The following is a 72,089-nucleotide window of genomic DNA, read 5'->3' as shown; positions in this document are numbered from 1 at the left end:
GATTGCCCTTCGAAATGAGATTTTAACCAAATAAATCAAATGACACTGATTGCACTTCTGTGGTTTTGAGAAAAGGCAAAGAATAGGACAAGCATTTGGTTCCTAATAGTTATGTAGAGTTAGTTAATGAGAGTAGAAATCATAATTGGTTCTTCAACACACATTTCTTCTTTGTAACTGGACTGCCCTTGACACAAACATGTCAGACATGTCTCAGTCTGCTCTGTTGGCTTTATTATCCCTTTAACTCAAACTTGACTTGAGCAGTGAATTTATATGGCAGTTGTTATGTGAGCCAACATAAAGATGTCATCCAGATGAATGGTCAGTTGGGACATTGAAATTGTTAGCAGGTATATTTGAGTTTCTCAAAATGAAAGTCATCAAGTTCTGAGCACTTGTGAATTTATTCACTTGTAATTTCCTTTGATGACCTTTTATGTAACCAGGAAGTTCTCTTTAGATAGAAAGCTCATTTACAAGACAGGCCACAACAGCAGCACAAATATGTTACACAAACCCAAAACGGGAATAAGGGGGAAAAGCGGAACACAGCTATTGCAAAGTTCACAAAGGTTATTTAAAAAGACTTATTTCTACCATCAACACAGCTAATAAGATACCATATTAAGTTTTGGATTCTCCAGCTCTTTGATCTTTTAAAGGTCAGCATTGTCAGGACGGTTCGATGGTCAATGGTAAAAATTTTGTAATTTTAACCAAAGTTGAACCCAATAGAAAATATTCCCAAAGATTTACCTTAATCCATGCAAGTGTATCTGCTGATCTCGCCATTCCACGCAACTCCATTGAAGTGAATTGTTTTTGCTGCTAAAGCCCCCGTTTGAATAAATAAATACATGTCTGACACACACATTCTCACTCCCAACTCGTCAAATACCGATGCTAGGGGTCAGTGACCAGCAGGGACCGGTGCGCTTTAAACTATAAAGGTACCCCTCTAGCATCAATTTTGGGACGTTTCACGAACTTCCACTCATCACATGCATATTGTCTTTTCAAAATAAACTTCCGTGTTCAGTTTCCACCCGTTACATGCATACGGTCTCTTTGCCAGTGAAACAATACTTCAGCTCTGAATTAATTGCACACTTTAGCAAAGAAACCTACGGTTGAAAAAACCTTGAGCATCCAGAGCAAACACTGCTAAACCACAAGACATCCGCCCGAATCACACAAGCAAACAAACCTCTGCAGCCATCCACAGTCGCTCTATTTAACCAAATAAATGTAACATACTGTGACTAACCACATTCTCATTTCCCCTTTCCCTGATACGGAAAATTAACTTTTGTGAAAGCTAATTAAGATAAGCCATGAAATCAGGAGTGCAGCCGCTCGCCTCCGTCCTTCTCGCTGTTCTGTGGTCTCTTCGGCTGTTTAACATGAAGAGCAGCAGACAGTCAGTGTGGCACCAGATGGGACAACGTCACTGGTTGCTGTTACATAATCGGAACCGGGCGAGTGACTGTGCATCAGTCTTCTGGAACCATTTTTAAACATCTTAAAGCTGGATGCTGGGACGTTCCGAGGAGTGATACTGTCTGATGGACCCCAACCCCCGATGTATCGACAGGGTCATTGCGAAACCTCATCGCCTCCTCCTGTTAGGTCGGAACGGCCTTTCTCTGCTTCATCTCCTGATCAGCATGCATGCTTGATATTTTTGTTGGCAGTCTTTTCGTTTAAGCAATCAAACAATTCAAATTGTCCTTCTTGATTTCAGGCATTGAACCACTGCCACTTGAAGCAGCACAGATGGCCCATCAAAGCTTCACTTTGCTTAAATCTGTAGTTAACTAGAGACATCACAGCAAATACAGTATAATCATCAGCGTCACCTGCAAAACAAGCTGCTCTGTGACACACCAGCCCCTACTGTTTCCTTTTCAGACTCCCTTTCAGTGCAATCTGAAAGGAATGAAAACATCTATCTGTTTCGTCATCACTGCTCCACTAAGCCTGCTGCCTCTGTGGATGCTGTGATAATTATGTATTTTCACTGTGAAGTCAAATCGTGGGAGAGACTAAGGCACACCGCGGCGACAGACAGCAACTGTGACACATTCATCTGTGTGACATTAAACATTTACTTGAAAGCAAGTTTTTGCAGCTGGCAGATGGTTCTGTACAGTATCACAACGATTTTAGATTTCAGCATCTTGATGCTCGAGTACTTTTCTTGAGTTATTTGTAAGCCTTCTCACCATAAAGTTCTGGGCTAGTCCTTGCTATGATGTTTAACGCTTTCCTGATGCAGACGGACTAATCTTACACGACACATAGCCCAATTGAGGACGTACGTAAGCCATTCTGCTTCCTTTACATCTACATTATACTGCTGCATGTTAAGGCGAAGGCTCATAGAGGCAATCACAGGGCAAGTATACTTAGGAAGAATCAAACATCGTCACTGATTTTCATTGTTATCACATTGGCACATTGCACAGAGGTGGGAGTGCAATTGTGAACGTGGTTTCAGTTGAATTTCTCCAGCCTCCTTTTCATGCAGACCAGCAATGATGATAACGCTGGAATATAAAGGCTGGGACGTACGTGAGCGTTCATGCGGAGATTTTCTTATTAAAGAACTGTCGACTCTATAGTGCGGTGGGCCTGCCCTTTGGATTGGGAGCCTCATTTCCAAAGACAGGAGCTTATTGCTTTTGCTCATCAGCACTAGAGAGAGGGGAGAAAATGACCCACAATTTTCGGTGGGTGTGAAAATGAAGTCGACCTGTGACATAAGAGTGACCCTTAGTGTCTGGGTTCTGACCACCTGCAGTAAATAGGGATGTGACACATTATTCATTACTGAAGATCCAGCATTTCATTGCAAAATCAAAGGCTTGATGATCCTTACCTAAAAGTCTGTTAACACAATTAAAGCAGAGGTCCAGATGTGCACGGATTGTTTTGGAAAGATATTACAACCTGCCTGCACCGAGGTTATGAATCTTTGCTGAATGTGATTGAATGAATGTAAATATGGTGGCCCTGAGAGCTCAACACACCTGCCAATTAAGAAAACAAGTAGACACAGCGTAAGTAAATGAAGAATCAGCAACATCTTCATCAATTTGACAACACATGCAACGTTTAGTAAAAAGCCCCGAAATGGAAAATAGAGAAAACGTGCAGCAAAAAGCTCACAGCACAATGGAAATCTCGTCCATTGATCTCGTAAAGCATTCAAAACTGCCCTTCTGCAATCAACAACATGAAGCAAAGCAAAGCTACAGGTGAATATTAGCTTCCCACAGCCTCATTTGACAGACACCATGTTCATAGCTATATTTCTGTGACAACTATTGGATTGGTTGCAATATGATTTTGTACAGACAGGGGAGCCCAGAGAATGATAATACTGACCTTGGCTATCCTCTGACTTTTCACCAGTAGGTCAAAATGTTGTGCTATCAATATTTGTTTCAAATAATTCCAAATCTAACAGATGAATTGCAATACAATTCCAGACGTTAATGGTCCAAGGCCATCTATCCTAAGGACTGCGCCCCAGACTTTGCTTTAAAGTAATCAAATTTGCCGTGTGAGGGCAGCGCATCACGCTGAAAGCTTTGACATCTTGTCACCTTACTAATGTAAAAACACACAGTTGCCTATTTACACATCCAGGAGACACAGAGCAACCTAAGCATTACTTTGGTCATGTTTCTGCACACATGTATACGCTTGTTTCACATTTAAAGCCTTTAGCAACCTTCATAGAGTGAAATCTAACTCTGTTTTGCTATGAGAAAGAGATTCATTATGGCCAACAGCTAGTTACTAACATTGTTTGTCTGTTGTGTTCAGAGTTTTTTTTACCTGCGGAAAAATTGGTTTGACCTTGTCTGGTTGGAACATTTTTAAATATTGCCCCACCGTGCACCCCAGGTTACTTAAATCTCCGAATTCACATAAAAAACATCATCATTGCAGCTTATTGGCCAACATATCCACCAATACCGATGCCTGGACAAACACAAAGGACACACACCTGCCATTTCATGCACAGCATGGGCTGGTAGATTTTCTCCTCAGATGGAAATGGAATAGTTTATATTCATGACTTCTATTTCAAATACTGACCTGCCTGCAGCTGAGACTTTCATTCTTTAAATGACAGAGCACTGAGGCGCGTGTCCGTGCTAACCTCAGATCAGTTCGATTTCCGCTCACAGCGGAGAGCCTGGCTTCTGGCTGAGCATGCTGGAGAGCCCGCCCTCCTTCTTTGTCTTTGTGTTAAAGGGCATTTCAAACAGGCCAGACAAACTGTTTCCTTTGCTCCATTTCAAAACATCCTTTTTTTTTTTTTAAATATTCGTGTCTGAGCACTACAATGAACAGAGGGTGTGACTGCACAACGCATACAAACCAAACGAACAGATGACACAACACTAAATAGCTTTCCACGCGCGGACATACCTGCTATCACTTCAGTTTTAAGCTGTATCGATTTCATGACAACAACAAAGAGAATTCTTCAGATCCTCCCAGATCCATGTCACCACCAAAATCAAATCCGCTTTACTTGGATTGAGGCCAATCGGTCCATATTCTACAGGAGCCTGTTCTGCTCTGATATATCCTCAGATGAAAACACACTTATTTATGACAGCAGAGAGGAGGAACACGCTTAGTGACGCGACTTACCGTCATCCTTCACCAGAACCTCCTTCTGGCACATGTCCTGCACGTTCACAGTGCAGTTGACTATGAACTCTGGCGTGGAGCAGTCGTGTGTCATCTCCTCACACTGATAGCACTTGATCTGCAGAGCCATCCCTGCAACACAGACACGTACACACACACACACACATTGGGGAGTAACCCCAGGCAAAAACATTGTTTTTCATGCACTAGTCAATTTTGCGATTTTGCTCTATTTTCCTTTGATAACGTGTCTTCTCTCACACTAGTGGAAAGAAAACATCCCAAATACAAAAGTAGGTGTTTATTTTACTTCTTTGTCCATTTGCACCTGTCGATTTTGCCTAAATTCACCCAAAGTTAGCATTTGATAATGACTTATTGCATATTTAACCATCGAATTTAACAAACCTTGAACAAATAATTGTCTTAGTGCAGGTAATCATCTATGGAAGTTTGATGATATCTATTAGTTACATTTTTTACATTTTTTACACTATTCACCTATAGAATGTTCAAAATGTATGGAATTATACAATACATTTCTTTGAATTCAGTTTTCTCAAAATGAGTTTTTTCCCAAACTGAGTCAAAATATCCACCCCAGTAGCGCTTACGTATAGACAAACTTTCCAGTTGCACTCCTATCGATATTCTGAAGATTTTTACTGAAAAGTTTGTTCATCATTCATAGCCTAATTTATGGCTGTTGACATTACTGTATATTTTCTGATTTATGAGTGATGAGATATCCAAATTCCCTCTGAACCTTTGACTCTAACATGTCAACAAAACTGAACAATAATTTTGAACCTGGCTTTATCCAGTGTTCAGATTTTGTTCTGGAAATGTATGCAAATGAGCACATATTTAATAAAATATTGCCGACTTTGCATATTTAAACATACAATTTCAGAGAACTTGTAATAAAAAAGAATTGGTCTCTGTCTATGTATTAGAAGTTTTTTGGTCATATATTTGGTCATATGTTTCTCCCCTAATTATTTAATCCTTGTATTTTCATGATCATTTTCAGCAGGTTAGGTCTCCACCATCAGCCACAACACTTACTAATTTTTCATTGACATGCTCCATTTATTTTTTGTTTCATCTCTAAGTGAAACTCAGTTTGCATTTTCTTGAACATTCTGACTTTTGGTTCCTTGCACTCCGACCATCTCAAATTGATGTGACATACATGCTCCATTGTTCAGCTGCATTGGAGCTGCTGGCGGTACATTTATTTTGGCAACATGTTGTCGCAACATTTCATCACGCCTGGCTTTGATCTTCGATATCTCAGTATTTTCTACTGAAAAACTGATATACTGATAGTGAACATGCTTTATTGAATGATTTATCTGAATGACTGAACAGTTTTTCATGAACCAGTCGGGATGCCCTCAAGTCACAAATGCATTGACCCATCAATTTATTCAGACCACATTGACAATTCAAATGTTTTGGTTTATAATCTTTCGTTATTTATGTTTCAAAAGACCAGTTCCCAGCATCTTTTAACATTTAAAAACTGATAAGGGGCTTCTACAACCACATACATCAGAAATGAGAATGAATATTGCATTTGCTGCAGATTTAAACATATTGTTGGCATTGCGAAGGACAAAATGATCAAACTTCATATTTTACCGTTGGTCAATATCTGTAAAACTTTGGCTGGCAGTGGACATGCATTGAACAGGAGATTTGATTAATAGACGTAATAGTGGAAGTTATGATAAATATTTTCGGTGATAGAATGTGACGAAGTAGCTACATTTACATGAGTACAGTGAAGGTACTTGTTCTTGGGTATTTCCATGTTATCTTATTCACTCCACCACGTTTCACAATGAACTATATTGTAAGTTTTACTCCACTACATTTATTGTAATTCATTTATACTCAACTAAAATCTCTACCTCCGCCCCTGCCCCAGACTGATGAAATAGTCTGGCGCAATTGGTGATGAAGAAGAGGTAAAACTCAGGGAGACATATCACTGTTTGAACTGGAGTCGATGGTTTCAACATTGTTGATGCAGCCTCTATGAAAACTTACCTAGATCGTTTCAGGCGCAAATGAGCGCGTGCCACACCAAGCTTTAAGCGACAACAATCTCCTATGGGTGTCAATAATAAATATGTGGCAATCGATACTTTAATCGCAGTGCATTCAAGTTTTCCCTCATCATAAAGAGCCACAGATCAGAAAATCTGTTCAACTTTGAAAAAAGGCAACGATGGATCAGCGCGCATCGCTCCAAGCTGTGCGCGCTCTCTCTCCAAAAAAAAGAACTATAAGTTTTTACTGTTTAACGATTGTCTGCAAATCGGACTTTAATCCCGTGAAGTGTGTCGAAAGAGAAGCTGTGCGTCCTTACCTGAGCTGAGGAAAAACAGGAGCAAAGTTGAGACGGTGAACAGCCGCATGGTCCGCTTAGTGGGAGTCGGAGCAAAAACATGAGAGGCGGATGATCGCCGGGTCTGAGGCGCGGAGACAGAGCAGCTGGCAGCCTGGCATGGCGAGCCGACGCTTCACCCCTATCCGCAGCTGACGCACGCGCTCGGCTGTATTGTGTACCACGTGATCCAAAAAGTCACTGTTATGACAGCGATGGAAAATGAACCTCCAATGTGCTATCTTTCTGTATATTATCATTATTACTACTGTGGGCATCTAGCATTATGTCATGTTTATTTTTTATTTCTATTTAAGTCCGTGAAAAATCCCATTCGCTGCTACTGCAATGAACTGGTTTCTCCATTGGTGCAGACATGTATTTTTGTAGGCCAGTCAGTAAATTCCACAAAAAGCCAGTGAATCCCACTGGATTTCCGATTGGATTTGGGATTCATGCAGAAAATAAGTTTTGTGGCAAGCAAACATGTGTGATACTTACATGTTCAGCAAGATAATCTTCACAAATGAATAACACTTTGTAAGATTTTTGAAGCGTGAATGCAATCGCCAAACTACACGATGTCATGTGAGCCTGAACTTGAGCGCAAAGAGACTGTAAAGGCAGACGTGATGACGTTTTTGTAGTCTCATTTAGCCACTTGTTAACCGCCTTTTTTAAAGACACTTTAAAGCTTAAACACTCCAAGAGGTGCATCTACAGACATTGTATCGTAAAACAAAATTTAAGATATCTTAATTAAGCTCGTGTTTACCACAGACCTTATTTTAGGCATCTAAATGAAACCCCATTAAACAACCCCATTGACTTTGGTCCGAGGGAACCGGAAGTGCAATGATGCTGCTGACTTATTTCCAGGTTTTAGGACTCATTCCTGCAGCACTCTATTGGGATCATTAAAGTCTCATGAAGACTCATAAACAAGCATTCCTTTCTGCTCTTCCGACTACCCTAAATCTGTCTTATAGAGGCCAAATAACTTCAGAATCTTTGCTTTATATATAGCTCGTCATTTTACAGAAATTAAACTGACAGTACAGATTTAGTGCTTTCACCTCCAAAGTCCCCAATCAGAGTTTAAGTCATCTCAGTGCAGAAAATCACTTCATTACCACGCTTCAGTTTTATCTCCATCCCCCCTTTGACCCAATATATCAAATCTATTAAAGATGATAGCATCTACCCACTTTGTTATAAAAGCAGGGGCGTAAGACGGTGCAGGTTGGGCATTCGGCTTTGAGGTCATCTGGTGGATGGATGGCAAATGGCAATGAAGGGGCCAAGAGGGAATCTGACTGTAGAGGAGGGACAGAGAGACACAGTATGAGAGACAATATATCTTGTGTATCTTGTATATGTGTATGCATGGATCTTTGAAACAAATGATACATGATTTTACTGATTCTACAAAAGGTAACTCAAATGCAATGTTTGGGTAACATGGGTTTTGTGGTCTCAGGGGGAACAAAGTGTTATCGTGGGACCTCAAAGGGCTACTTTTCATGAATCAAATCATAAACCAACATGTGCCTGAGGAAAAATATTGCAGGCCGTGAAATGCATCATAAGTTAAAGGTAAACAGAGAGGCTCTCCAGTTCAGCATGTGCCACAAATGGCTCGGCGATGAGGCTCTGTGAAGTGAGGCACTTTTCAAAAACGAATAACACCGTCTGTAACACTTGGGGGAGGGTTGGAAAGTCTTTCACATATTCAAAAGATGGATTAGTCTTTTGAGTGCTGTACAGCGTGGACTAATATTTCATATGGGGCTGAAACCTCGCTGAACAACTTCTGCTTCGCAACTGTGGCCGTATCAACCAACCCATTCATACTGTATATGCCTCACCACACCGACCAGCTCACTGCTGCATGAAGAGTGAGAGGAGTACTTCGGTGCAGAAGAAACCAAGATGAGAGCAAACTGCTGATCTGCAGCAAAGGTAATGCTTTGTCATTGTTTACCGGTCCCAGAGGATTTTGGTCCGTTCTCAATCCTTCGTACGAACTCCAATAGTTTCATTCAGAGTCATCATGCTCAACCTGTTTCAATTCGCGGATGAAACACGTCAGTGCTCCATCAAGAGGCTGTGGCGAAGTTGTTTGTGATTTATTGTGCTAATCAGCTCAAATGGAACTAAGATAATTACACATGAAGCCACACATAAATGTTATGAATCCCTTCTTTGGTGGAACTTTAAATTAGCAAACGGGTAATTTACACAACATTTTAGGCAATGTGAAGATTCACAACATCAAACAGGACACTTTCTGCTCTGAAATGAGGTGTTCAGGAAGACATTTAAAGTGAAACCGCTGGTATGAAAGTAAAGGACATAATAGGTAGCTGTTATAGCTGTCAGAATAAAAGATGGTTCAGTATTTTAGGAGAAAAATATACTGACTGGAATTCCTAATTTGAGCGTTTTACTTCATTTTATTTTACGCATTAAAATGAAATACACTCTTAGTCAGGCGTCAGCAGTGAGAGCAACACTGCATTTAGGAGAGTTTAGCTAAATGTGCACCAGCTTCTCCCTGTGGCAGCCTCTAAGTACGAGTGTCCTAACATGACTGATGGCACACTGGGAGGCATTAGAGCCTTTTATAACAGCAACACTAATCAAGGATGACTGACCATCAGATCAGAAAAGAAGCCTGCTGCATCTAAAAAGTGAAAGTAAAGCTTTTTGAACAAAATGTCCAAAATGAGTTCAATTTATAAGGGACATATGAGACGTTTTTATCCTTGGAAATGGATCATAATGCATGCCTTGTTATTGAATCAAAATAAAATCATTATGTCAACGAGAGTAGACTCTACTTAAAGCATTTACTCTGACAGCTCAAACTGCACAAGGTTACAGGAGCCTTGATATAGATAGGCTTTTTGCCTACTTCATTTACAATTAAGAACAATATATTTAAGCTTCTTTGTTGGCATCAAGGACAAGGACGTAATGTTTCACTGGGGATGGGATATGGAGACATGTCTCACTTTTCAAAATCCTATCTTTGTTGTTCAGATTGATTTTTTTGTTACTAAACATTTCTGAACATTTTTCTCTGACTGATCAGTGATCGTTGTCCAGATAGGACAAGATCTGGGTTGATACAAATGTTGAGTAGGGCGGGTCATTCCTTCGCCACAGTAGGAAAAACCATGTGGCCACCTTTCTCATTGGTGGAGGGTGTTGAGGCCCTATGAAGACTGAAGTAAAGAACTGCAGACATCACTCAGGGCTGTAAAAACATCGTCACCACCGTTGTGTGCTTTTGGGGTTTGAAAGATAATTTAGTCAGCATTTAGTTACAGTTAACACTCTTCTAAAACACGCGAGAATGAGAAGGGCTCTCAAAGAGCACAGACCTCTGCAAAGGCCTAATGCCCCATCTTACAATGTTAAACAAAAGTAAAAAAAATAATTAATATACACCAAATGTCATGAAAATCAGGTCAGTACGTGTTCTGTAATCCTGCTGACAACAAACAAACAAGTGAAAGTGAAACGCAACCTCTTTGGTAGAGGTAATTATACACCAGATGAGCAAAGTGCTCTAAAAGATCGATCATAAATCAGTCTCTTTCAAAGAAACTAACGCTGATTTTAAGAGGGTTAGCCCGTTTATTATGGAAAAGCATGAGAGACAGTTTCATCATAATTGTTTATTTGAATGTAGCTATAGGTCAAAATATGTATAAATACAGTATATATGTATATGTGTTTTTTTCTTTTTCTTTTCCTAATGCATGTAAATGAAATATTTCATTGTGAACTCAACTACACAACATTTCTGTGGGTCATGTTGTTCATTATCACTCACGTCTCAGAGGAGAAGAAAAGACTGGAAGACTGATCGATTTGAGGCCTTCTCTGAAGTTTGCCATCCTTGTTCTGAGAAGCACCTGATTCAGCGCCCGTGCGGCCCTTTCCACCTGATCAATCAGTCCAATCAATCTTATCTGCTCCCTCGGAGTGATGTGTAGTTTGGTAGTTCCACTATACAGCTAATGAGATCGTGGGAACTATAATTGTTAGGGGAACAGTTGCACAATTGCACACAATAGTACATTTGATCAAGGCACCATGCTCACTTCTTATTTGGCTTAAAGTGTTGACGGAGAGCCAACAATGTCTGGTGTCACTTAGCCTCGTTAAAAGAATAATTTCACATTTCAGGAAATACGCTATTTGCCGTAGTTAGAATTAAAAAATGGATACCACGCTCATGTGTGTCACAGGTGGAAACACTAGTTCTGTCTAATTAAGACGACATAGTCTGATTTGTTTAATCCGTACGTAAAACTGAAGTGTAAAAAGACAATTTACAATTTAAGGCTAAGAAATACTCCATTAGATAACCCCCTGTAAGACTGTAACTTATGTATATGTACACATTAAACATTTTGCTGAGTGAGCTTAACAGGTGCTCGTAAGCAATTGTTCTTTTTCTTCTTTTTGAACCTTTATACAGAGCTAAGCTAGCTGTTACCCCCACTTCAAGTCTGTATGCTAAACTAAGGTAACTAAACTAAGCTTCTCCTGGCTCCTATGCGAGTGGCATCAATCTTCTCAATTAACTCTCGGCAGAAAATTATGAAGCATGTTTTTTCAAATGTGGAACTATTCCTTCGATGTTATGGAAAGATTGTGATCATGGACAGACGATAAAAAACAAACTAACACTGCTAGTGTTGTAAGGAACTTAAACTGCATTTCCTTTACCTTTTTTCCTTCACTAAACCTCACACCAATTACTGCAACGTCAATTTTAGAATAAGCCTTCTTCATTTTTGTTTGCTTTTTCATTTTTAGTTTTCATCTGACAACGAAAGTTACGGACGTAACTACGGTTCTATGAATCCTGGATGACCGCCAGAGGCAGTGCTTAACACTGGATGTATCCCGTCTCGCGCATGCGCAGGTCGAATATTTATATCAACAAAGTCACGTGTGACCTCGGATGACCACCGTCATCTATAAGTTCCGGTGTCATCCTGAGCTCAGTCCTATGGAATCTTCTCGCGAGTTCACGGGATTCCGAGTGACCAAGAACTCTGGCGGTCATCCAGGATTCATAGAACCGTAGTTACGTCCGTAACTTTCGTTCTATTTCATCCTTACTGACCGCCAGAGGCAGTGCTTAACACTGGATGACTTATACCAAAAGAGTCACGAGGAAGCACAGTAACTACCCCTTATAGCTCCGGCAGAGAAAATTGGCCAAGAACCCTCCCCAGTGGGTGAGGGCCGGCAACGTTAACTCTGTAGTGTTTGGTGAATGTGCTCGGCGATGCCCATGAGGCCGCCGCACATGTATCCCCCACAGGCACACCACTCAGGCTTGCCCTCGGTGTGGAGACACTCTTGGTAGTGACCCTTCACCCCGGATGGCCGAGCGCAGCCGCTCGCCTTGTATGTATCGGCAATGGCCTCCACTATCCAGTGGGACAGGTGCCGTTTTTCCTTTTTCCCTTAAAAAGGAGCACAGCCCTTCTTAGGCTCACCATAACTGACTATGCAGGCGGTGGCTGCCATATAAGCTCTGAGGGCCCACACTGGGCACAGCAGCCTTGACCTCTCCTCTCCCGATGGGGGAGGGGGGGGGGGGGTCAACTTTGCCAGCTGGATAGGCCGGTTTATATGTGACCGTATCCACCCCCTTGGGAGAAACACTGCCTTAGGCCAGAAAGTGACACCCAAGCCATCTGAGTTCCACCTCAGACATGATTCTTCCACTGATAGGGCATGCAGCTCGCCCCCACATTGAGCTGAATTGACAGCAAGGAGAAAACCGTCTTGCTGATAGCCATCTAGGCTCCGCCTGTGCCAGGGGTTCAAAAGGACAAGCATAAGCTGTCCAGTACCAAGGGTAGGTCCCATGCAGGGGAGACCGGCCCTTATCCAGGAGAGACTGTAGAAACTCAGTACAGCAGGCACGGGGCGCTGTACTGGGACCTTGTTCTGAGCCGCACACTAGTCGGAGAACAGCTTCCACCTGTTTCTTGTACTGCAGGCAGGTAGACCGCGCACTGGCATTCAGAATAGTCCGTCAGACTGGTTCTATGCAGCCACTCAGCATCCGGTCGGGCCCTCCCGTGACCCCTAATTGAAGGCGGCAGGGATTGGAATGCCAAATCCGACCCTCTAGTTGCGACAGGAGATCCCTCCTGTCGGGGAAGAACTCTGACAAGCTTACAGCAAAAGCAGAGGGAATGGTGGAAAGGCATAAAGAAGATCCTCTGGCCACGTGTGAGCCAGGGCATCTTGACCCAGAGGGCTGGTCCTCCGTCAGGGAGACCCAGTGGGGGCAGTGGGTCGACACGTCTGGCTGCAGCCGCCACTCTCCCGGTGGAGGCTTGTAACGGAACAGGAAAACCACAACCTTGTTCCATTCTCCTGGTGGGTACATTGCCCACAGGCTGGTCAGGCGAGGGGCCTCCCAAGTCAGAAGGCCACGGTGATCCCCGTAGCAACTTCTGCAGATCTGGTGCCCCATCGATAGTTCATGGGAAATCACAGCAGAGGTGCTGTCCACCGGACAAGCACATGCTTTCCCTTCAACATGGAAGGAAGTGCTCGAGCGCTAGCTCTAGAACCTGGACCTGCGGTCTTTCAGCAGACAACTGCCCCCAGGCTGTCCCGTTCTGTCACCCTGCACCCGCCTTGAGAGGCAGGTAACTGTTGTGACAATCTCCTGGTGGAATGGAACCGAGCCCCTGGGGCTCGATGTCCGAACGGCGAACACACCGTTCCCTCCGAAGAGGGACAGCTCGTCGCAGCCTTTGGAGGCTTCCAGTTTAAGAATTCTGGTCCAGGGCACATGACATGTTGGTTGGTATTCTGCAAATTGTTTGCTTTGAATTTAATGGGAAAAAAACTGCTCTTGTTGTCACAGAGTTGGACAAGTAAGTTGGACCCAGTGCTCTGTAGCGCTTCCATCTTTTTAAACAGGCAAGCAGAGAGATTGGGCTGGAATCTGGGAGTGGAGGAAACGGTCTCCCCTGTTTGCATAAAAATCACACCTGTTGCTTCTTTTAGCCATGAATTCACTCAAATACATCAAACCAAAAGGCAGAATCCATAATGTTGAATAAGTATTGAAATAGTTTATTTTTTTCTTTCTTCTTTTACGTAAAACAAAGAATATCAGTAATATACAATCCTCAATCCGCACCGCTAAGGTGACTGTCACACAAGAACATCATTGTTATTATTGGGTTCTGAAAAAAAAAAAAAAAAACATTTAGAGGGAGAATAACTGCAATAGTGAGGAATAATATGTGCAATAAATGGTAAATTACACTCATCAGTGCTGAGTACAAATACAGGGCATTAGAGTAAATGTTAGAAAAATACAATACTCATGTGAGAGTGAGACTCTTCATTCTGTGAGCCATTTTAAAAGCACAGACACCATGCTCCATCGACCCGTATCAGTACAGCCAATCTGTTCCCTGATCCATTATCACCTCGGCCCACCTATGTACGCTACATATTTCATATGTCATTAAACCTGTGTGATGCTATTGGCATGAACTCCCCTTTAAGTTTACAATTATTACCTTCAACATATACATGTAGCAAGTGAGTAAAGATTTAAAGAGGTAAATACAGTTAAATGACATGACTAATGACACTGTGCAACGGTACAGTGCTCCATGGTTCTACATCACGTGAAAGTGTAAACTGTGTCTAGGGTTTCAAAACAATATGGCTATAGTCACCATGACAAGTCTGATATGTATATTCAGTTGCATTCATTTTCTGTATATGATTAGCTCAGCGCAGTGTTTGGCAATATGCATTTTGGCAAACATTTCCGCACGAACGGCAGGAAGCCGACAAAGGTGTGAGGGACATCGCAAAGCAGCTAAAAGTCGGGATGCATTCAAAACACCAAAAACATTACTATAAAGGACACAGCATACAAAATAGAGAGAGAAACTGGTGAGGTATTATACAGTTAAATGTCCAGACAAAAACTGACAAGAGGAAAATATTGAGTTCAGGTAATATCCTTAAACCTTTACAGAACAATGAAATCTGGTGTGTTCACTCAACCCAGTCAGCAGAAAATATGTTGGCATTGTACATTTCTGCAAATGTTTTACGCAAATGTTTCTGAAACAATTTCATACCAGTCTTGTATGACACTTGCAGAAAGACTCAATGGAACGTGATTAACATTGTGAAACAATTGGTTAGGTTGAGGCAATAAAACTACTTGGTTAAGGGTAGAAAAAAAGTTAATGGTTTGTGTTAACATAACGTAACAATACAAAATCATTACTTAACATGCGTAAAGTCAATGTCTACTTTTCGTTTCACATGGTTCATGAACAGAGATCTGTGTTTGTTTGACCCATCCACCACACCCCCCACCTTCCCTGTAATGCGTATTGTACCACGTTATCTTTCAACAATGGTCGCTGGATAAACTACATCACTTGCTCTGCGTATTGCTCTTTGTACTACGTCACTTGCTCTGAGCGAATGCAAAAACGCTACATGGCATTCAACATATCCGTGGTTTGCACGTTTTTTTCCAGTTTTTAGTTTTTTACAGGGTTTTTTTTACAGTTCTACAAAACTTGTTCTACAAAACATTTATTTCTCTCACTCAAAATCACGCACACAAAAAAACTCTTGAACAAGTTTTGTAGAACAAGTTTTGTAGAACAAGTTTTAAAAAAAAAACTGAAAAAAGAAAAAAACAAAACAAAACGAGTCTGCATTTTGGTCCTTGAACACACCACATCATGAACCGGGGCAAATCCGCCCTTGAACTTGCACTGTCCTCCTCATTGCGCTGTCCTCCTCATCTCGCAGTAGTCCAGCCTTTCGGAACCCGTTGGTGATGATGGATTCTTTCACACTGTTCCGCGCTGTTAGGATCCACTGGCAGACTTGAGAAAAAGCTGATCTTCTCATGCAGCGTGTCTACGTTGCTCATAGCTCTGAATAGCATTTACGTCTAACTGGCTTGGCCAGTTGCTGCTAGCACAACAGCTATTCAGAGCTATGAGCAACAACAGTTATTGCCTCATTGCTTTTCGTTTGGTAGCCGTGAGAGACATTAGTCTGTAATGCAAGTATGTCTGCATGAAAATATGTACAAAGATATATTATATATTCGCCAATGCTAATCACGGTTAGCATTTCCCCATTGGCCATAATGTTAAAATTAGCTTAGAAGCTAGCAACATGTTATGATGTTCATAGAAGAAGACAACTTTTGTACTGTGAAAAGCATCTTGCTGTTCAACGGGGACACCTGCGGCTTATAGACCAGTGCGGCTTATCTATGAACAAATTCTTTTTCTTTTAAAAATCAGCTGGCGCGGCCTATATACCAGTGCGCTCTATCGTTCCGGTACTTATTAAATCCACAGCATCTATCAGAGACAATAAATGGTATTTTCCCTGAGCTAGCACAACAATGTCCACAATGTGCCTACTAGGTGCTACGGTTACATGCAAAACTCACTGCTTTGTCTTGATGTCATAACTGTGGAAATATGTAAAAAATACAGAATGCAGTACACACGCGAGGAGTTTCATGACAAGATGCAATGTTTTCAAAACGTGACAGTTATTTAAAGTAATTTCAAGCGTGATAGTCAGACCCATGATGGATGATATTCAAAACAGACCTTTGCTTACATAATGACAACATGTAATGTGTGTAATATGTCATAAAAACTGAGCAGTGCATATCAAGTTTCCCTCATCAGTATTTTTTACCTCTTGTGATGAAACTAGTCATATACTGGATATCAGATTCATACGATGCATTTCTGTGTTTAGAATAAGTCCGAGGGTGGTTGCATGCAAGTTGATATAAACATTGTGACAATATAAAAAAAACCGTTCCAACAACATAGTGCACACTTTAAAGAATCACATTACTAAGTCAGGTATAGAGCTCATGGATGGCAATCAGTAGTAAGTGCTGTACATAAAAGGTCTTCAGGATGGAAGTCATAATTTGTGATCTTGAGTTTATAAGGTTTCATAAATAAATTACTGACATATTTATTGGAGCTTAGATATTCATAAGATCTTAAGCAGAATTCGATCTTCACATAAACATTTATTAAAATGTTCACACATTGCTGGAGAATGCAAATAAATGTCAAAACAATCCACGCTCAGCAGGATTTTAGTGGAGGCCTTTAATTTGCATCATTAATCTCCAAAAGTGGCCACAGCTGGTGCCATAATGGAGGTCTGGTGGTGAACTGGATGTGCTTGTGCAAAGTATATTAAATGTTTAAACCTGCATTTAACAAATTTTTCTCTCTTTCTTTAAACAAAATGGAATCAAATGATACTTTTAAGCTTCTTTTGGCTCATTGTATTGGTTCTGTAGGCGCACAGTCACATAAACCCACTGTGCGCTAACTACGCGCACCAAATGAGAAAGCTACCGAGTGGCTTGTTCATGTAGTGAAACAGCTTGCAAGACCCAAAACTATTTCTAAAGAGTTGGTGGAGACCAAAAGCGGGATAAAAGGACTATGTGTTGGACTTTGAATATAAGATTTGTAAAGTGGCCAGAACCAATCAGAGAGGATGTTGCTTTTTGTCTGCTGGATATGAAAATAGGTGATTGCAAACTATGTTAGCTATGTCAGTCATTGTGTTAAGCATTTGCTCTGTCCACTAGCGGCCAAATTTTAAGTTTCAAAAAAACTGGTTACAAAAGCAAATATGTATGGAATTTGCTGTAATGTGTTTCGGTGTTTAGATTATGGAAGTTTAAACAGTGTGTCCGCAAAGTACTAACAGTCCTATGTATACTGCTTTGTTAGAACAACATTTCAAATCAGAAACAACTCAGAGCAGTTAGTTTAGCTAGCTAACAAGCATGGTTATGTCGTAGCAATGTAAACTCGCAGCTGCAGGCCACGTGTGTTAAACTGGACCCACTGTTCAGGCGTTAGCTTGTGTGCAACTGTGTTCATGAGATGATTACAAGTAGCCCTGAAAGAGCTACAGTAGCTAACCGCACAACGCCAAAATAAAAAAAGCCGGCCACGTGCATGTTTTTGTCAAAATTGTTACTTCACAGGGTGAAAAATAAAGGTAAAGGAAAATAACTATGTGTGTTTACCTCCAGTCCTGTGAGACAGCAGAGCTGTACATTTAGAAATTCAACCAGCTGATGCCAATGAGCTGCAAACCTCAAATGGCTGCCAGAAGGTTGATTACTACACCTGAAAGGCTACTCAGTATCTCCACTAAAACCTAGGTGGAAGCCTGCAATGCCAAGCTCAGTTGTTGTCCAGCTCTGAGCGTTTCATCCTGACACAGGCACGCCGTATCAAAACAGTGGGACTTAGGGATCCTCCATGTGTGTTCGAGTGATAAATCCAACTGATTGATTGATTCCTTGCTTCAGGATGGCTGAATAACTCTGAAATGGAAGATGTAGAGCAGAGTGAGATCCTGCAGCACGATGCAAAACAAAACATCTGCCATATAAAGAAAAGTAACACATCATTTTATAAATTGTTTTGTATCATGCAATATTTATTTGTTTATTTCCCCGGAAATGGTTGAATCACATACTGCAATAGAAATCCTTTGATTGCAGTGGGCAGGGATGATATTTGTAAGAAATCTACTGCCCTGCATGTTGATGTGAAGTTGCGTAATTTTCCCCACATAAATCAGTTGCTTAAGTTCAACTGGCACCTGATCGGATTTCTGGATTGTTACCGTGGGAAAACTGTGTTTTATGACCTTGTACAGAAAATGTGTGTATTTCTGTAAATTAAATGGATTTAATAAATTCATTACACCCAACACAGAATCTTTATGGGCATTTTGTTTGTGTGTCAGACAGCGCCTGTGCAACATCAAACCTGTGGCTGGTTAACCCAAAGGTATATCGTACGTTCTTATCTTATTTACCACACACACACACACACACACGAGCTGCAAATGATGTTTGTGAAACTTGTGTCAGTCATGTGTTTAGTTGTCAACATTAAGCTTACTTTCTACTCTGTGGGGATGAAAACTAGTTTTTACAGGAAAGTGTAGCATTCTAAATGTACTTTTGAGGCAAACTGCACGGTTTCTACGACATGAAGAAGAGAAATTCTTCTTCATCTTTCTTTGTAGCTACACGCCACAGTGACTCTGCTCACGTTGACGTAATAACCTAAAAATCGCTTCTCTAGTTTTTTAGTATCCTATCATGAAGGAACTTCTCAGTGTAGAAGAAGAAGAAAGAAGAAACATTCCTTTATTAGTCCCACAGTGGGGAAATTATTCTCTGCATTTGACCCATCCCTGTATATATAGGGAGCAGTGGGCTGCCAATGACAGGCGCCCGGGGAGCAGTGAGGGGTACAGCGTCTTGCTCAGGGACACTTCGACACAGGACACGGTGCAGCCGAGGATCGAACCGGTGACCTTTCGGTTGGCGGACAACCCTCTCTACCCAGTAAGCCACGGTCGCCCCCAAAAGAGTAACAGTGTAACACTGTTGTGTAACACTGGATAAAACAGTTAGAGAATAAAAATGTGGACAGATGAACGATAAGTGGACACAGCATATAACAGGTTTTCGGCCTGAAGTTATCACTTAAATAAACCTGCTCCATCGTCTCTTACAGTTGGCAAGCTGAAGTCTTGTCTGCTCCTTCTGTTGGCTTGGAGTGGCTCGTGTTTTCGATTTGATATAGGTCAACTTCTTTGGTTCCATCCCACCTGGAAAAAAGCACAGAGTGAAACTCATTTCAGAGGTTTTCACAGCAGTCAGACTTTAGTCTCTCTCCTGTCAGGAAAAGGAGTCAAATGTGAAGTTAGGAGAACAGAATGACACAGACAGGCTGACATCTGACATCTTCAAAGAGAGCAAGATTATCATTCTGAATTCAAAGTGGCAGGAGATTTGAGTGAGGTCTAAAGCATCTTGAAAGATGACAACATTGTAATTCTGACCTGAAAGTGATAGACACCTCTCCAAACTGAAACAATGTGCAAATGAAGCTCGAGTCTAGTTCGTCAAATATGGGGTGACATCTTATAGGTGGCCTAAATCAAACTGTTGAAAGTATAGTTACTGTGTGTCAGAAGAAATGACTGACATAAAGTTGCATTTCACAGAAAAAACATTCAGTTGGCTGTAGGGTTAGCAATCTGCACTAAGAAACAAGTGAAACATGACTTTAATTAGCTAACTAGAGCAACTTTAATAAAACCTGCAAGCGACAGTTGCCATTTCAGCCGGCACAATTGATGGTCGTCGGCTAGAAATGAGAAGCCTGCTTTTGTCTACCTGTCTGAAATCAGGTTTTTAAAATTTACTGCAAATTGCGAGTCATAAATTTGCCACAGATATCATTATAAACTGCAAGCCATGCAAGAATGGAACGCTTGACAGGCTTATAGCATCAGTAACTAGCTTTCCAGGCTGTACCATTAAAAAAAAAAAAAAAACCTTTCTTTTTTCGTTTACTGCTGCAACATGACTTGTGATAAACGTAAGTAAGATTGAAATGAGAACAGATTGCCAATCACTTTCAAATAATAAAATCAATCAAGCGAGACACAGCTGCTTTAACTGAGCACCAGCTCATTAAGTGTACCTGTGTTCCCCATTCCCATCATAGTCCTTTTGAAACTGTGCTGATGAAAATATATAGCGTGTGTGTGGTGGACAACATCTTCTTAACATGCTCCTCACGATGGATAAATGAATAATGAATTACCCGAGCAGAACCTTCATTGGGTATTTCCTTTTTGAACGAGAGTGACAGATGTCAGAAATGTGCAGCCTGTTATATAACTTATACAGAACAATTTGTTATATTAAAAAAAACTGCATTTAAGATTACATTTTTCTATCTATTTTGATCTATGAGATGAGTTCAGGAGTTTAGTGGAAGAGAAAGGAGAAAACCCTACGAGCATCATCTTCACTTCAGCAGCCCACACACTGCTTCTTGCAGAAACTTCTGTGGCTTTACTGTACCTGGTGGTGGTCTGGGCAGCCTGCTCTGGGTATCACACACACTGGCAGGGGTCACAATGGGTTCAGATTGGGGTTGGATGGGCTGGAGGAAGGCCACAGTGGGGAAAGGCACTGACTGGATATGGGTCATAGAGGAGTCGGAGAGGGAGTTTGGCACCCTTGCATGGCTGCAGTCCTTAAAGCTGGAGGGTATTCTCCACCGGGGTAATGGGGAAAGAGACATGTCCTCGCTGGAGGAACCAGGGACACTGGGTGGACTGAGGGACGGTTCTGGGGTTGATGAGGATTTGGGGAGGAGGTGCAGGATGGAGGCGAAGAAGGAACAGGATTCAGGAAGGGGGATGGTCCCAATTCCACTGTCCAACGTTCGCATCTTGCAGCCGGAGCCTGCGGCACAGGGAGAACAGTCGAAGTGGCTCAGGGTCGTGGGAAAGAGGAGGAGAACAACAGGAAGGAAACAACAGGGTAACCATGGTTGAAGTGGCGCTAAAGAAACTGTAAAATGTATGTACACTAACATAACAATTGACTGTCTAGTGTCTCGAAGGACAGTCTGGGGTAAGGTGTTCCATGTGGAGAATAAACTGTTTGTCATTCATGGATGACAACCCAGTCAACACAAATAATGTTGCCGTTGTATGTTTCTGCCACCCACGGTATACATTGAACGTCGCCGTTTCTGAACGGAAAAAAACAAGTCATAAACGTGTTTAATATCAACCTCCTATCACGCGTGCAGCAACGCACAATTACACGTAGTCGCTCAATACACTACATGACTTGCTCAGATCGAATTGAAAAACATTGACATTCAACGCATCAGTGGTTTGAAGAATCGTACAATGCAAACTATGTTTGACTGGGCTGTGGATAAGCTGCTAGAAATGATAACTGATGATTTGAAAAACGTTCACTATCAAATGAGAACAGCTTTACCAATCAATATTAATTTATCTTTCTGCATAAGCTTGTTTCCCTGATGCTTCCTTGTTGTTCCTGCAACATTATCTTCACTGTTTGAGCTCTAGTGTTGTGTTTTTGATCATTTCAAAGCAGACAGATGGTTGGTCTGTTTTTTTTTCTAATCATGCTTGCCGATGGGTTCCTCTTAAAAGCCAAATTGAAAAATGGTGGTTCAGTACATATAATTACACACTCGTGTAAAGGATGCGGAAAGATTTTGCTGATCACACCAAACATGTAGCCCTGGCTGCCACAGAGGACGACTCGGCCAATACAAATCAAGCCCACTTAAACCACTGCTGCTTTGTATTACAGATGTTTAATGGGTGTGCGAATACTAGCATGCATTGATCACACTGAATGTGAAAGGCACGGAATGGCATATGACGTGAAACTTAAACACAACCCCATAAGTGTGTATTTTGTTTGCAACATATCCAACATAACTGCCAAACGCAGTTATGTTGGATGTGACGTTTCTCAGCTTTGAGATTAAAGATGCAGAATTTGCATTGTTCAATCAAAAGTCTGACATTGTGCCTCCAGAATTACACATAACAGGTGTTGCACTCATGAACCTTGACGCTTTACGCATTTCAAATATGTGGAGTTTCTATCATTTACATTTGGATTAGAGAATCGTTTATCTTGCAAAACAAATCTTCTGTCAAAAAGATATCCTCCAGCTGTAGTCATGCAGGCTCATGATATATGTACCCTGTGGCAGGAACCTGCAGGCAATCTCACACTGGAGCAAAGGAAACAGCTGCTCCCCCTTTATTAATTAAGACTTTACACCCCTCTTCTGGGATACAAGCTCATTTCCCCCCCTATTTTCTCATTCCGTGTTTAAGCTAGAGTGCTCAAATGCAGTTTTTCAAATTTGTCACCCAAGGGAAATATTATAGGATCGGTTTTATGTATAGTACTTTTCCGTTAAAATAAAACGACACACTCTCATCATATTACAAATGTCAACGTAAGCAGCAATAAAAAACATCTTAGCACCTCGGAATAGCTTAATTTAGAGCATGAGTCACGGACACATTGTAGCAATGTCACAAACAGCCATTCTAGTTATACGACAATTGCTGCTTTTCATGTATCACTTTGTTTTTGCTTTAGTGTCCGTCAGTGATGGAAATAGTTATTCATACCCTGTTGTAAACAAGAACAAGTAATTCAATTGAGAAGACACTGAACAGAGACACTATTGATTCGTTTGGTCTTTAGTTGGAAGTTAACAAGAACCGCTGTGACACAGTCTATCCTGGAAAGGCAGAATCACAGCGGCTGAGAAATGATTGTTTTCAACAAGCCTTTGGCATGTACGGTGAGGTTGTTCTCCTCACCTCTCTGTTATGCCAAGCTCAATCAATAACTGCTCCATGTCACAAAGCAACACTGCAGTAATAATCTTCAGATTTATTCTTTGGCCAGTGTGTTGATTGACAGCTGAATCGACAGAACCCTAACCTCTGTTGTCTGGATAAAGATTTTTACAGTAAGCATTTAAACATTTGCAGGTACATCATTTGTAGTTCAAAGTGCCGACTAGCTAATCAGCGGTCCAGCCTGGAAACTGACGTGAGCAATTTTGTTGTGCTAACTTATTCTGTGAGCAATGGTCCAACACGGACGTATGTCCGTGTCTCGTAGGTGAGAAGGAGACGTTAGCTAGAACGCAAATGCGGGCCGTGGTTCAGTGTTCGTCACGTTCTCTCAGGTTCAGCTAAGACTCAAGCGCAGACACAGACACTGGAGACTAGGTGAAGTTCGAAATAAGGTTTCTTTTACTTTTCACCCAAAAAAGTCAAACAAAAACTTAAAGCGACTCCAACAGGGAGTGGGCAAAAAATCCAAACTGCAATAAAAAAGGGCAAAGTCACAAAAAAAAGGCAAAGGTACAAACCAGGAGCAAACACGAGGACCAAATGCTGGAGTACGGCGCAAACACGAGGTAGCCACAATGCTGGAACGAACAAGGACGATCTGACAACCAGAACAGGGAAAGCAGGGGAGTATATATGTGTGGGGTGATGAGAAGATTGAAGGCAGCTGGGTGGACTGGGCAGGTGAGTAGGATGAGTGTAATCAGGCGAAACACACAGACACAGGAACACAGGGGGCAAAGCCTAAACCGTGACAGTGTCACTCCCAATCGGCGAATAATAGAACTTTAAAATAAGAGAGAAGAAGAAGAAGTCTAATTTCATGAGAAATAACAAAACCAGCCTCAGATGTACAAATGTGGCACCTCAGTATAAACTACAGACCTTGAACTAATGTTGTTTTTCGTTTGACTCGCATTATTTTGAAGCATCAAGTTAGAAACTATTCTGTCAACTCTTCATGAGGCCCGACAAGTTCATGCCAAGATTGGATGGTTTAATCCATCACTCAAGGCAAACTTAATTCACTCAGCAGTGGCTTGGGTGAGCGTGCTTAACTGGTGCAGTACTGAAATTTTAATGAGGTGATTAAACCCTGAGGGCAGGCAGTCGCCCGAATCAAATACGCTTGATATTTGCGGCATCTTGCCCATGGTGTCACTCTGGCCACTGAAATTCCAGCAGCGTCTGTCAGCGTCCTCTACCTGAGCGATTTTTATCTGAGTTTTATCTGCAGCTATTTTTAACTTAGTAAGTGACCACAATGAAATAAGGTCCAAATTAAGTTTTACTTGTTGTCTAGTTTCAGTCTCCTCTCTCAGCGGAAAATAACTAATGTGTGTTGGTCAGTGTGAGCGAGAGAGATCGCATTTGAGCAGCAAATCGACCGAAGCAAAATGGACCTGAAGTGTTTTGACATACGTGTTTGGGATACTTGCCCATGAATCCATTTTCAATAAGAGACCCGTTTGAACCACACCCAGGGGTGATTAGAACTGATTCGAAAGAGACCCAAAGACAGTCGATCCCGATCTGAAAAGACCTGATAATTAAATCCAAAATGTGGTTGAACCAAGCAGACCCAAGCTGGGAGAAAACACTAATACATGCAGCAGCAATACATGTCCTTTTTCTCTGAACTTCACATTTCACACCGTCTCATCATTGCCCTTCATGCCTCCTTCCTGGCATGTAGGGCAGCAAAACCGTCATAGATCATTTGGGAATTGGTCATATTCAAATGACCCTTCTCAAGAAAACATATCTCCTTCCAACCTCTCTGAGCAATGATTTTCACAATTTCACAATGTTTAACCAAGACTAGCACCTAATCCACAAAACCATCCCCAATAAGTAGACATTCTGATTGAGTGTGTCTATGAAGCAGACAGAGCAGGATAGTTGTTGGACCGTGGTTGGGGCTCGTCGATGCTACGCTATGATGGGCCAGTCTTGCTTGAGGGGTGGGACTTAGCGAAGGGTCAAGACAATACAATGGGACCTTACTTAACCCATTCTCCTAAAAAGTATTTTTGGGCTAACATGTTAGAGAAGAAGCCATTGCACATTCCTAATTAATACACATGTATATATTCGAAAAGAAAAAATATGAAACAATTGAGCCATTGAGCTGAACAAACCATTATGTACGTTACAAGTAGCTTTCCATACAGCCTAGGGTTGGCTGGGATTTGGTGACCTGTGGAGTCGGTTGCTTATTACCAAACACCTGCTGTAATTATGTACTAGATAAATTAGTGTAACAGGAAGCGTCGGTCTCTGGGCTCTCATTAAATACGCTCTTTCTGAGTGATAAAATGTATTCTAAAGCTGAACCTGTCAAACTGCTCTTCCCCAAAATCTGTAACAGCAGCACCATTTATCCACTTGCGACACGTAAGCCCAACTTAATTAATTGGTCAAAAATGTGGAAACTAGGACTGGAGTTTCCAAGTGCAGCGCTGTACAAAGGATAGTCCCATCCTCAATCCACCTCAACATCATCCTCATCATATGACAACACAGCTCTACAAGAGGTCAGTGCTGGAACTGTCCAGTCGAACTTCCTACATCACTGTGGCCGGAACAAAAATGCCAGGAATGAGCTTGGATCACCATATGGATGAATAGGTTCATTCCAATTGGATGAGCCTGTGCATGCAATTTTTCAGTGCATGGATCTGTGAAGATGAGCGGTCAGGGATATATACAATGTCCCCATTAAAGGGCAAACTCTGAGTGAAATACAATCGTGGTGAAATGGTTCCTGTTTGCCTTGATTCAAACTGCCACCCAAAACAAAAAACAAATGCAGAAATAGAACAAATAAAATGAACAGAAATATGGAGGAAAAAGCACACACTGACAAAATGAAGCATTTTGTATGTTTGCTTGACTGTTTGTAGCATATTCATCATGTTTATGATTTACACATATCTTTCATATTTGGTCTTCACTTCTGTCTGCAAACTGTAAAATGGTAAGCACAGATAACACCTTAATGCTAGCATGCTGAAATTGCTCAAAGAGCAAATTGGGGAATTACTCATTGCAGTGACCGTAAGGATTTCTGGAGAGTCCTACAAAACAGTGACTAGAAAAATCTGACCTATTACAGCATCCTGGTTGTGGCTCTTCACTGTGGATCCATTTTCACCATCAGCTCTCAGGTTCACCATCTGCATCTATGTGTTTTTGTAGAAAGTCAAAAGAGAAGTTACCTACATGTTCTTCCATACTTCTGCATGTGCAGTGTCACCCAACCTTGACTGTGTCAGAGTCCTAACGTGACAAATTAAAGAATATGCTCCATATTCTGTTAGCATTTTTAGCTCCACCCTTATTTTCCTCTATTGACTGATAAGTGGCACTGCATATGGTACATTTCACAGGTTTTAAACTTCAAACAATAATCACATATTCAAACTGCGATATAGTGTGTCGGCTTGATACTAAAGCTTAATGTGTTCACCTGTTGAAATATTAATACATTCTTTGGATGAATAAATGGACTCCAATGGTAACATTGTGATGAATTTAAAAGGTCACAAGATAGGATTTGGTCATTAAGGCTGAAATGATGAAACTGTGTGTAAGAGTGGTTGAGAATTAAAAAACAAATAATAATAATTAATGGACAGTTGGTGGAATCAGCCTGAAGTAATTCTCACTTGTAAAGACGGTCATGTAGTGGCTTTCTGTTTTCATTTGATCCCACTTTATTTTTAATAAAAAGTATAAGTACATTTCTTATAAATTAGTTGTTTTTCTTCATATTGTAATTTCTGGTGCAATTGCAGTAATGTCATATTACTAAAACAAACATACTTTTACATAAAACAGGTGTTGGGGACACATCTATGAAGAAATTTTTGTGATTAGAACTAAAACTGTCCACATACAAATAAAATGAGAGGAAATTATTTAATTTACCTTCGGGTCCCCAGTGAAGTCAGTATGTCCTTGTATCTCATTCAGGGACATTCCAGGGCAGGGCATTGAGATGCATGCCCGCACTGCATCATGAGGCTCTCTCATCGCCACAGAGCTGAAAGAAAACAGTTTGTTGACAGATCACTACATACTGAGATCCTCTGATATTGACTCAACATGCCCTGGATGATTCGGATAAATTACCCTATATCGCTTTAAACCTCTGAATGAAATGAGTCTCAATTGGTCTCTGGGCTAAGGAGACTAGCACATGTGTCTAAGACAACTTGATTAGAAATGGCCGTCCTCTGAGGCATTAAAGTACTTCATTAGCAATAACCTATGTAGAAAATCTGCTGGAACAAAAACTATGTATAATGTTGAGATGAAGATTCAATGAAAGTTGAAAAGTGAGTCAAAAGATGGCATTCAATACTGATTTTAGGAATTTCTTACCATTCTTTTCCATCACTTTTTCTTCTGTCTCTCTTTTTGTCCGACTTTGTTTGCTTTCCTCCCAGAAGTGATGTAATCTTTTGCTCCCTCTTGTCCTCTTTAACTTTGGGTGGATCAGTCTTTTTGTTGCTTGGAGCAGGAAGCTTACTCTTACGAAAACCAAACCAATTTGCTAAGGTTGAGCCTGATTTTTGCTTCACGTCACTGGTTCTTTCCTGTTCCTGAGTCTTGTGCAAGTTCTCCTCTATGCCGAGCATCACTTTCTCTTCGATTGTGGTTATAGAACTTTGTCTCTCTGGTTCTTCAGAAACTGGCTCACCAAAGGCGCTTGAAAACTGTTGCTCAATCTGAAGGCGCCTAGCCTGCTCACGTTGGTGTTTAAGACTCTGAAGTCTTTCACTGGAGGACCCCAAATGTGAAGGTACTGTCAGGCCCTCTTCAATCAAAAAGTTGTTCAAAAGGGATCGATTCATTGGACAATGGTAGCTACTTGAGCAACTCATACTTCCCGGAAGGACATCACTAAGAGAGTTCAAGGAGCTACCCGAGTGTGTTTTGATCTGGGTACGGACCTTTCCAGATCTGTTGAAGCTTGGCCTGTCCATGTAGCGTGCACCAAAGCTCTGGCTACGAGCCTTAGCCCCATTCATTCCCATGACTGGCTTAAGCGGAGGTCTGGTTGACACAGACACAGAACGTTTAAACAGCCAACCTTCCTCATCAAATCCCCAATCTAACATCACACCGCTGTCTGATGCAACAGGTTGAACAGAGGGCTCAGAATCCAGTGAGTTACAGCGGGTCTCAATCTTTCTGCGGACTTTATCGTGAGCTCCACCTTCATGTATCATCTGGGGATCACACGTAAAAGTCTGAAAGGTGTGGATACCTTTTGCAGTGGAGTTTGTATCATCTTTGTCATGTCTTCCAAAAACTAGGAAGGTATTGGTTTCCTGTCCAGAAATTGCCTCATGAGATTTAGCATTTACAGGGAGAGACATTATTACAGGTCTTGAGGTGGAACTCTGAGGATTATTGGCAATCTCATGGCAGTACATCTTAGAATATGCCTGAGACAATACATCTGTAAGTTTTGGCTCACTAATGCTTTGTTGGGATCTTTGTAAGATGCTCTGACTTGGAAATATAGATGGAGCACCATGTTCATCATGGCATGTGGCAGTTCTGTCCATAGATAGCTGGACTGACTCTGAAGACTCTTGAAGTGAGACAGGTGGCATCTTAGATGACTGGGTATGGTAGAGCTTGGTGGGGATATCTTTCAGTGGCTTCCCATCAGCACCCAGTTGTGGGGCTGTATGTTGATTGTCCTTTGCTGTGTTGGATTGTTGTGGCTGTAAAATGGAAGGAAGATATGATTGTGGCTTGGTGGTGCCCAATTTTATCTTGCCAGTAGTAGAGCTTTGAGCCTGACCTGCAGATGGATATGCTTTTGGTAAGCTGTCATAACTGGGCCGAAGGACAAGAGAAGTAGTTCGACCTGGGGGTGGTGGTGGGGAAAGGGACCTACGTTCTGAAAGTGCGGGAAAATGCTGGTCTTGGCGTCGTTGTTTTCGTGGAGAGCAGGGTAAGTTGTCGTAGATGCTCTCTTCCACAGACTCGTTGCTTGATTGAAGTCCAGTGACTTGCAAAGATGATTTTGTTGGGCTCTTTGAGCATTCATTGATCCCTGGCGGCTTAAATGTCTTTGAATGTTTCACAGGGGATGCGAGGGGAGACCGTACACTCTTGAGAGACTTGGAACTTGTTGGTATCAAAATGTTCTCATCTTTCTCAACTTTAGATGATGATCCCTTGTTTGAACAATGTGTTTTATTGAGATTTGTACTTTTGCTAGGAACACTGTGCCCAGGAGGGCTTGACTCTCCTTTGGACCTGTGGCCCTTAATGAGTTTTTGGTGGAGGGGAGAATGTGTTTGCTTAGGTTGTTCTTTCCCTCCATCCGCACTCTTGCTCCGCAGAATGAAAGCCTTTCTTGCTGAGTCACAAAGTTGAGGTTTCAGTTTCCTCTGTGGAGATTCTGAGATGGTGTAGCCCTGGCTTTCACTGCCAGCTTGACTCGCCTGGTCTCTGCAGTGAGGAACCTCCATTGAGGAGCTGCGCTGTCTGGCTACACTCACAGAGCTCAGAGCACTTGTTGGAGAATGCTGAATAGAGGAGCTCACGTTATTTGTATCTGCTTCGACTTGCTTGAATGCAAATCTGCTGTGTTGTCTTTTGACATGATCAAGTCTGGATTTACGGTCAGTAGACCTTTCCTGGTTATTGTTTCTGTCACTTAACTTCATGCTTGAAGGCTTGTTTTTTTCCTCCAAATGCGTAAGGCTATCTGTTGGGCTTACACCAGGTTTTACTGAGGGGCCCTCCAAAAATAAGAAGTTGTCTGTGACAGGTGAGGGAAAAAGACCAGAATTCCCTCCAAGTTTTACAGGGTCTTGTTGAAAATTGTTGTCATCATCCCTTGTGACATCCAGTTTCTGCAAGCAAACAAGCTCTTTTGTTGGTTGATCACTGGATTCTGTACTTTGTAATTTAGTTGATTCAGTATTTGCATCATCTGAGTCTAGGGGGGCAGTAGTCCCTGCTCCAGTCTTCAAAGATTTACTTGTAGGGGCTAATTGCTTGGCTGTACTCCCTTGTTGGCCACACTTGACACCAAACGAGTATATGCCCTCGTTGGAAGTCATACAATCTTTGCAGTGTGGCACAGATGCAAGTGAGGATGCCTCTTTGGAGCTGCACATCTGGAGACGCTTCAGGCCTTTCAGAATGTGGCCTTCCTTCCATCCCAGGTCTGTCTGCTCAATGGGTGCAGAGTGGTTGCTGGATACTGAACCCGTACTCATCCTTTTGTCCCGGCTTGCGGCGCACTGTGCATTACAAATCATATTTACAATTATTGAAATGGAATGTACAGAGGGATCACCAACATGCCATTGAGATGACAACTTTGACAACTTCCTTTTTCTTCAAATCAAAGGAAGATGATTGTAAGATGAAAGATCCCACCTGCTTGGAGAATCCGCGTCCCTCTGCCCAAGTGTGGGAGCCACTGGAGTACTCACTACCAGCACTGGATAGTGACAGTTCACTGCCACTGCCGCTACCACTACTGCGTGGGCATGTTAGACTCAGCAGGCTGGGCCACCTTCCGGGAATACCTGCTTTTCCATTCCTTTGGACCTCCTGGAAAATCATTAATTATGTAATGAATCAACAGAAATTAAAGAAACAGTGCAATGAATGTCTTCATTGCAGGCCAACATTGACAAAGCATTGGCAATAAGAGACATATTAACAGGATATACAATTCAATTTATCAGTTGTGACAAATATTGTAATTATGACTCTCTTTGCAGTCTGAAGGAAATACACTATGATAATGCCCCATGGCTCTCCATTTGTCTCTGACACAGATCCCAAAGAATCGATAGACTGGATACATGGCTGTCTCTTTCCAACCAAAGGCTAATTGAGGACTAGACTGACATTTTCAACTCCAATTGACAGATGGCCTTTGTTGTTTCTCTGGTCTTGCAGGTGTACCATCATAAATGTTTTGAAGCTGGTCAATGAGACATTTTAAAGGGAGGCCTCTGTGTTCTGACATGATACACTGAACATTGAACATCTTGATGTGTCTGCCTTTCATTCATATTTCAAACAGAACTGCACATTAACTGACAGCAGTAGATTATGATGCTTTTATGTTGGTCAGAGTTTACAAAATTAACCAAAATCAACATTCACATAGTGTTCCTCTGAGTCAGATCAAATTGTTTTCTGCTAATGCCAGAACAACCATTTGCCCACACTTTGCCTGTTCATCATAAGTGACAGATGAAAGGAAAGTGCATTGGAAGCCTCTTGATTGAATAGTTTAGTGTAATGCAGGCAGAAGTATAACTCATAGAATGTTGTAGAAGATTGAGATCACAGAATATTGTTTCCAAAAATATCTTCAGCTGATGCAAAATACTTGTATTGAAGAGACATGACAGAGGTAGCTTTGAAAGAAATGTTGAAAGCTTTGAAAGGACTTTCACTGCATATTTTATCACATACATTTTATTTGGGAATGGACTCCCTTGTTCTAAATCTGAAGCAGCAGTTCCCTGTAGTGATCAAGCTGCCATCTGTCTATCTGAGGTTTACTGATCGATTGGTTCATCAATTGATACAAATTGATTTTCCCCAGTCGTTTACATGTATCTGCTGTAAATTAAATAAAAAAATGGAATTTTCTCTGACTAGTTAATGACCCAAATCACTCCAGTGATGTAATGTGGATGAGTCACTAGTACTGCCAACCTAACTGAGAATCAACACTGTACAACTCCATACAACCTGTAGACACTTTTGGCTCTTTGTTTTAGTTTTACAGCTAACATTAATCCTGATGGGCTGAGTGTGCGGTATCAGCCTAGCATGAAATAGTAAAAAGACAAAATAAACAGTGACAGGTGGAGAAAGCAACTAGTTAGCTAAAGATCCAAACATTTTTCTCATGTCCTGTGATGGTAGCAGTGTAACATTATCTTCGTTGTCAGCCTGATACTAATTTAAACTAGGTTTGCAAAAAATAAAACAATCAAACATGTTAGTGAGTTGACTGTTTAGCCTTTCATTTTGAATGTTTATTGTTTTAGAACTGCTCATAGAAACTGGTATGGACTTGGTTTCCAAGTATTCACTATATGATATGGATCACATCCAGTATGCTCCATATAAGCTTTAAGCTTTTTGAAACTAGTTTTATGGCCCAAACAGCATGAGAGAAAATACATTCATCAGTTTTTTGTCTTATGTAAAACTTGTTGTTTTTTTTTACAAAAAATGATTTTTATGTAAATTTTGATTTTGATAAGATGCAAGGCATCAAAAAGCACTGAATAGGCAGAAGGCAGAAGGTACAATTGTCAATTTGATGCCTTCGCTTCATGGCTTATAGGTCCACTTTTCGAGTCCTAGAGAGTCCAGTATGTTCCTATAACTGCTGGCACAATTCACTGGCAGGCAGCAGATGCTGTTTGCACTGGTGCCATTTCCAATCAAAGGGACCCAAAGGTGTCAAAAGTGTTGTGCCCCCATTTAGAAGAGCATTGATCGTTTGCAAGGCTGCCATGGCCAGCTTCTTCTCAAAGTCATTAATGTCATCTGTTAGCAATAATTAATGTGAATAGGAAATAATTGCTGAAGGGAGCCAGGGACTGAAGTGATTTGGTCTATTCATTGATATTCACCTATTATTTGATTATCCGTGCTCGCCATTATTTCACGAGCACCGTGGGAGGACGACACATTTGACCATGATTGTGCGGATTAATCTTGGAACTAATTACAGTCAGCATGTCGAGGGCTATCTGGGATTTGAGTGATCCACTTTAACAAACCCTCAACCAGACTGGCCCTGTGCTTAAAGTCAAGGGCAAAATGGAGTTGTGGAGATGTTTCTTCCCCTTCATATATTGCAATGATTTCCCACTTTGTGAGGCGACATTTCTTAATATTTCTGTACATACAATTCAGACATGATTATTACAAATAGTGGAAGAAGAACATCGTTCTTCTTACAACATTGCTTGCAACAGAACCAAAGCCTCTTCCAAATATTTTTCATATGAAAAATTTGCTCAAGGCCCCATATTTTAAATACAGTGGCTCAGGGGTGGCAGAAATCATCAGCTCTATGTTGTATATACAGTATACCTAAACCTACTTTTGCATTTTGCAAAGGTACTTTCATCAAAGTAAGTAATGAGTCACACAGGATGTACTCATCATAAAATCAAACAGCATCAAATTCAGAAGCTTGTAAATAAAAATATATTCATTCAATGTTAAATAATATGAGCTATACTTGTAAGCTTATATTGCGGAGTTGTGAGGTCACTGTAAGTAGGTCAAAAACTCAAAGCAGGGCATTCCGTCGCCTGTTCGCACGATAGAAACAGATACAGTGGCCCTGAAAGAAACACTTGCTTAAACCACCAGATTAGGGCAGAAACTGCCATCTTAGAGTAGAAGAAGAGTTCTCTTTATCTATTCACACAGAGAGTTCGACATATCTTAGAACTGCACCCTTTTTCGGCACCTTAAGTGTTAACAATATGCTGTTACATCAACATTTCACACACACTGATGTTCCAGAGAAGGCGGGATCCGGACGTGAGCCAGTGTGGGCGGAGATGCCCAGTGCTCCAACAGGCTGTCTGTAAGATAGAAACAGATCCGCCTCCAACTTTGCTTTAACCAATAGGCTTCCATCAGAAGACCCTTTAACACGCATGCGCACTCTGTCTAAGCGCCTTTTTAGCTTTTCATTCGCTCCTACAGAGTGAACTTTTCTAGGTCCGTGCACGTTTAACTGCTGGACATAATACTTCTGTTACAAATAAACCTTATTGCTTGAATTGAGCTAAACGCCTCGACCTAAGTCTGTTCACCTGAGTTTTCTCCTCAACATGAGTTTTATTCCCAACAAGCTCAGAAAGTTCCGTAAATAGAGATATCAGGAGTTACTCACAAATTATTTAAAAGCTCAGAGCCAGGCTTTTTCTACTTAAAAGTACGTCTATGTCGTGACTAAAAGAAAAAGTAAGTGAATAAATAAATGTATGACACATCTATAAATGGAAGTGCTAAAATTACTTGGTTTTTTTGTGACGGTTTGCATTTGTTCTGTCTGGCTGTGGAAGATCCAAGACAAGAGTGTAGCACTTTATACTGCACCCATTTGCATGTTGTGCTATGAGTAAAGCCTTTTCTTCTTTTTCATATAATTATTATTATCATTTATCATTCGTCGCACTGACTCAGACTTTTGAAGGGGACAACCTCAAGTTGCATTATGGGACAGGTTTTTAGAGCTTGACCCATAAGACCTGCCTCCCTTGCATCAGTTATGAGCATGTATACAGTATAAAGAGTGACAAAGTCTGCATAGTAAGGAGGTCAGGCTGGATGGATGTGTCAAACAAAGACAGGACTATCACCCAGGAGTCCTCTGTTTGTGTCCCGCGTGAAACCAAAACTCATCAAATTTACTTATTTTTAGTGTTAAAACAGAGTTACTAATTTTGACTCAAACCATGATCGTTTCCTCAATCTAACAAACTAATTGTGTTGCCTAAACCTAAATAAGCTGTTTTGTTGTTGTGTTGTGTCAAATTCACAACATTAATCACTTAAAAAATAAGTTTAGCCCATCTGATGCATTAGAATGGTAGTGCTAATGGGCTGATAACATTTTAAATAGGTAATTGGAGAATAGCAAAAGAGAATATCATTTTCAGGTTCACTGCCAGCAACCAGGCTGCTGATCAATGGGCCATTCAGATACAAGGCCAATGCACTTTAGCCTCCATGGACTTTTGAGTTCATTTTAAATTTCACAATCGCATCAAAACTCGTCCATGCATCCCCCAGAGCTGCCCAAAGCAAGGTTACACTCAGCTGCTCTTGAAACCAGTGTCTTCCCCTCTGGTGTTAGAAACACATTATTCACTGCTCTCACCTCATTCAATGTCACACACACTGTCTTCCAACTCATACACATTCTTGTCTTCAGGCTCCTTGTCATTAATACTTCCTACACCTTACTGTTTCTCTTTTTCATGTCCCCCCCCTGCTACTCAGTGTTTAGCCCGGGTTGGGCTCTAACTAGACGCACTGCTGTTCACTTTGGTGAACTTTGGCATGACATACAGAGAGAGGAGGGAAGCAGAAGTGAAATGGTGGAAAAGCAGACCGCACTAGCTAGTAGCCCTGCACGGTGAGGTGAGCAGATATAGTGTAACTTGAATCACATAATTTAAAGTCAAGTTCAACTTTTTTTAGTTTTAAATCAGAGCTTAGTGCAAGCAAAACATGTGTGCATGTGAACCTTATATAACGAGGCCTACGAGGGAAAGAGTTGTTTTTGTTGTACAATGTTTCTCTGTTGTTCTTCCTGCGAGGCAAAAGCAAATGCATTTTCAGACACTTTAAGAAAGGGTAAATAATTGTGCCTTTGTTATAAGAGGTCACACAGCAACAAAATCAAATGCCGTCTGGGGCACTTGAAAGGGGCAAATGCATTTGACATTATTACATTGCCTTTATCTTTTGCTGCAGCCCTCCCAGGAAGCATATCTGAGGAAAGAGGCACCTGTTGGTGTTTAAAAACCTTGCAGTCCCAGGTCTCTTGAGTGTCGCTCTGCCACTGAATTCCAATAACATTGTGACAGATGACCCTGTCACACAGTCACACAGCTAGGACTCTTTGGCACGGAGACATAGCGAGACAATGTTGTTGTGAAGGTTCTAATCATTTAATGAAACATCCAGAGTCACGGTCTAATCATAGAAATGAAGTAGCACATTATTAGAGCTTGTTCTCTACGGTGGATCCTTGATTTCAGACAGAGGTAAAGCAGGTTTCTCATTTCTAGCCGGCAATTGCTGATTTTTTCGGATGAAATAACAACTGACTTTCAACTGGTGAGGATGCTGACCTGGGGCTTTTTTTGTGCGATTATAGCAATTAGCATTTTCTTTCAACTTTTGTGTCAGTCATTAGTACTTTGACACAGAACATGAATATTATCTGACAAAAGATGCCAATGTATCAACTGTACAGACATTAGCTGCACGATCTTCACCACATTGCTAGCTAGCTTACGGCTAACGTTTATACAAATACGCACAAATGTATACGAATATTTGCTTGGCTCTGTACCTGAACACACCTTTATTATTATAAGTATGAAAGGGCCAAATGGAAGGTCAGACTAATTTTATTTTTAGCATTTTAGCATTTTCACTTCACAGGATAAAAGGCGTTTGGGTGAGGACTAACTAATGTATTCAGCAAACACTATACTGAGTATCGCTGGATGGAGTAAATGGTGTGTAAACTTCCCCAAATCCAATAAACAGCTACACAGAGCCACTACCAGTAGCCTCTGGTACCTCTGTTAGTATCCCAGACTAAGCCCCACATAGTGGGGAAATACTACATGGTGGATGTGCTCACTGTGAGCACCCCTGTTGGGCATTTCTAACGTAACCTCCATTCTGTGCACCTTATATTTTGTGCTCTCTTGCCTCTAATTACCATACTTTGCACATCCCCTCAGTAAAATGCACAGACTAGAAACGAGATTAAAGAGAGAGTTCTTCCCATTCTCTCATTTTCTCTTTTGTGTGTCGTGTAATGCATTGCACCATGCTCTCATGAGTCAGTCAACCTGACTGGGAACAGGGGTGCTCACAGTGATAAAAAGATCTAACAAGCATAACTCAGCAATGGAAAACTAATTTTCCGTCTCTCTACATAATTTTCCGTGTTATCTGGCAAATTGATACACCGCAGAGTGTTATGTCTCCGATCTCAAAACCATCCATCACTGATCACAGAGGGAGACAATGAAATGACCTTAGTTTCATTTTTTTTCCGAGTACTCTCTGCAGCTGTAACAGTGTAGAGCATAATGGATTCTGGCTTCTTTGCTCCCACTTTGGGGAAGTACAAAGGCCAGAATCTCTTGTAATCACGCAGCTCATCTGATCTCAGAAGCCAGGCTCATCACTCAGACAGGTGAGCAGCTCAGGGTCTTTAGAGAAAAGGGACTTGTGAGGAACAATGGCTTGGACCATGTCTGGCACATTGAATGCATTCTGGCAATGGCTTCAGAGCAGATCATCAACCATGTTATTTCTACTGAACAAACTCAAGAGGAAATTAAAACCAGTCTGTCCATGAAATAACATTCAACTCACCAAAATATCTTTTGATGTCCTATGGTAAAAGCACCATTTGAAAATGATTCTTTCGAAGCAGCAACAACATCCTTTGTATAACTTTTAAATTATTTTCTAATACAGGCTTATGTGAAATATTATTCTAGTTCAGTGCATTAACTGCCATGCTCACAAAAATAGAAAGGCTTCAGAAAATAACACAGCTTTTTGCTATTACAGGCTTTTACAACAACTAAAAACACTGAGCAATCCTTTCATAAAGTTTTTGTGGTATGAACCTCAACCTTTTGTGCCTAAAACCTTAACCTGATGAACTGTTTTGGTTCTCTTCAACCTGTTTTGTTTTTAGTAAAAAAGCTCTAAAAAAACCCTCTACGCCACCTGCCTATCACCAATCAGAACAAAACAGTGGGGCATTTAGCTTCTAACGAGCCAGAAATTTGCATCAGCAGTGGAGATCTAAACAGAGCTTAAAGGAAAGAAAATAGTGGACATACAAGTGAATGCTAATGTCTGCTGGATAAGTAAACTGCCATCTGCTTGCTAAGTCGTTCACCGTTTGCATCTTTTTAATTAAGGTGATGATATGTAAAAAATGTTATTTACAGCAGCAACATAAACCAATTGTTTTGATCAATTAAACATTTTGTGTAATATATCATATGAACAACTCATCATCCTAGATACAAATTCCCTAACCGCTCCGAAAACTCTCGGGGTTCAGTTACTTAATATTTTAGTCATAACCACAAGCAAATTGTTGCTTGGCTGCACAGCAGGTGGTCACAGCAGGAAATCACATCTGTAACATTTCTCAATTAAAATGCCCAAAACTTTGGAATCAAAGATTTAATTGCAAAGCTTGCTCTAAAAACTTTTGTTTGCGACTTTGCTGGAAATCAATATAACAACTGTAGTTATTATTCAAGCTTTAGGCATGAGATCATTATCTTACAGTACTACTGTAGCCTCCTGGATAACTGTGAATGCTGCATTAGTGAATCAAAGGCATCATTTGGCACATAAAAGGGTTTTTCATGCTGCTGGCAATGTTGTGTTGTTCCCATTTTTATTTTTTGCTGTAAAAATTCATCTTGCCCAGTGAAACAGTGAAATTGTCTCGTAGGATTGGGAATTCAGTGTCCACAGGAACAATAGGGTTTATTTTCTAGCCTGAAAATTATCCAATAAATATTTTACTGAGTGTTTAGTCAGAGGAATCTCGGCTGAACCAAAAAAATCACACAAAATATGACCATACATATTGAAAAAAATCTGTGATATGATTGATAATAGCCCTCTCAAACTCAAGCAATTTGGCCAACTAGTTGCTAAGTCAGCAGTAAATTAACAATGAGACCTTGTCAAAGTTTCTCAGTACGATATTCAGAGAGAGATTGCCTCCACACGGCTCTCAACATGGCAGCTAACGATGCGAGCAGCACAAACAGTGCAAACAATGACAACAGTGCTGACAGAGCGCGTTAAACAGTGTTTAATGCTTCTGCAACAACGTTTTCAGCTGAAACAGCCCATTGGCACAGTGCAGTGGATTAGAGCCAGTGGAGCACAATAGAGAAACTCAGATTACAAGACACGCAAAGGGAAAGTGACTTCGTTGTTTGCTGCTGTATTAACACACTGAATATTGTTTAACTTTAAATCAGGCTCTAAGGAAAAAATATCAGCATGTCCAATACTCTTTCCTACAGAAGCAGCTGAGCAGCTCTGCTGTGATACATACGGTTCTCCGACTAAGACATAACCCCTCTTTTAGCCACGTCTGCAAGTTTGGCCTTTACAGAAAAGGTTATAGATGAAGGACAGCATTTCCTGCTCTGCTAGGCTCCCAGCATACTTAATGACCTGGTATGGGAATTCCTAGACTTTCCTTGACAACTTCTTGACTTGGAAAGTTTATAAGTTTATCTATTATTTTTTTCATTACCAATTCTGTCTGTGATATCAAACTGTTCCCCTGAATACAGATAGCTTGAGTTTGTCAGTGTCAAGGAATCCTGCTGATAACCCCGACAGTCCAAAGAGACCTTTAGAAACAAAGCAACTTGAAACTTCTTGCCTGCCTTCTGCATAATTATTATGATTCTCTGCAGAGACAGAAGGGTCGTTTTATAAGAATTTGAGTTTTGGATGAGACAAAGAGAGTAAATACAAATATAATATGTGAAAATACAAAAATTGTATTGGCCAGATACACTATATTTTGCATTTAAGCAATACGTATGTCTTAGCTGTTCCAGTCTAATTTCACTTCACAATGAACTGTATCATGTACCCTTGGATAAATTAGTGACAAGCAGGACAAGCAGTGCACTGCACCAGTATTTGCAGAGCTATTCAACACCACAGCACACACTTTAAGTGTAATTGGCTTCAACAAGCGTATGTATTCCCGCTGGTACAATGACAGTGAGAGATCCTTATTGCAGTCAAACAACACAACGTTTCTGTCAATTACAGCTTACACTTCTTTGAAAATGAGGGGCTTTCTTCCAATATTCAGCTCAGAATGCAAAAAGAACCATCTGTCCATCAAAAGCATCATCCCTCATCAATTATTCATGGTAGAGCTGACCAGTTGATTTTAGATTCATGCAGCAAGTTTCTCAACAGGACACATAATTGCTCCATATATATATATATATATATACCAAAACATGGTGAGATCCTTGAGATCAGGGGTGCCTCATTATTGTTACACGCTGATCAAAGAAGCCTGTCATCAGGTTGCATGAATCCACCTCAAAATACTTATAACAATTCCAAAAAATGAATCAGGCAAACTGGATCAAAGGTTTGCTGGAGGAAAGTTGAGAAGAAAAGGGAAACATTACAAGGTGCTGTCATACTGAATATTACTGTTCTTGCAAAGGAGGAAAAAAACTGCAGTTTGTTAATTTTACCAGGCGGATCATGACAATTTTAAAAGACACACAAGCATCACTGAAATAGTAAACATAATGAGACCGGCGCCAAATCTCGACACTACAACCCTTAAGTGTACAGCACAAGCACATGTATCCGCATATGCACGCACCACAGGCGTGCTATCGATAAGAGCAGCTTCAAAGCTCTACAGTACAGTTAGTGGTGAAGTTCTACAAGATACTACAAGAAGGCCCAGGTTTAAAGCAATGATCCCTCCTGCTCTATGGTTGAGAGCATTCCAATTAGAGAAACATGAACAACTCTGCAGCTCTCTTTCCGGCTACAGCTGGATGAGAGGACTGGCTCACTATTAGGCTAAATTCTGACATGATTAGCATAAAAGAAGAGAGTGGTAAGGGATTTTAATGGTTGTTTGATGACCTACAGCGCACTGGAGCATACTACTTTGACAAAACAACACTATTTAGGAAAGGAAGAATATAAGGCCCAAATAAATCCTCTACCAATTCTAAATCAGACAGTAAATCTGGACAGCGTAACAATTTAAATTGAATTGCACCCTGGATAGACTTCTCTCTCTTCATGGTCCTTTATAAAGTTAGTAACCTTTAGAAGTAGAGCACTGCTCATGTAAAATTCAAAAAGCCTTGAAGCAGGGTTGCTCTGTCAGTGCCTGTTTGCATCCATTGTGCCATGTGTTCCTACCTGGGAGACAGGAACCGTGGACATTTTGACACGTTGTTGAAACAGCACACTCAGTATGCGGTTTTGCTGCTCCAAGTCAAAGACACGGGTCCGCAGCTTCACACACTCCTCTTTCAAGTCCTAGAAATCCCCCAGAGAGAAGAAGAATGGACAGATAAGTGCGAATGACGGGGATATTTCAGAGAAGTACCACGTGTACCAGATGCTAATTCAGCAGGAACAGGACTCAAAGCTGTATTGCTGCAAGATGAGCACAGCAGTGCTCTAAAACATGGTCAACTGTGTTAAAAAACAATATGGATCACAGGCATTTTGCAGACGATTCCTCAGTCACAAAGGACTCCATATTCAAAAGGTAGAATAAAATTAATATATGTAATCATTAGGGGTGTAACGGTTCACTAAACTCACGGTTGGGTTCGGTACGATACAGTGGAGCCACGGTTCGGTACGTTTCGGTACAGTAGAAAACTATAAATGCCAGAGAAATGTACTTGATTTTAAAATATATTTATTCATTTCAACTAACATCATGAAGTTATTCTTTGACTTTGAACAATGATGGAACTATACCTGAGTGACCCATCTTCTGGGGTGTCTTCTTAGCAACACATAAGCATAAAAAACAAAAACTGCTCCTTAATGTTATGTAGTATTGTTACTTACATCTTGCTTACATCTTGTATTGTTACTTACATCTTGCAAAAGAGATTTGTAATCTCAATGGGACTACCTGTTTAAATAAAGGTTTTTACATTTTTAAATTTTTTTAAATTCAAACGTATTCGGTTCGTCATGCGTACCGAACCGTGAGCCTTGTACCGAACGGTTAAATACGAATACGCGTATCGTTACACCCCTAGTAATCATATACATATAGAATTGAAGCGAATAGATTGGCCCCAATGTCCCAGATACCCAATCAAGCTATTTGAGTCAGTATCGGCTCGTTATCTGATGTACTGGTATTGGTTCATCCTTAGAATTTATATGGATTTTACTTTTCTCAAGCCATCAGATCCATGACTCAAGTCTGACTTGTGTTTGGTAACCCAAAAGGATTTAAGATTCTACTGTTGAAGATCATGCGGTTTGACATGTGCTGCTAATCTTTCTCCATGTTGGTGACATGCAGTTGCTGATCATTGTGACAGTTATCGTATCCCTGACGGATTCTAATGGCTGACAGGATTAACGACGCGTCAATGCTGCAGAGACAAAGACAAACCTTCTGTGTGAGGAGGGCCTGGACCACCTGGTTAGCCACCTTGAAGAGAGTTGAAAGAAAGGCAGTTAGAATATGTAAAAAAAAAAAAATGCATTCATGAGTCTGGCAATTATTTTGATTTCAGAACTTTCTGTGGAGCTTTGAAATGGAGAGAGACTGTAAATGAAAACGACCCAGTGCAAACGCCATCAGAGAGAATCTAGAGGCATGTCAGATGATGTCAGGACAAATTGACAGCGTGTTGCATCACAAAGTCAGATTTAGTGAAATCACACAGCAGCTGCCTGCAGTTAGTCCACGTGACTTTATTCTCATCACATAAATAAAACAAAATAGAGTAAAAAAAAGAAAAATCTGAACAAATGTCTTTTTTGAGAGAATGTTTCTTTATACCTACAAAATGCATCTGCTGACCTGAATGCATGTGTCAGACTCACCAAACTTTGGTCTTCTTAATATTTGATGAAAAAAGAAATATTTCGTTGAGTTTTTATTGTTAATATAAAAAGGTATCATCTGAAATGTCTTCTTTCCTGCCAATAATGTCTGAAGCGGAAGCATACACTACCGTGACACTGGAATAATAATGTTTCCGCTTTTGAGTGCCTCAAAATGATTCCCCTCTGCCTCTTTCATCTATCTACCAAAACAACTCGCCTCGGCTCATTTACACCATGACAGGAAGCCTTCTGAATGCTTTCCCCCCCAAAAAAAGATGAATGTGCATAATAAGACTGAAAAGCAGGAGAAGAGAAATTCATCCCACAGCTGAAACTCTAAAATGTCTGTCCTCAACCAGAGAATGTTAAATTCTCATGGGCAGCAATCTCCATGGTAACAAGCCCATTAGTGAAGCCTGCTAAAAAAAATAAAGTGGATCAGTCTTGCTGACTGGAGAGAGATGAGCGAAAAGAAGGGAACGAGATGGAGAGACAATCAAAGGGTTGTCAGGGAGAAAAAGGAGTGCAGGCAGACACGCCACATGCAGGAGCTTCTCTTCCCTTCTTCCCTTCTCTTGGCTCTCCTCTATGGACTGCACTAACACTGGCGTAGATAATAGGCTGAGTGTGCAAATGTGTCTCTAGCTAGAAGCTGATCGTCATCTCAAGTCCTAACCAACAGATAACTTTGTCTGGCCTGAAGTTAAAAGTTAGAGAACGGTTGTCCAACATTTTGGGATTTTTTTTGTTTATATTAATTTTCCTATCAAGAGTGAGGGGTAGAAATTGATACCACTCTCATAAATGTGCAGGAGCAGCAAACCAGGTTAGCCTAGCTTAGCATAACAACTGGAGGCAAGGGGGAAAAAAGAACCACCAGCCAGCACCTTGAAAGCTCTAACACATGTTGGGTTTTGTTTGTTTAAATAACACTACACCATTAGCTTGCTGTGCAAAGGGGAAAAATAATACACACACTTCCAAAGCTCCGACAAAAATACACTTGAGAAAGTTAACAACTGTCCAAACTTATAGTGGAGTGTATAGTGACAAATCAGTAGAATACTGTCTTAATTAATGAGCTAGCTGTTTCCCCTTGTCGCCAGTCTTTATGCTGAGCTAAGCTCATCAAATCCTGGCTACGGCTTCATATTAACCCTACAGACATGAAGGAGGGAATAAGTTTGTTTTCTTATTTCTTCAGAATCAGCTGTTAGCATTATGTTGTTGACATTGTGGAAATTTTACACAAGCAATTATATTTTGCCCTGCAACGTTTGCTATACTGCAAACCAGTACTGACGTGAGATACATCTGTCATTTACAATAAGTTAAACGCTGTTTGAAAATGTATTGTGGGACATGTGGAGCGTAACAGTACAAGCACTGAAGATAGATAGTAAAATTTCACAAGGCAGTAGCACTCACCTCATCCAGACAGTGTTCATACTGCTTCCTCTGATTGTCGTTTTCCATTGACAGAGCAGAGTTCTCAGCCTGTAGAAGACACACACAGATAAACTGCATGAATTACATGAAATATCATTTAGAAACATCCAGACATAGTTTTTTCGTCTCAGCTGAGAATCAAATACACATGATAAAAATAATATGATCGTTCCTGCAAAAAAAAAAACAAGCATCTTTATAACTGTGAGCCTTTGATGATATTTTCGTCTTCTCTCAGACAAACAGAGAAGCAGACCGATGGATAGTGAGGAGGCTCTCTCCCTACAGCACTGTAGAGTTTGCTGGTTCACTGGAGAAAGATCCAAATGAATGAAGCTTTACATTTCAGGCATCCAAACTCCATCGGGCAGAACTTCACAGTGTCTGTAATGCTCACTTGAGGTAGATATAATTCAATTACTGACTGAGGTTTTGCACGACGGCTAACAAAAAAACACATTCTTGAAACTCAGGAGGTGACTTTCCACTGAAAATGATTAATCCAGTAAATCTTAAAGGCCAGGCTGAGGTGGCTTGCTTTCACTAAAGTGCTGTGGGCAGCTCCTCCGAACAACAGGCTCACAAAACATCTTGGAAATGGCGGATAATGGCAGATGTGAGCAGGGTTCAAAATAAGTGGCCGCCTCACAGCGAGGCATTGTCTTCAAACCCAAGGAGATAATCGCCGCAGTATTTTAACTCGGTTGTCAATGGTCCACACAACGACGTCTCATTTTCTTTCTGAGAGAGGAATCTTTGGACGGTGTTTAAAAGGCCACAGATCAGCCTGAAGGCTTGCAGCTGGTCTGTGTAAAGGTCAGGGAAGTCCAAGTTATGAGTTTGAACTTTAAGTGTTTGAGCCTTAATATCGTATGGGTTGCGTGAGCTCACACTTGCTATTGGTGTAGCAGTACATCTTTACAAATGAGCATGATTGATTCACATGTTAATGCAGGTTAAGAGAACAACCTCTCTTTTCAATACATATTGCATTTAAAATCTTAATTTATAAAAATGATGGAGCTGTTTTTGCCTCTGCATAAAGATCACAAATAATATCCAGAATGTAAACATAAATCACGTGAAAAGATGCAAAATGTTTGGCTGCGTGCTTACCGCCATGCTCCCTCATGCTTGTTTTTGCAGTTATCATGGTTGATCAGCAGCGAGCATCGAATCAATCAGTGTTTCAGACTTAACTGTCAAATTCCACTGAATATTAGTTTTTGGTTGAGGGGCTGAGAGGAGTCAGTGACTTCACCTCGGTCTAAAAGCACAGCGAGCTCAGTTTGTTTTTATCATTTATCGCTTCACTCTTATTTGTGGATCTTAAGCATTTTTTTTTCTTTCAGTTTTTCACAGATTATATGGAAGGTACCCAAGTGTGCCATAACGACTGGAAAGTAGTTTCAAACTAAATGGAAAACCTTGTAATGTTTCTCCAGTTCGGCGTTAAAGTTTAATTATAAAATAAAGGCAGCCACCATGAAGAGGCAACGGCACGGAAACCACAAAATACACTCAGAATGATCCATTAGGGTCAACAAAGTCGACAAGAAAATTGATGTAATTTAAAGCGCCACTTTATTGTAAAAAATCATCACTAATGACAGAGTGGTTATGCGGGCTTATAGTATGCAAGCATGAGACCACAGTATTAGCAGAGGAAATTAAATATCACTGAAATATCACTGAAATGGTAATATGGTGGCTGGTGAAAATTCAGCAAGCATCCGCGCTGGTAATTACTGTCACACAATCATTGTGACGTTATCAGGATGCGGGATGCAACTTTGTTGTCTTTGCAGTGATGAGATGAGCTTTGATTCCCGTATCATGTGGTTTGCATTATGCTGCTGGCAATCAATCAATAAAATAATGGAAATCTGCCGATGTATTTGCTGTTTGGTCAGTTTGAATTTAATCGTTTGCTTGGTTTTCGCACTTTATTTACAGGTTTTTAGCAGAGTCCACAAGTTTTAGCTTGACGTGTTATACATTGTGTTTTTCAGAAAAAGTCAGGCTTTTCACATATGCCATCGTTTGCATGTGAGCTGTACTCTGTTGCACTATGCATGTTTGGACAAGGATAATGTGTAGGACTTAAATGTTTTTTTCCAATCTAAAATTGTCTGACTTTTTGTCCGTATGACCTCAGGCTTCACATTCTCACTCCCAGCATGTCAAATACCGAGGCTCGCTAAGTGTGCCTAAGCTTCAAACGATCCCTGCTTTCTTAGAATAAAAAAAAGGCTTTTTCTGTGCCTAACGAGTTTACTCCTGATCAGCCAAGAATTACTGTTTTCATATGTATTTCATAAAAGAGCACCATGGTTACAGCAAAAGCTCCAGGTATGTGGTAGAAGTGGAATTATGAAATTCTACTGTTAAACAAATGTATGTTCCTAAAGCATTGAGGGATAACTCTGTAATATGCAACCGCTAAATGAGCTGCGAGGGCAAACGAGCTGCCTACATGTAAGGATACGTCCAGTAACAGCGCTTGGTTTTGCCTCTAACGGGCTCAGATTGTCACTATAACTGTCTGACAACAAAATGGAATGAACCCTACAGAGACTCAAAAAGTTTTTACTTGCCTTTCATTTGATCCAGTCTGTTTGTTTTAGTGTCCAAGTCCCGCTCAAGGAGAAGTCTCGTAGTGAAATCTGAATATCCCTATACCCAAATAAACAAGCCAAGGGCGGCCATTGAATTCAAAGATCTTAATCATCTAAACATTCTGCCATGACATGGAAAATCATCACCTCATACGATTTGAGAATGAGACTTCTCCTTGAGCGGGGCTCTTCCCATAATGTTGTCAGACACTTATGATAACAATCAGAGCCTGCCATGGCAAAACATAAGCACTGTTAGTGAATGTAAATTACAGAGCCAGCTGGCCTCAATACATTGCATTACATGCTCAGTACCAGACCAATTTCAGAAATTGTTGTCCCTGTGCATCAGTTAGACACAAATCATGGGGAAATAGGGTCCAGGTTGAAAAGAATAACTAAGTAACCCTTTAAGGTAAAGCACAATCGTTATTACTGATCATAACTTTAAAAACAACATTAACAAATACGACCATCACAAAATAAAATCCAGCACAACAACCGCAGAATTAGCAAAGTGAATCCTGTTTCTGGGTGGATTTTACCTTTAGGCTTGGCTTTTGCAGGAGTTATAAAAGTGTGATCAATAATAACTGGGAGACCTCTCACAGAATGGCAAGTCCTATTACCTTCAGCAGGCAAGGTGTGACAGCGAGGCACACTGTACAGTCACTGGAACACTGGCTGCAAATGTTAACTACCCTGTCAGCATTTTAATTATCACTTTCTGATTTGAATAACTCCTTTGTATCCCACTGGTCCCCGTCTTGCCCCTTGCACCGCTCTGCAGCATAATGGGGTCTCGTTTTCTGTGATCTCATTTTTAAAGATGGATAGAGCAGCGATGAAACACTGATTGTGCTTGTTCCTCACCTACACGGCTCACTGGTATTTCAACGGGCAAACAAAGCTACACAGACTCGGGTGCTGTGAATGACACGCGACGGTGGTTAATGATCATTTCCTTCAAACAAGTTCATGCTTTTCATTGGATAACTGACACACTTTCATGCTACAGTGTTCTTGAGGAATCCAGTACCTGAGGCAGCTTTTGAATTATTTTGATGCATCTTAGATTCCACTAATGATTGAATGTATTCTTGCCCTCAGCAAGCAAGTTTCACCACAACACCCAGTCGAACACAACAAAAATAGCAATTCAAAGCTAAAGTACAGGGGCAATTCTAAAGGTTTGATGAAGGCCAGTAAGACAAAATTAAACATTTGAATGGCCAGATTTGGTCCACAGGTCACATTTTGCCTACCTGTGCTATAGCGGGAAACAAAAGTGCGAATTAATTTTATTTTAGTTAATAAACAACCACTCAAAGTGTTAACGCCATGTCACATCTTTAACAACCCTTACCCTGTAATCCTTCCTTTTTCTTAAATAGGAAGACATTTAAATCTTGTAGTGATCAGACAGACCGTAATGTAACCACTACAATAATGTTCAGTCCTTGGAAAAACAGCCTTGTGTGCCGTCCTTGAGCTGCCCAATTATTCCAAGTCTCTATTGAAATACGTCTGATAAAAAAAGAAAGAGTGGTACTCTCAATATATCGATCAATGTGACATTTCAGGGATGGGAAAAGGGAGGAGTGGGGAAATGGGGAACAGTAGGGGGAAGGGGAAGAAGTGGACCATGCAATCCGCTTTACCTCCAGAGCTCGGAGTCGCTCTTGCAGGGGATTGCTGTCCTTTGAATTTTCATCTGACCCTCCGCCGGCCTCGGGCGAGGCAGGCATCTCTGCTGCTGTAGCTGTGGGACCCTCCAGACTGTCTTGCTGCTTCCACATTTCCTCCAGGAGTTTGTCCTGAAACGCAGTGAGAGCGGATCAAAGACCTTCAAGTCACAAAGAAAATGACAAATGCATTCTTCATCATTGTGGGCTCCACTTGTATTAGCAATAAATCTTGATAAATGACACACAAACTACATTTATAAAACTTCCACTTCACTTCAAAGTTCATAAACCCAGTATACTTTCATTGGTGACATTGCATCAAATGACCCCCTGTTATGTGACTGTCAGTCTTGGGGAATCAACACTTACTGTGAAGCTTCAGCAGAATTGTAGCCTTTTTGAGCTTTGGTTCACTGAGCTGTATGGTTGACTATAGTTACATCCCAAAAACTACCCAAGTGCACCTGCTGTTTTTGGTTCATGTGTGCGCAACGGAGCAAAGTCCAAAAGGGCTGGCTGAAGAGGAATACAAATTGGAGGGTGTGTTGACTTATAAATACACTCTCAGCCAGTCACATCGCTGGGCTCATCGTTAAACACCAAGAATCAGCGTCTCCAGAAAATCACGTTGTTGTACTTCTCTGGAGGATGCAGAGCAACGTAATCTGAACATACAGCATCACAAACCCACAGCCAGAAGCACACAGGGATTTTAACGTGAATTAGTTTAATTCAATTAATAACAATAGACTGTTTGGTGAAACAGTTTATATGACTGCATCAATCCAATGCTATTGTATTCATATTCCTACTGTATTTTCATGTTGTAAATGGTCACATCATAATTTTAAATGCTAATTTTGAAATGCAATTCAAGAATAAAGAATGAAACGCTGATTTAACAATCATTTTAACAATTGAAAAGGAGGCTGAGGTATAAATGAGCCCTGGTAATCTGACGTCTCCACAGAACACAACAGAACCCTGAGTTGTGAAGGACCAGTCTTAGTGTGCAGAGGTGTGTGTGTGTGTGTGTGTGTGTGTGTGTGTGTGTGGTTATTCTGTTGCAGCCTGATGTCTTTTGCACGTGATTTGATGAAGGTAAACTCAGTGGACGGCCGCGTGTAATGGCACAGTGCTCTTCTCTGATAAAAGGCTGTCCTGCTTTTGTCTCCTACTGCTTTCAGACGGCTGCAGGGACTCAGTGAACTGAAGGAGAAGCTATTCATTCGGTATAAAGCAGCCGTGGACAAAGAAACTCATATTCACTGACAGATAAACGCAGGCTGACAACGATGTTCCTGCCTTAACCACATTGAAAGATGTTTTTGATGCTGATTGAAACAGACCTAGTTGGAGAGTGATTCATTTCAATGGCTTATTCAAATTTTGAAGCATCATTCAGTTATTGCTGCGCATTTGCTCCAAAATGAACTTTGCTCTCGTTTGATAAGAAGTAATACCGTGCCGTCTATTCTTAAAGGTAAAGTCCAATGGCCAATTTTCAAAAGAAGCGTCAACAACTTGCTTCACACTGCCACGGCTTGCACTGGTTGTTGGGATGCCAGAAAAGTAGGGCACTGAAAGTCTTTCTCTCTCCTCATATGAATGCTTTTAACGTGAAAAAGTTGACGGAAACTTAACAGATGGATCAGGCGTGTGATAAAGAAGAAACAGCTGGATTTAATTGGAGTATAAAATGATGCGCTCGGTTGAAAAAGAGAAACTGAGAGCAGCAGAGTGGTACATATAACATAACTCTTTTTTTTTGTTTTAGGCTACAGGTAATTCCCCTCCTATATGTTTTTGTTTTTATTGGTCTTAATTGTTTGTTCCATTGACTATTTTTTGATATTCCGCCTATATTTGAAAACGTTTTTTGGTGATTTTATGGTCAGTGTTTTGTCAGTGTTTTCTAAAAGACCAATCTAATCCAAAATACTGTATTCAGATTTTGATCTTCCCCTTAATTATTAAGCCCTCGTAACGTTTAGGAAACTAAAACTAGACAGACTGTTGTTGGGAGAAGAACCAAACCTGCTATCTCCAGAGTCAGATGATGTATCTAACAACACTCTACTCACACTTTCACTGTCTTTGCTACTCAGAGAGTCTTCACTGCAGTGACAAGAGGTCACTTGTAAGGAAAACACATTTATTTGTTTGAACAAATGCCCGTTTTCTGGTTAGAACCGTCGCTCCGGCTCACAAGCTCACACAAGCTGGGCGTACACTTCCTGTCCAGTGTGAAGTGGCAGACAGGCGAAGTTGACAAGTGGCTGGTGAAGAGAGTGGAATATTTACCAAGACAAAGAGAGACAAATATTTTCAGCTTTTAACGCTGAATGTGACCAGAGAGCAGCAGCACTGGAGCTGGTAGGTATTGAGCTCAGTGGTTCAGCTATGATGTCCTTGTGATTCAGTTGAAGCCTTGACTTTCCTCCGAAGGGTTCAAGTGTCCCTGTGGTATTGACTTGGATTTTAATTTTTTTATTTTAAGTGCTAACTCCCAGGAAATGAACACCGCTTTAAATAAATCAGCTTTCATCTCAATTGGCTGCATTTTTGTTGCATACATTTGAATCTTGATAGAGGAAATTATAAACGTGACTTGAAACATGAAGCCATCATCTGAAAAAGATCAATCGTAAGCCTAATGGCAAATCATCCATATAGGATTTTCTAAAGTGTTATATCTGCAATCTGGATGATGAAAAGTGGAGAGAGAAAAAATCAATTGCTCCCATATTTTACAGCTCTGTGCACGAAAAAAGCTCAAACTACTGTTTCACTTCATCATCTAAAGTTTTTCAGTTTCTTGACAATACTTCATTTGATTCAAATCAAAATGGTTTGAGCAAGAACAGCGTAAACATCAGTGTTATAAAACCATAATAACACCAAAGGACTTAGTGACCGGTGGTCCCTCTTGTACCTTGTATGCTTTCATGAGGTCCAGTGGGTCCACCTTGGGCCCTTCCAGTGAGTCCTGGTTCTGTAGTAGCGTCCGCACCGTCTCCTCCATGCTGCGTTCAAGAAGACAACAGGCAAAGTGGTCAGAGTAACCCACTGGATGGCAGGAAGTGCTTGAGAATCAAAAGCGTAATGGGCATGATGGAAAAAAACTTTGAATTTAAAGTTGAAGTTAACATTTTAAAACCATTCTAAAAGCTCAACTAGTTGACCAAACACTGTATATATTCACATTAGATGCATTTTGAGCGTTTCTAAGATTATCACAATTGAAGATGTAAAAATATTTAAATATATATAATGATGATGAGGATACACCTTTGTTTATATTTGGATCACTGCCTTTATAGCTTATGACAAAGCACAGACTGAATAGGGAAATTAACAATGTCTGCAGAACAATGTAATGTTTCCAGCTCGGTGAGTACAGTGATGAAGTTGGTATTTGGATGCAAAGCTATAGAAATGAGGGGTTGTGAAGCTGATACACCTGTTGATGGACGTTCTCATGTTATGGGGACATTTCTCTTTTAAAGAACACATTTCAGCATTTGCAATGACTGCATAGGTTACACTGTTAAAGCTGCAATTTAATTCATGTCATGCTGTGTTGTACTATTTATACTTAAACAGGCAGATTAACAAGAAAGAGTTCAGCTGCTTAGAATTTTAATTGATTCCCTGAATCCAACATGTTTCTGCAATCTGCCTTCAGAAGAATCACATAAAACATAAAACACTGTGGCTTTAATGAGGAAGAACTGATATTTTGGCCACTTTGGGGGCAGCAGAAATGAAATGTGAACACTTCATTGACATATCACCACCTTTCCATGTTGATATGGGAAACGTGTTAGCAAACAGTTTCTAATTCCAGCAGATACAAAGCAACATTACCAGTCATTTGGAGAATATCTTTTTTTTTTCTTGCAGAGCGCAGCAATATAAGTGGCCTCTTTCACATTGCACATAGTTATTGATCCATGAGTTAACATTAAAAAAAGATTGTAGCGTAGATTTATTGTTTGATTTCAGGTATTATCTGACCCAAATTAGATATTCTAATTTTCTAAAAGCTTCCACTGCAGTGTAGTCTTGCCTTGTGATTTTGTAATTGTTTTCCCTCCGAGCTGTCTATGCTTGATAGACACTGACCATGTTCCGCAGAGTGTTGTGCGCAGTGACATTTTGCTCTGTCACTTCCAGAGCAGCTTCTCGCCGTGTATGATGCATGTGGCACAGTCTTTAGCACTAGCTGCTGACTGTGAGCACACCACTGGCATTCCTGGCCCAAGCCACTAGCCACCAACCTGAAACAAACCCGGCCAAAATGAAATGATGCCACCCTCTGTTACCACCAATGCTCTCTGAAGTGATAGTGAGGAGTACAAAGGTCAAATCTAGAGCATCTACTCCAGTAATAAGAGTGTATGAGTTGACACATCTTCCTGTGTGCCCTGTATGAATACATCTGGTACTAAATCTACTAAAGGTATTATTACACAAATCTTTTTCGGCTTCTTTTGGTTATATTTCACAGCATCTGAGCATCACTAAATGAAACTGTCGCAATTTACCATCGATCATTTTATCATTTTAAAACTGGTGCCGGACCAAGGTCCTCGTGCTTCCTCCTCACAGAGTCGCACAAATCCACCTGACTCCATTCGACATTCATGTTATTCTCAGCAATATTTCAGTCAAAGCCTCCACTTTTTCCCCACTCGGTAGTCACCCCATGCTGCTTTCCCAACTGAACTCTCACCGGTGCTGGTCATTTGAAATGAGGCTAACCACACGGGTCCTCAGACTTTGTCATTACTTTGTGTTTGTGATTGGGCACTGAAGGGAAAGTGGGTCTCTTGGTCTCCCAGTGGACCATGTGGGGAATAATGTGCAGCCGAGTGCTCTCAGAAAGGGGAAAAACAAGCTCCTACCCTGTTCGGCTCGAACCTAACAAGGCCCCGTACTCTCTTTGCCATCTCAGACTCATGACTGCAGTCTAGCAGGAGAGACGTCTGCGGTCTGATTGTCCCCGTGTGTTCAACCTCATTTCAGAAGTGCTGCTGAATGAACGCTGAATTGTTCTTTTGCGCTAACTTACTTTGGATTTGGAAAAATGTCTGTTGCATTCTGGTTCTGGCCACATTGTAAAAAGTCACAAGAGACAGATTAAAACTGCTTTCACAGGCTGCGCTGGATTCCCTGTGACTCATAAACTGACCTTTACATGTAAAACCGTTGTTCTTTTGAGACAAGAAACGCACCAGAACATGACAACGGCAACACTGTGCTGTTGACAATTAACTTGTGCCACGTTGCAACGGCTTTTTGCTCCGTTAAGCAGACTGTAAAGCTTCTAAAGCACTGCCTGCTGTTTACAGCCAGATCAGTAACTTAAGGCGTGAATCTGGATTGTTTCACAAGTAGCCAGTTTACAAGCTCATTTTAAACTAAATCCTCGTCAGACGATGGCGATGGTTATGATATGATATGATAGCATCATTTCCAAATGAAGTGTATGTTGTAGATTATTGCACAATATCAGAAGGCATTTTTGCAAAGTTCAGAATTGACTCTGTGGACATTGAAAACTAACATTCTAATGTCGTATGAAGCAAATGTTCTTTTTTTAGACACAAATACAGTTCATACTATACTTTTGGGAAGTAATGAATACATATGGTGCTTTTTATGCCTTTTAACAAACTAGTCATTGTACTTCAACTCTTTAAGCTTTAATATAATCAATATTGAAGGTGAAATATAACTCTCTGGACTCCTGAAAGATCTAATTTATTGAAGTAATCTTTAAATCATAAATGCGAAGCATTATTTTGGTTCATAACATTCCAGCTCTTCCTTTAAATATGGAAGATCTACCAATCTATCATGTACTATGAAGCAGTACACATGCTGCATGTATACTCTCTACACATGCAGACACACGTGTGCACCCATGCATGTGTTTACAGTATGTATATGATGTACGTAGGTATTTGTCGTGAGGGGTTTCTGCTGCTCTGTGACATTTTGCCACAGGCTGCACTTTTCGTGCCCGACTATGTATGAATGAACGGCCTAGTTTCACCCTTAACCCCTGCAGTAACGTGACCCCTTTCCCCACTGAGCCAGTGCCAGACACAAGCTGTATGTGGAAGCACCTCACTACTATTCCTCTCAAGGGTTTTCCTCCCTGTTTATTTGCAGCACACTGATGCATTTAGGTGTATTTAAATATACTGACAAGAATTCCATATTTATTTGATGTCAACAGAAGGATAATTTGGTCATACTAACTCAGCTGGATCCCACTGCATTTACTTAATAACCCAAAATGTGTGGATGTCAAAAAAAGGGGTGTAGATGTTTGTTTTGACAGTTCATATAAAATCAATCTGTAAATGCTAAATAGTTAGGTGATGAATGAGTCAAATGAGTTCATTGTTTGGTGTTCCATCATTCCATCCATTGTCTACGCCCACTTATTGCTAAACAAGGTCACTGAAACTGTAGACTATTAACAATCATACTCAAGACAGAAAAAGTTCTTTACTTTTTAAAACAAACATCTTAACCAATTTAACAATCTTCATCTTGTGCAGAACGGGCCAAGTTGCTCTTATAGTTATGAAATACCAAGACAGCAAACTGTCTTACTCCTTTGAACCCTGACAAAGGCAGCGCAGACCAGACCCACATTCTAATCTTTAAAATGAAAGCCCTAGACATATACTATTTGCAGTCCTGTATTTCATCATTTTCATGTTGTTTATTCGTCCCCCCCCCCCAAAGTGCATAAAGACAATGTAATGTATGTCATATCTATAAACAGAGAGGTTTTTTATATTATCAAATGGAAACACTTAAAACTTAATCATCTACTTTTCTTCTAATAATGAAATAAGAAAGCAAGAGAAAAAAGATAAGTATAGCATCTCAAATGATGAGCCAACAAAATGACTCAGACATGATTTGGTGTTTGTTGTAAATCTAAATTCAAATCAAAAACCACCCAGATCTTTTCATGTGGAAAATATCTAAAAACTTGTAAGATTTGAGTGATGAAGTTGTTCTGTAAATAAAATATGAGACACAAAGGATCCTCCAGAGCTTCACCAGCACCACTTAAGGGTCGTTAGAGGCCAGTGTTTAAAGAAATATCACCGGCAAATCAGAGCACTGACTTAAAAAGGCTGCTTTTCGATTAGACAAAAACAGATCTAGAAATACTCATCATAACAATTAACCTGTCTCTGTCTCAGCAACACACTTCAGTGACATTTAGCGTTCACGAACACCCTAGCCATATTTGTAATGCTAAATATGTTACCCCCTGTTCGTCCAGCATAAAACTCAATCAGGTTCACTCTGTCCCGTAGCCTTCTTTGAGGAAGCTAGTCTTAAAGTTTGGTGCAGCATAATTTACATAGTTTATTTAAGTTATACCACAATTAAATCAGGTTTAAAACGTAATGCTAAGACAAAAATGAGACCAAAAGGTTGTGCTATACAGTTGTCTGACACATCCCTCTGTGATAACTAACAGGGAGGAAAGAAGAAACTTAATTTAGCTAAATATTAGGCAGTGGTTCAGATCTGCGTGGCAGGGGTGAATTAATTTACAGTCACATATCATCGGGCCTCATCTCACACCTCACTGAGCATATGCAGATGACATCGAACTTGGATCACGAGGGGCCATCAGCAGCCTGACAGTTGGCTGGACATAATGCTCGGTTATTATTTCTCTTTATGGCATGCTGGGAGGGGAGATCAATACGTGAGGACACAGTGGTAGCCTCTCGCTGCAGTAGGTTGACACTTCATATCAGGTTTTAGTGTCGGCTACTCCAATAAAACTGAGCATATCTTTTCTTTCCAAGACAGTTCTCTGCGTGAAGTGGGCTCTCAAGTTAATGAAAATGTTGATGTCGCCACTGAAGCCCAGCAGTTCATCACATTTGGTGTTCGGCCTTTGATGGATGTGTGCTATGCATTATGTTTGTTGCTCGCTTCCACGGTTTGTCATTGACTTGTGGCCACTGGCTTTCAATCTACCGAGATATAAGCTACTGTGATACAGGGGGAACCTTTTGATACTAAAAAAAAAGTCGGCATAGCTGGCAAGCTGTAGTGTCTTGCACAGGAGATTGAGGGCAGCAATGTTTCAAAATTGTCATTAAATAAGCAATGAACTATGAAAACATCTTATATGGAGATAATTGCAGGTGGGTTTTCAAATCTCACTTGTCAGGGATCCAAACAGTGTCGCCTGTCTGATGGCAGTCAGTTGGCATGAGACACCTGGGCGACGCCTCCATCGGTCCCTTTTTTTCTGTCAATGCTCTCCACCTTTGCAAGGCAACGTTGACGGTAACTCTGTTTATTCCTCGCTTGCCTTCTTGTGAATGTCAAATGATTTGCTCTTGTTTTTGAAGTTTCATTGTTTGTAGTCATCGCTCATCTTTCCTTTGTTTGTTCGGTCATAGTAACTCTTGACTGACAGTAAATTAAATCATTAGTAGTTCCTGAAATTGTATATATCTGAAACTAAATACAGAGATACAGAGACTATTTGAATGTAAGGTCAATCATTGAAATAGAAATGTTAATGAAATCATTGTTATTTAATGCAAAGTCTTCGGCCCCAATTTGTACAACTCCCTATGGAGCCCCAAGAGGCTTTAGATAACTTTTCCCCTGTAAGATCTCAAATATTGGCATCAGTATTTGCCTTTAAAAGTCAGGCTCTCGTAGAGAACGCCGCTGTGTTTCAGTGTCGTGTTGCTGGTGTGGGGAAGGTGCTACCTGGAGAAGTGCTGCTGCAGTGACACCATCTGCCGCCCACCCTGCTGAGACTTAGCCCTCTCCCTTCTCTCCACGCCCAGATGTTGTTTGTTCTCCAGTTGGGGATTATTATTATGGATCAGTCTTGGTGGCGTAGCTGCAGGGGAGAGGAGTAAACACAGTACATTTGTTGTTAATCTTGCATATTATAATCCCACTGACGATTTCAAAGATACAGACAGTACATCTGTTCATTTCCCTTTCCCTGTTATAGCTATGTTTTCTTTTTAAAGTTTGGAAAAGAACAGGACCGGTGCAGAGCATCTCCTCTCTCCACCTCACACACCGTAGTTTTGAATTAGTGTCGACATACAGGTTTACCCCACAACTGACAGGTTAGGCGAACTCCCTTCTCTTTACTCACATTTAAACAGGGCCTTGGGGTAAACTGTCATTTTGGAACCAAATACCTGTATATATATATTTAAAAAATGAAAAAATCAAGGATGTCATCATACTGCTAACGGTAGCAAAAGTTCTGGTGTTGTTCATATTCTAATTACCATATTGCCTTATGGCTAGTCCTTTGGGTGTTTACCTGTCTGAATATTACTCAGCTGAAAAACAGTTGTGACACAAAAGAATATATGTGTTTCAGTGGTCTGTTCTCGTTCTTCTGCTGAGAGTAAATGTGAATTCAGCAAACCATATTTGTGTCGATCAGCTGCACACAATGACCCTGATAAACCTGCATCGCTACAGTAGGGAGTTTTCAATGTATCTCTATGAATTACTCTGTGCTTGTTAAATCCTTGCTTTGCATCGACTTAATTGGAATTTACATGTAGTGTCACTCTGCGGAGGGATATGAAGAGGCCAGCAGAATTGCCCATCAAAATGACAATGGTTCAGCAATAATCAGTCAGCTGTGGCGCAGGTTTTTAGCCACAGGTTTGTGACTCAGTGAATCAGTAACTCCACCATGCAGGGCTTCAGTACAGGAAGAAAATAAAGAATTATTTATTGTATTTTAATAGATGTTTGAATCGATTCATCTCAATTCACACTATAATGAATGAATATAATGTGTATGATTTCAATCTGGTATTGAATCTGCTATCACCAACCCTATACACTTTTGTCACAGCAGACATTTTGTCATGTTATAACAGGAAAAGCACAGCTGCATCTAACATCAACAAAGCATGGCTCAGTTCCTTCGTGTCCTAGAAAGCCATACAAGTGAGCAACATGCACAGTGCCAGAGTCCTCGAATTAAGAAAACAAAATGTCACAAATACCCACCATTAATGGTATTAATATGTGCTGTTGATGATACACACGCATCAGAATGGTTGCTTTGTAAAAGGTCTATACAGCTGCTATGATTACCATTGTTGTTGTGACCAGAATGCTGAATGAATGCTCAGGAAAAATAATCTACACATGTGAACTAGCCACATGCATATAGCAGGGTTGCCGAAACTGAAACAATCCTTTACAGAATTAACAGTCAACCTGTCCACCCTGTACATGCATCAGGGTCATTCAATTAGTCATTGGATGTATTAAATAATCGGTCCGATTTACATATATTTTTCTTTCTTTTTGAGAATGTATTCCATCAGATTTTCCCTCGTTTGTCTGTCCTTCGTCCCAGAAGAGCATGTAAACGAATAGCTGGTGTACTCAAAACATTATTTGAGTATTTTCATTCTTTCATGCAAAGGGAAGGTCAAATCTAAAAAAAAGCAAAAGCAAAATTTGAGGGACCTGACACACATGTGAACCCTGAATCGGCACTGCCATCTAGTGATGTTTGCAGATTACTGCAGGATCACTGCACAGTCTCAACATAACTCATTTCAATGTTCATCCACCTGTTGTCCCCTCCTGCTTTGAATCCTGAGGACCTAACAAAGAAAGGTTTCGATGCAGTCAAATAGTTCACATGTTCTTGCTAAGAAAAAAGCCTGTTCACAGTTTTTTTTCATTGTCTCACGAAGTAGCTAACTGAAGCCTTTTGTTTTTTTTTGCATTTTATGCAAAGGCACTTTACTTCATTTTGCATCGTCATAGCAGGAACAGCACAGGTGAAATTACTAATGATAATAATTTACATTTTCAGTTCCAGGCTCACTGTCTTTGCTTACTGGGACACTTAATGGAATGGAGCCTTCATCTAAGTTATAAGTTACACCTGCGTTTTGTCTGCCATAACAAGTGTGCTGTAAAACAGGACCATAAGACTGAAGCTCTTAAGCCACATTAATCAAGTTACCTACAATGCCCAAATGCTTTTTCCGCCTTGTTCTGAGAAAAGTCATCTTCCAGTCGACAGCACACAGTATAGTCTCCTGATGAAATTGCCAAAAGTAGTAGTAGTAGTAGTAGTAGTAGTAGAGTAGTAGTAATGTAGTAGTAGTAATGTAGTAGTAGTAATGGTAGTAGTAGTAGTAGTCGTAGTAGTCGTAGTCGTAGTAGTAGTAGTAGTAGTTGTAGTAGTCGTAGTAGTTGTAGCAGCAGTGCTTTATTTCAGTCCCTATTAACAATTTTCTAAAAAGAATGTACATATAAATAGATAACAATAAGGCATTACATTTAAGGGAAAACCAAAAGATATTGACCAAACAGCTGTCGGCTGAAGCTGAGCTTATTCTACCCTTTTTACAACATGCAGCCCTTACACGTAGGTTTAGTCCATACAAAATCAAAACAAAGTTCCAAATGTTCCATGCACAATAATAATCATGACTTTATTCCTTGTCACAACCACCCCACAAGTTATAAATATATTCTTTAATATTTGTACAATTACATATTTCCTATTCCCCTAAATAAATACTTTTCTCATTTCAAACAACCTCTGAGAAGAGAATAGCATGCAAGTTAATCAATAATGCATTGGTTGGTTTGTTGGTTTCTGTAGCATGAGAATTTGATTACTGTAGGTTTTGTGCATGTTTACTTCCACACGGTAGCGTATTGTATGGAACTCTGATAGCACAAGAGTATATGTATTATGTTCTGATTTAAGGTATCTTTGGTTTTATATTGGAATGGTTTTGGAGAGATTTTGTTTTTACGTTATTTATGTAATGCTCAAGCCATAACTTTTCAAGTATGTGTTGTCCCAATAGTTGGCCAGTAGATGGAGTTCTTCATTAATTTTCCTCACTAGTCTTTCACCATCTGAATTTACCGCCTGCCTCCTCGTATGTGTGTCTGTTCTCCTTACAGCCACATTGTAACAGAGGAGACAGGAGAAGAAACACCTGCCTGCCTGCCTGCCAGCCAGATTACACCTCAAGTCAGAGGTGTTCGTATATTTAGCTGAGTCACATGTCGCCTTTAAATGAGTCGTGTGACACTCTTTTCAAAAATCATACATTTATTTTGAAAGGAAAAGTACCTCACTGCTCTCACCTTAAACAAAATTGATCCACTGTTTCCTATTTGTCAAACAAATCCAAAGTCAGAATGTACAATTTTTTATTTAATAACAAAGAAAAGCTCTACTTACAAAGTTTTTCCTCAAAGACATAATATTCTCGGTTCGAAAATGATTTGTAATAAAACAAATTGCTCATTTTGTACAGTGACTCATTAAAGAGTGGGTGTCTCATTTCTCAAATAGCAGATACCTCATTAAGAATTAAAACCCTTCAAATAAACCCACGGTGTCACTGGGGATGTATGAGAACGTCAAGACATTCACACTGTATAAGTAAAATAACTAAACTACTGTAAACACACAGCATTATGTGCCAATGCCACTGAGGGTGTCCATTCTTAGACTTCATCCTCTATTAATAGACAGTGACACGCTGTTCTTTGGACAAGATCTCACCAGTGTACTAATTTAACAATTACCAACAGAGGTCCGTTTAGTTTTCCACAGTAGGTTTCATTCATTCATGCATCTCAACTGGATAAAGACTTAGAGATGTAAAAAATAAAGGATTTTGGCTGTGAATCAGATAATAGATAAGAGTAGTCACATAAGAAGACGCCAGTCTATAAATACCATACATACATAGAGTATATTAATGTGTAACAATGCATGTTAGTTGTCAAATGAATGTAGTGTAGCAAGAAATGTAATATTTCCCAGGTTGAAGTCGAGTAGAAGCCCAAAGTAGCGCAAAATGGATCGGCCTACCTCAAAAATTAAGTACAGGCTACTTTCAGCATCTCGATATAGATGATGAAGCAACTTGAGACAGCGCAAGCAAATTGACAAAAGAAAAGCAAATGAAGAAAACATCTTTGCCACTGATAACACACAACAAATAACAATTTAAACACAAGAAAACTGAGAAACAGATTCAGCAATTTTGACAATGCATACGCAGCATTAAGAGACACGCTGCAAACACAGAAACCACAAGCAAATACAGCTGGAGACCATCTTTTGATGTGATCACACCAACCGCGACACCCAATTAGACCAAGGGTGGTGTTAAGTAGGGGCACCAACGGCCCCTTCCCCATTTCTTAACACTCTTGCTCTGACCACACCCATCTTTGAGGTCAGCCTTCATTTTGGTCGCAACACCTGTCATGTTTTGTGACTGCATCGTGCACAGGTGCGACGCTATTGTCCGTGCCAGAATCTATAAACTAAACAGTAAAATTGTGTCTCTGATAGATAAACAAAGAGTTGGAACTCATTGTAAAGCTCTGCAAAACTGTAGGAGCTGCAAATTGCGGCGATAATTCTGTGACGGTTCATCACTATCAGGGACCTCTTTTGCATTTCTTTGATACATTATGTAATTATTATAAAACAATGCGAAGCTAAGCATCTGTAAAACATGTCGTCTCTAATTTTTTTAACCAATACATCCACAGCAGTGTACAACAATTTGTGATTTTAGGGGGAACTGTAACTCTCTTCTCGATGAACAGCAGCTGGATGCAGTTATCGTGCACAACTTGACAAAGTGAAGTTGCAAACTTTGGTACCATTGTACCTTAACAGAAACCGGTACTAAAACTGTAAGTGGCAACATGTTTTTGATCTTTTTAGGTGCTAGTCGGTGTACCTCGCCAAGGACGAAACCAGGTCAGCTCCACTTCGAGTTGGCTTGTGTTTTTGTTCTTGTAATAGTTGTACCTTGAGCTCTCTCAGGCACTGTGTTATACCTTTTGTGGCAGCCGGGGTGGGCGAGCCCAGGGAGTAGTGATGGCAGGAAGATACTACAGACTACCAGAGAGAAATGGATTGCACTTTGCACACGCCCCCTTAGTGCCAGCAGGCAATCAGCGCAACAAGGCACACCTGAGAGAGCCGGCCAGGGGAGCTTCATGGGCGGATATAAAAGGAGAAGGAAGATGTGAAGTCGGGGGAAGTAACTTAGGTGAAACCATTCAAGACGGTGCGATATTGTGAGACTACTTAGCCAACGACCCTGGAACGGAAGACTACCCCAACTGGATTGCCCCCGGCTACTGACCCCTGCTTGGAGGAGAACGACGCCCCTGCCCCATCCCTGGACCGTACGAGAATTGCGCCTTGTGTATCAGACCCCGGAACTGCACCTAGACCCTTCTCTTGCTTAACGGACGTGTATTGGCTGTGTGGCTGCTGTGTCGTTTCCAATACCCCAGTAAAGTATTTGATTGCCACGTCTTTAAGTCTCCGTGTCTTTATAAGTATTGCATATTGTCCAGTAACACCCCTGACCACCCCGGGGCTGTTACATTGGTGGAGAATGTGGGCATATTGCCTGGAACTGCCCACAGCGGGGGGACGCCCCCATGCCCACAGCTAGCGAGACTAGTCACCCCTGTGGACTACTGACCACCTGTTGGGCCCAACAGGGCGATTTGGCCCCACTCACCCCAGTACGAGCGAACGGGCATGACGCGACCGCCCTGGTCGACTCCGGCAGCGCCGTCACCCTCGTCCGCCCCGACTTCGTCGAGCTACCCTATCTGAAAAGTACAGTATCAGTCACCTGTATTCACGGGGAGACCAGAGACTACCCCACCGCGATCCTAGAGCTTCACACCACCCAGGGGAAGAGCACCGGACCGGCAGGGGTGGTACCCGACCTACCGGTGGACCTCCTGATCGGAAGGGACTCCACTGTCTTCCCGGGGCTATGGAGAGGCCTGGCCAACGGGAAGAAAGCCCCACCACGAAAACCGCACCGCACGCCAGGAAAGTTGTGTGGGTTCCAGGGGGCCGACCCCCTGAGCTCCACGTCCCCCCTCTCAGAAGGCGCCGCCAGCGCCGCCGGCCGGGCCGCGGAAGCCGCCATTCGTCCAGCCAGGGAGGAGGACCCTCTTCCAGCCCCCGAAGAAAGGGATCCAAGCCAGGCCAGTGAGGACGCCTGGGCTGATTTGTTCCCACTAAACCCCGAGGACCAACCCCTGCCTGCCCCTCTAGCGGGACGCTTCGGGACCGCCCAGCTGGAGGACGCCAACCTCCAAAATGCCCTGCGACAGGTGTCCGTGGTGGACGGCAAACCCATGGATGGGGTAAGACAACTAAGTTACCCTCACTTTGCCATTAAAGCTAATTTGTTGTATCACGTGGTAATGAAGGACGGGGCACCCCTTGAGTTGTTATTGGTGCCCCGCCCTTTTGTGTCGGTGGTGCTCCAGATGGCCCACACCCACCTGTTGGGGGCCCACCTGGGGGTGGAGAAAACCCTGGACAGAATCAAGGCCCGGTTTTACTGGCCCGGGGTGAAAAAAACGGTGGAGGACTACTGCCGGAGCTGTCCTGACTGCCAGCGGGTCGCCCCCCAGCCGCACCATCGCAATCCGCTGATCCCCTTACCCATTATTTCAATTCCCTTCAGTAGGATTGCGATGGATTTGGTGGGACCCCTCCCAAGGTCCAGTAAGGGATTCCAGTACATCTTGGTGGTGCTGGATTACGCCACTCGCTACCCAGAGGCCATTCCCCTTCGGACCATGGCCACCAAAGGTATTGCCAGGGAATTAATGATGTTATTTTCTCGTGTAGGCATCCCGGACGAGATCTTGACGGATCAGGGGACCCCCTTCATGTCAAGAATCATGAGGGACCTGTGCGGGCTAATGAAGGTAAACCAGTTAAGAACGTCGGTATACCACCCGCAGACAGACGGCCTAGTAGAGAGGTTTAATCAGACCCTGAAACGGATGCTCCGGAAAGCCATGGAGGCAGACGGACGTAATTGGGATCAGCTGCTCCCTTTCCTCATGTTCTCCATTCGTGAGGTTCCCCAGGCCTCCACGGGATTTTCCCCCTTCGAGCTGTTGTACGGAAGACGGCCCCGGGGACTCCTCGACCTGGCCAAAGAGGCCTGGGAACACCAGCCATCACCCCACCGTACGCTGGTGGAACACGTGGAAGAGGTAAGAGAGAGAATGGCAACAATTTGGCCGATGGTTCGAGAACACATGGCCGAGGCCCAGACTGCCCAAGCCCGGGTCTACAATAGGGGAACCCAGCCCAGAGAATTTAGCCCGGGGGACCGAGTCCTGGTATTAGTCCCCACATCTGAGTGCAAATTCCTGGCTCGGTGGAATGGACCCTATGAAATAATGGAAAAAATAGGAGAAGTGAACTACAGGGTAAGACAACCAGGGCGACGACATCCAACAAAGGTGTATCACATTAACCTGCTAAAAAAATGGGTGGCCCGTGAGGCCCTATTTTCCCTCTCTCTCTCTTCCCCTCCCACCACAGGAAAGACGGAGGCAGTAGAGGTCCCCATGGGAGAGCAGCTGACCCCCAGCCAAAAGCAAGACCTCCGCGAGCTAGTGGACCGATTCCGGGACGTCTTCTCCCCAGAGCCGGGGTACACCGACCTCATCCACCATCACATACATACCGAACCTGGGAAGAAGGTACGTCTCAGGCCGTATCGGGTGCCAGAAGCCAGGAGGACCGCCATTGAGACAGAGGTACGCAAAATGTTGCAGGCGGACATAATCGAGCCCTCCAGAAGCGAGTGGTGTAGCCCCATCGTCCTCGTCCCCAAACCTGACGGCTCAGTCAGGTTCTGCAATGACTTCCGCCAGCTCAACCAGATCTCCAAATTCGACGCCTACCCGATGCCACGAGTGGACGAGATGATCGAACGGGTAGGGAGTGCCAGATTCATTACCACCCTGGACCTCACGAAGGGCTACTGGCAAGTGGCCTTGGCCCCCGAGGCCAGAGAGAAGACAGCCTTCGCCACCCCCGAGGGGCTGTACCAGTACAAACGGCTCCCCTTCGGTCTCCACGGGGCCCCACCTACCTACCAGAGGCTGATGGACCAAGTCCTTCGGCCCCACCGAGAGTATGCCGCGGCGTACCTAGACGACATCGTCGTACATGGGGAGGAGTGGGGGACCCACCTGCGTCGGGTCGACGCCGTGCTCCGAGCCCTGAGGGGAGCGGGGCTAACAGCTAACCCCAAAAAGTGTCGCCTCGGCCTCCGAGATGCGGATTACCTGGGGTACACCATTGGGCGAGGCTGCGTCAAGCCCCAGGTAGGGAAGGTCGAGGCGATCCGGGAATGGCCCCGCCCCCGCACCAAGAAACAAGTAAGGGCATTTATTGGACTGGCGAGCTATTACAGGCGATTTGTCCCCCACTTTTCCTCCCTTGCAGCTCCCCTGACGGACCTAACAGGAAACCGGCTGCCAGAGCGGATCCAGTGGACAGCAGAGACAGAGGAGGCCTTCGAGAACCTCAAGAGGGTGCTGTGTTCAGAACCAGTGTTGGTGACCCCGGACTTTGAGAAACCGTTGGTGGTCCAGACCGACGCATCAGAGACCGGGGTAGGCGCCGTCCTGGCCCAAGTACAAAATGGTGAGGAACACCCGATAACATACATCAGCAGAAAACTCTTGCCCAGGGAACAGAAATATTCCACAGTGGAAAAAGAATGCCTAGCCATCAAGTGGGCCCTGGGGGAGCTCAAATATTACTTATTGGGACGAAAGTTCACTCTGGTCACCGACCATGCCCCATTGGTATGGATGTCGAGAAATAAAGAAAATAACGCCCGGGTCACCCGCTGGTTTCTGTCTCTGCAGCCCTATGCCTTCTCTGTCGTCCACAGATCCGGTGCCGCTCACGGAAACGCCGATGCCTTGTCCCGCAGGGACGCCTGGTGTTCCTGGAGCAGTCCTCCCCCCAGGTCAGATTTAAGGGGGGGGGTGTGTGGCAGCCGGGGTGGGCGAGCCCAGGGAGTAGTGATGGCAGGAAGATACTACAGACTACCAGAGAGAAATGGATTGCACTTTGCACACGCCCCCTTAGTGCCAGCAGGCAATCAGCGCAACAAGGCACACCTGAGAGAGCCGGCCAGGGGAGCTTCATGGGCGGATATAAAAGGAGAAGGAAGATGTGAAGTCGGGGGAAGTAACTTAGGTGAAACCATTCAAGACGGTGCGATATTGTGAGACTACTTAGCCAACGACCCTGGAACGGAAGACTACCCCAACTGGATTGCCCCCGGCTACTGACCCCTGCTTGGAGGAGAACGACGCCCCTGCCCCATCCCTGGACCGTACGAGAATTGCGCCTTGTGTATCAGACCCCGGAACTGCACCTAGACCCTTCTCTTGCTTAACGGACGTGTATTGGCTGTGTGGCTGCTGTGTCGTTTCCAATACCCCAGTAAAGTATTTGATTGCCACGTCTTTAAGTCTCCGTGTCTTTATAAGTATTGCATATTGTCCAGTAACACCCCTGACCACCCCGGGGCTGTTACACTTTGAAGACAGGTTCTTCTATATTTAGACCTTCTGAATTATTTATTCATAAAGAGAGGGAGAACATACAATTAGTTACAGGTTAAACTAGAAGGGCGCTTGGGTAGCGCAAACAAACTAAAAAAACGGGTTCCTCCATGGCCTCCATGGCGGAGGCAATAATAAACATCCTCACTAAAACTGCAATATTATCAGCTTAAAAAATGTAAATACTTCAGGTTACCGGTACCTGTAAATCAAGCTTGTAGCTTTATAGCTATTTTGCATTGTTGTCTACAGTCTAAACAAACTGATCTGAGTCATCTTTAAAACATTTTGCTGTCCTATCTTTAATCTGATTGTGAACGTTACACTGATCACCAGCCTTCCATTAGATGACATTATTCAGTCCACATTAGAGCCTTTGTTACGGCACTTAAATATCCTGAGAGCCGTTTGTGTTTCTCTGCATCAGTGTCACAGAGACAAACAGTTAGACATTTACTTTTCAATCGACAAAGGACTGGCAGAGAAAAAACAAAGCTAGTGTGTTTACTTTTACCTTTCAGAGAGGAAAGCACTCCGGTGTAAATAGTGTAATTGCACGTCTTCCTTGTGGGTGGGTGGGAGGGTAAATTGGTGTAATCAAGGCAGCAGCTCAGCCTCTGGCATTGATGTTGGAATGAATTAGGACAGGACCTCGCTGAGATTTCGCCCCCTGGGTATCTAATGAATACATACTTCTCCCCCAAATCACATCCTGCTGATATACTGGCGAGCCAGTCTGAGTGAGTGTACCGTACAACCCACACTGGGAAATGAGTAGGAAATGTAGCTTTCACAAGGAACTGTACTTTTACACTTTTAAACATCAAGCTCAGGATTTTCACACAGACAACTGATACTGAGTACACCAGGAGAATAAACAACGTAACATGACATGTGTTACGTTTTATAACTCATTTTCACAGCTTCCCATCAGTACAGCTAGAGAACGTAGCTCTAGCTGTACAGCTGTCGAGGGCTCACACCGGGTCGTCACTTTTCGGATAAGCTCGCAAAACCATGACATAAAAAGTGGTTTGTTAACAAATTCTTTGCCGTAACCCCAAGAATAAACCGACAAGGACCTCATGCCTATTTGTAACTTAAAAACAGAGATGATTTTAAATTATTTTTTTAACTGAACATAAATGTGTGTACCAGATATTTCAGTAACAACCAAAAAGTCAACCTTCCCTTGGCGCAAGTGGAAAAGGGATTACCAATGTCAGTAATATTCATCGACAGAGAACTATTGAGATGTACAAAGTTCCAATCCACAGATGTTGAGATATTTCACTGAATAAGTGTGAATGTCATCAGGGCATCACAACAATTATCAGCATTTTTCCTCTAAGGGCCTGAATATAATGTCAAGAAAATCCTTGCATCTATTATCAAGATATGTCTTTTACAAATGTCAAGCTTATCGTGGCAATACAGGAAAAGCCAGGTATCACAAACATCAGTCGGCTTCATCCTCTGGGGACCATGAACGTCTTTATAAAATGTCCTGGCAATAGTCTGGACCAAAGCGGTGGACCAACATGGTCATGAAAGGACATGTTCAATGTTACAACAAGTGTGTTCAGCATTAAAACACACACATGAACTGCAATACCTGCAACAACTTCTGTCAATGTCTAAAAGGACTCAGGAGTTTTAACTGACGGATTTGCTAACACAGAGTTTGCAGAGGGTAAAATAACCAAAAAACAACAAATAATGTTAATTCAAAAATAATGCTTTCGCTGAAATGACAAATATCATGAGCAACCAGTGAAGTGACCAAGTCACAGTGCTACTCCTGTCGCCTGCATCTGATGGAGAAATACTGAAATGTCCAAAAACAAATGAGAAACAAATATAAACCAAATAAGTATATAGTTATTGAATTCATTATGTCATTAACATATTCATTTAATTCAGCGCAGTATTGGAGAGGGTTTTAAATTGTCTGGTAAACATGGAAATGTTATGCGTCACTCTTCCCTTTCATTCCACAAATAGTCCTTGGATGAGATATTTTTAGCACGAGGCTATTGTTTATGCGTCCTTGATGTTGGAAAGGTTCTAACTCACCGTAATGCTGTTACCATTCTGTCGTCCCCAGTCTCTTATCTGGTTCTGCAGTAAGTCTTTACGGAAGAGTCAAGTTCGATCTTTGATGAAGAGCTATTTACAGAAATGTTTCATTAATTTGAACGTTTATTTATTCGGGGAATGATTCAGCTCTTTCTCAGCTCCACCCTGCTGAACACTGTCATTAGACTTAAACCGGTCAATTCTAATATTGAAAGTTGTTCATTTAAATTTGATTCATGAGTTTCATGTTTCTTTTTTTAATGCCACAAAATAGCAACAATTCATATTTCATACGGAATTGTCCTGTTGTTATATTGGCTAAGCTCATTAGAATCTAAACTCATTAGAATCAACTTGTAAAGGTGCTCAAAACGACATTCAGAGCACATGTATTGCCTCCACACGGCTCTCAACATGGCGACGATTGAGCTGGCCATTAAAGCTGAGTCCAATGTTAATTTGAAAACTGTTGATTACTGCTGGTTAAGGACTTCTCTCCAATGGATTTTCAAACGGCGCATTAACCACTACTTACCCATGTTTTCCTGACCACTGTGGAGACTCCAGCAATAGCGCTCCCTGTCCAAGCCTTTCTTTAACCTTTAGGCTACCGCCGACCCCTTTTATGCCACTGCACAATGCCATCATCCAGCCGCCCAATCGAATGCATTAGACTATCTGCTTCAATGCACCAAACATGGAATAGATGCAGCAGCAGACAATGGTTATCCCCTTGCCCTGAGCTATACATCCACTCCTGTTTAAAGGAATGTTCTACATCAAGGTCAGGTCAGCCCTGTTGTTACGATACTACTTCTCAGACGTCCCCTTGAATGAGGCAATCGACTCGTAAGTGTCCTCATATGTTGAGGAGATAAGTGAGGTTGTAGCTCCTGCAGTGAGGCAGGATTATGAGAATTAACAAACCCTTATTTTTCAATTACCATGATGTGACAGATTAGATTCTGTTTAGCATTTTATTTTTTTGCCATGAGGGACAGGGCCTTTTCTTTGTTCACTGTAAATCACAGCGTTTTCTCAGCTCTCTGTTAAGCCACTTCTCCTGTTAACTCTTCATGCTGGAGATTTCTGTTGAGCTACAGCACGATGAGAAGTCTGATAACCAGTCGGTTAAGTGGTGACCACTGGAGGTACTTACTGCTTGTACTGCTGTCAATAGCACTACACCTACACAAGCAAGCAAACAAGCAAACTGCAAATCAATCCCCATGGAAATGACATGTAGACCGCTTCTCGAGATGCTGTGAAGCATCATTCTTCAGTGGAGCTATGTTTGACATGACGTGACTCTTCAATTCAATTCAATTCAATTTGTTTTTGTATAGCCCAAAATCACAAATTACAAATTTGCCTCAGAACAGGAAAAACTCCCCCAAAAAACCCCTTTAACGGGGAGAAAAGAGGAAGAAACCTTAGGGAGAGCAACAGAGGAGGGATCCCTCTCCCAGGATGGACAGAAGTGCAATAGATGTCATGTGTAGAACAGGATAAGTGAATTACAACACATTCAAATGTAATTACAGCGCATTCAATGTGCTAGAGAGGGAACATTTTGGACCCACACAATGAACACATCTGGACCACATTTAGAGTCAAGTTGCTGTTCATATGTGGCATTGATTGTATCATCATTAAGAAGGCAAACATGCACAGATTACCAAAATTGGTATCTGATGCCAACTTGGACCAGAGTTTTCAGTCACTTGACATGCAGATGCATGTCATCAGAAGTGAGCTTTGAGCATCTAACTCAGGTGTTAAATGCAAAATAAAAAGGACACACTGAAGAAATCTTTTCATTTTCGTAAATTCTTTAAATACCTGTGACAAGATTTAAGTCTCAAAATTCTAAAATTGTAAGCTCACTCACCAAGGTATTTGTGAATGTATAAAGCTGCCAGTATGCTTCTTCAGAAGTGCTTGTAGAATCCTTGAATAACTTCTGAAACTCCTCCCCCCGCACCTTTCTGATATTGAATTCGAGCGGACTGTGTCCGACCATCAAACTATAAAGCAAGGAACCACAGTCGGTCTGTGGCTTTGTGGATATATCCTTTGCATATCTGGACCACTGCTCATTCGATCTCCTTCACACTTGGCGTGTGCTTCGGACCCAAGGACGTGCATTGTTTGGTGCAATTTGGCCATATGGTGGCGCTCTAACAATAAACGTTTGAACTGTAAATCTTTGAAACAAAAGCATTTTTTTCTATCCATATAATGTATGCCCATTTGCGTACAGATAGATTGTCCTCCATTTTGAATTGTGTTCAAATTTGTTTTTATCGCTGCTACTCCTACTGATTTCGAGCAATTGTCCCCAAATTTGGCACAGATCATTTCTAGATCAACCTGGAAAAAGCTACTTTTTAGGATTTCTGATTCTTCAAACTTGTTTTGCTATGGCTGACTCACACAGTTAGGTCAAATGCTGTGGGCAGAGCTGACATTAAAAAACTTAAACAGCTTTGTGCTATTGCAACCACATTTGGTGGACATGTGTCAATATGATGTCTGGGTGACTAGGTGGCACTGTAGCAGCATCATCTAACTTTAAAGCAAGGAATCTCTGTCTGTCTGTCTGTAGACTGTCATCCCATCGATTTCACACGTGGCGATGCTGCAAGCAGAACTTCTGGGGGCCAAGCAATTGGTCCTTTTGGGATGGTTACAGGCTCCCAACAGGTTTCTGCAACTTACTGAAGCTGACATTCACGCCCAATTCACAGGGTGATTGATTGGCCCGCTGTGAGGAGCTGAAAAAGTTGCTCGAGGTTTGAACTTCTCTTGCTAGCTCTTTGTTTCTTTGTTTCTGTCACTTGTCACTTGGTGACTAACTGAGTGCAACACGAT

General features: G+C 41.6%; 2 protein-coding genes across 2 annotated transcripts in view; both read right to left on the bottom strand.

The window, feature by feature from the left end:
* Positions 1–7,174, bottom strand: part of LOC306783519 (ly6/PLAUR domain-containing protein 1-like) — an 11,915-nt gene extending 4,741 nt beyond the window's left edge. The window contains exons 1-2 of the mRNA XM_079277212.1: positions 7,058–7,174; positions 4,678–4,809 (exon numbers count right to left, since the gene is read on the bottom strand). Coding sequence (XP_079133338.1) covers positions 4,678–4,809; positions 7,058–7,106 — 181 coding nt within the window. The 5' untranslated portion in view covers positions 7,107–7,174. The remainder of the gene's footprint in view (positions 1–4,677; positions 4,810–7,057) is intronic.
* Positions 7,175–18,375: 11,201 nt separating this feature from the next.
* On the bottom strand, positions 18,376–57,448 carry LOC306783077 (nck-associated protein 5-like; the record flags this gene model as incomplete). The annotated part of the gene is made up of 13 exons (XM_079276606.1): positions 18,376–18,406; positions 19,708–19,822; positions 21,090–21,476; positions 26,553–26,628; positions 27,377–27,491; positions 27,833–30,723; positions 30,863–31,039; positions 41,213–41,332; positions 42,441–42,479; positions 44,309–44,377; positions 48,609–48,764; positions 51,571–51,661; positions 57,420–57,448. The coding sequence occupies 13 exons, from the start codon at positions 57,446–57,448 to the stop codon at positions 18,376–18,378; spliced, it is 4,296 nt and encodes a 1,431-aa protein (XP_079132732.1).
* Between the last annotated feature and the right edge of the window lie 14,641 nt (positions 57,449–72,089).

Source organism: Melanostigma gelatinosum (genome assembly GCF_949748355.1).
Source record: "Melanostigma gelatinosum genome assembly, chromosome: 10".
Classification (NCBI taxonomy): Eukaryota; Metazoa; Chordata; class Actinopteri; order Perciformes; family Zoarcidae; genus Melanostigma; species Melanostigma gelatinosum.
The sequence above is the reverse complement of the archived record's forward strand: the minus strand, read 5'-3'. Positions and strand labels throughout refer to the sequence as shown.